Raw genomic sequence first — 62,687 nt, forward strand, 5'->3', positions numbered from 1 at the left:
CCCCAATGCTCATGGCCACAGTGTGACAGGAGTTATCCTAAAATTCCCCATCCTTTTCACTTCTTTATTTTTTTTAATAATTTCTTTAATTTCTACATTTAAAAGCAGCATTTCCTCCTTACTGCCCTTGGTACTTACACATTAAAGCTGTAGCCTTAGCTGTGAGGGCAGGCACCTTCTGGTAGCAACAACATGTAGGAAATCACTGGAACTCTTCACAGATTTGGGTGCAAACATGTAGGTCTCATCCAGAGCAGATCTCAATAATACATTCTCTACTCAAACATACTTCCATGTCATGCCCTGCATCTGCAGGCCATGCCTTTTAACAGAAGGTATCTAGAGCTATATTGAGGGAACATGCTGAGAGTCCAGTGCAAAGACTTTGATCTTCAGATTTTAAGGAGGGAGTGGTATTTTATCTGTATGATATACAACAGCTTCTGCACATGGTGTGAGACTTAACAGGAATTGAACAATGCAGAAAAGGAAAAATCTTTCTATATCATCATAATAACAGGCCATACAGAAAACCAACTCCTTTCTCAAATTCACACAGTGTGCACAAAATGTCCTATTTCATTTGCTAGTTGTTTTCTTGTTCTGATGTCTGCAAGTCATTATTCACTGATGTGCTACATTGGAAAAAAATTATTTCCATAGCACTTCTGTAAAAAAACCAGCACAAGAGAGGGAAGATGGCTCTCAAGCTCCCAAAGAATGTACAGTGATGTACAAGGGTGGCAGATGGACCCAAAACATAGCCTGTTTTTACAAACATTTGGAGGAGTGGAGGAGGCCCATGGAATTGGAGAAAAATGAGTATCTGTTAAGAGATCTAGGATAGTAGTTAATGAGAATGCATAAATCAGTACGTTTGGTGTAAAGATGGTTTAAGTATGCAGTATAATCTGTGTTGCTAAGAAGGGATTTCAGTAATGAGAATTAGATACAAAAGGATGCCTAGAAGATGTTTCATTGTATTAAATTATGTGGGACATAAGCAGGATGCAAATGGTATGGGATAAGGCATGGAGATTGCATTGAGTCTAACTGAGATGGAGTCAGCTTTCCCAGAGAAACCCTCACGGTGATGTTCTTTGTAGCCAGAAAGGTGTTGATGAGACACTGCATTTTGGCTACTGCTGAGCAGTGCTGTCCTAGCATCAGAGCTCCAACACCAACTTGTCCAACATTTTTCCCATCCCTAAAGGCCAGTAGGCTGGGGGTAGGCAAGAGGCTGGGAAGGGACAAAGCCAGGATAGTTGACCCAAGCTGAGCAAAGAGATTTTGCATACTAAATGATATTGCACTCAGCAATAAAACTAAGAGAAAGGAGGAAAGGGAAGAAGGGCATTCCTCATTAAGATGTTTGTTTTCTGGAGCATCCATTATGCATACCAAGGCCCTACTTCCCAATTATTGGCTGGACATCACCTGCTGATGGGATGATTAAACTGCCTTCATCTCAAGCTGTGAGTTCTTTTTCATCTTACATTCTTATATCAGGTCCTGCTAAGGAGGGAGTGATAGAGTGGCTGGTTGGGCACTTGGTGAACAGTCAAAGTCAACTCACTACATCTTTACACGGAACAAAACCACTAAGTCAGCTCTTCCCTATAGGAACATTACACCAAGGTGCTTCTGAAAGGACACAGTCCAATTACAGCCCATTTTTTTTTTCTCTGTGTGTCTTTCTAGGTGTCCCGGCCATTTCCAGCAATAAAGCAATAAATCATCTGTATTATTTGACACCAAAATGAGACTGCTGAAAAAGTATCCAAAAGCTTAGCAGGTACTTAGTGCTTAGAAGCACTCAATTACAGAATAAAAAGAAAATCTCAACTTGTACCGTGTTTTTCAAAGAAGTGTGGGACACTTGGACACCAGAAGAGGTTCATAATTCTCTTTTAATTGTCAGGCAGACACAGCACATGAAAAGCAGACACTTGTAAAAAAGCAATGTATGATGACATATATTCATAAACACAGAAGCCTTCAGAGAGTTTAACATCTTCCATAAGCCAACCTAAAGCTACTATCTCCTTCCTAAATCTAAATTGCATAATAAATGAATAATCAGAAATCTGAATTATTTTTTAAAATATTGATTATATAAAACCCATGTAATCTTACCTGTCTTTGTCCTCATTATTTTTTGCCTCTTTCCCATCCATTCCTTGTACTCTTTAATAAGTTTTGATCAATTTAGAGACTATTTAAGAAAACAGAATCTATCTTTTGTTTTGTTTGTCTTAAGTACAAATATTTCTAACCCAAGTTTAAACCTTTGATCCCTAAAGAAAGAATAAAAATTATTATTTTCCTTCAAGAACTTTAAACTCTTCCAGACGTAAAGAAGCAAGTTAGACTCAAATTTGCAATCTCAACTTGTCTCAGAAGTTCTCAATCAAGGAAAATTTAAATGGGATTAACTTCCCATTTTGTCTCTCAGGAAAGGTGCAAAGTAGTTTAGTTCTAAACTACTTTGTATTTGATGCTCTTAAAAGTTACTCTTCATAAAAATTTTGAAAATTTAGTTTTGATAAATTTGCTGATATATGCATCTGTACTAGTGATTTTCTCTTTTGGAAATATTTACACAGAGATGTATTTCCGGTTTACAGAACCAGATGAAATTTCTTTTTTTCCTTGAAGACCACAAGGTGGCATGTGAAACATACAATAAACATACTTGAAAGAATAGAGTATAAAAATTCTACCAGATGACCATTACCTGAGTACTCAAACAGTTTTAAAAAGCAGTCTAAATTTTTGGGGGAGGTTTGCCTTTTTCAGTCCAAGCTCTTTGCAATGGGAAGGGAATTAGGTGGGCAAGCCTTTTATTAACAAGGAGGGATTATTCTTTCTAACATAAAAGTATATAATGGCATTCTAACAGAGATACTGGGCCTTGATGCCCACTGAATAATCAGTGTAAACTTCAGAAAATTTCTTCTGTGATTTCCATTCAACAGCCATAAGAACCAGATGAACATCCTGCACGTGGCTGAGGTGCTAAATCTTCATTTTAATGAAAACTTAATTAAGAGCTTTTTTAAACATTAAACTATATTTTAAAATGCAAAAATATGGCATATGGTACTGTTTTGCTACACCATGGAAGGTCTGAGCCTGTTCACATTGATGTTTGAGTACAATGAAAATTTTTTCACTTATCTCACACACTTCCGAATTCAGCAGATTCAGCAGATGCCATTGGGATCCCTAAAGGACTCTGAAGCTGTGAGGATGTTAACTGCTACGAGCTGTTTGTTGGAGTGTCTTCTTTTCACGCACTCTATCCGAGGTGATAACATTACATTTTTGCTATGGCCGAGAAAGATTGCATCATGTTGATGTGGCCAATTTTCTAAACTGCACTCCAGGGAAACAACTTCGCTCCTCAGATCACTTCAAGCACATTCCAAAACCCATCTCTGCCCCATCTCCCAACTACCACCTCAGCCTGTCTGTGCTATTCTCTCCTGTACAATGGGGAGCTGTGGTAACTCAAGGCCTGTTAAATCTTTACAGGCACTTCATATATTGACCAAATGTCAATAAGTTGATTAAAGACACCCACAGAAGAGCTAATACTGATGGGCATTCAGACGAATTGAACCTGCAGGAGTGGTATTGGCACATGGACTAGTAAATTAAGCCCTCATTTGATATAGGATTTGCACATATATTGTTCAAGAAAATATTCCAACTTCATTTTTGTTTCTGGTTTTTTTTTAAATTATATTTTTCTGGAATTTGCCCTCTCCCAAACTGCTACATTTGTGCTGAAAATATGCCTTACGTTATTCCTAGATGACACATGCTTATTACTTTTACAAAGAGGAAGAGAGGGCCACGTGTTTATGGTCAAAATAATGATTAACACGGTTGATTCATTTTGTCTTACTATAAATTACTTTAAACGTAAGTACTATTGCTAAAAGTCATAGAGTTTCAGCAAAATACTCATCAGGAATTACCTGCTCCTAAATGAACAAGAATTAATTGCACTTACTAACAAAATGACTCAGTCTTGGATTCTCAGAATCACAGAATCTGGGCCAGATTTGACCTTGTTCAAACCAGAAGGTTTTCAAACCTGGAAACTGGAGCTATTGCTTCTATTGAGCATTCAGCCTTGTACTATACTAAGTATGCTGAGTTCCTACAAGTCTTAGCTCCTCATTTCACTTACAGATAGGCTGCATCTTAATTTGATTTCAAGGCACATAGGCATTGTCAAATAAACATGACAATTTTTTCCCTCAACAGAAGTGCCAATACAAACCACAAAACAAAAAGCAAATGCAAATGTTTATCATTTCTAGTTCCTTGATTTCACCACCTGATTCTATACATCCATTTGATTACCTACACCTTGCCTGGTAGTCTTGTAGCTAAGTAATGAATGTTGTTATCCTTTACGACTCTGTCATGATTGATAGCTTGACAGGTATTTGGAAAGAATTGTAGCTATTCAAACTCCAGGACAGAGATCCAACAGATTATGTACTTCTGGGAACTGTAATTATAGACCTAGGAAATTTGTGACATTCTAGGAGGTGCTTTGAATCATAGAATTATAGAATAGTTTGGGTTGGAAGGGGCTGTAAAAATCATCTAGTTCCAACCCTCCTGCAATGGGGGATGGATCTAGACCAGGTTTTTTAGAGCTCCATCCAACATGGCCTTGAACACTTGCAGGGATGGGGCATCCACAGCTTCTCTGGGTAACCTGTTCCAGCGCCTTACCACCTTCACAGTAAAGATTTTTTTTCCTAATATCTAATCTAATCCTACTTTCAGTTTTAATCCATTCCCCCTTGTCCTGTCACTACATTCTCTTGTACATCTCATGCATCTTTCCTGTAGGCTCCTTTTAGGTACTGTAAGGCTGCAATTAGGTCATCCCTAAGCTTTCTCTTTTCCAGGCTGAACACTTCCAATTCTTTCAACCTTTACCTGGAGCACAGGTGCTCCATCCTTCTAATAATCTTGGTGTCCCTCCTCTGGACTTGTTCCAACAGGTTGATGTCCTCCCTGTGCTGGGGACCCCAGAGCTGGACACAGTACTCCAGGCAGGGTCCCAGCAGAGCAGAGCAGAGGGGGAGAATCACCTCCCTCAATCTGCTGACTTTGCATCAATCTGTTGCATCTGTATAACAGTTTAAATTTAAGAAGAGAAAAAGAAGGAAGAACAATAAATTTTGCTCTAATGCACTGCTGAAAGAAAATTCTTCAGCTTTCTCTCAGCTGAAATAATTTTGTGGGAAATACCAAGAACATCAGTATTTTAGACATTTTAGAAAACCAAAATAAAAGTTAAAACCTAGAAGTAGGGTGAAGGGGAAAGCTAAAGAATTTGAGGAAATACCCACCCTAAAAAATGAACATAGCCTAATCCTGAATATAGTAGACCACTGAATACCTTATACTACCTGCCCTTGTGAAGTCAGAAGTGTCAGGGAATGCTCCTAGGCCTGCCTGGCACTCATGCCAGAAATTAGAATTCTATTAGAATAATCCCTTTTGGTTCACGAGAAATACCACTCTTCTAAACAATCTCCATGCTTCAGGAATTAAAGCTAGGAACTATTCATAGCATTTCTGATACAGATTCTCTGTTTCAGGTGGATGACTGTCATCCTGTGCTAGTTGGCCTTATTGCTAAGAAATGATCCAGTATATTTTTACTACATTCAGCACCTAGGATAAACCTGGACTCCACATGGTCCCAGAGAATCCAAGTAAGCACATGCTGAGAAAGGTACAGAAGAGTACCACAGTGTTATTTTGTCCAAGAAGAATCCTTCAAAATCTCATTTCCTTCCTCCTTCTCTGTTGAGCTTTTCCCTCTGCATTACTTCCACACAGAGAGGTTCACTGTGTTCATGAGAAGCTGGTGGCTAGGAAGAGGACTAGCTTCATTAAGTTGCTCAGGTCCCACAAGGAAGAGGAGAACAGAAGAAGCTCAGTGAAAATAGCAAATAAACATTGAAATTATGCAAGTGTGGGGTGGCTTTGATAAACTGCTAGTGCTGAAAGGAAATGCCATTTATCTTCAAAAGAACACCAGAGGCATTATCCTGACATTATGCTCATGACACGTCACCACCATATGTGCACCAGCAATAGCACAGCATGGAAATAAAAACCCAGGTGACTCAGAAGCATCGTACCCCAAACACTTCCTCGCTCCCTCCAAACTGCCATAAAAGCTCCCAGAAGCTCTGCCCCTTGATTCAGTCAGCTGAGTAGCATCAACATGTTGTAATAGCTGGATACAAGTACTTTCGTGTACATCTCTTAATAAAAAATTCTGTCAACAGATATCTAAAACAATAGGTAACAACTTCCAAAAGAATCCAGATGTTCAGGAATGGCTCACCTAGTGTGCGGCACACGCTGACAAGGAGGAGTTTGTTAAAGCTGATAGGAGACTACACTCATGATTGCAGAGGGTGTTGGTTTCTAATAGATATAGATCTGAGCAAGAGTATAATTACATTATCAGAGTGACAGCAGGTAAAACAGGATCTCAGTCAGAATCACCTGATGTTTTGTTTCAGACAAATATCAGGATGGAAACGATTTCACACTGGTAAGAACAAGCACAATGGAAGACGTTGCTACAAAACTCCTTCATTCCTGCAGTATGGATAATACAAAATATTCAGACAAAATATTCCTTCTAAAAAGGCTAGTATAAACCAAATACCCATTCTCTTTTTGTTTAAAAGCTAAGAAAATCCACAAAATAAAAAGCAAAGACAAAGGCATTGTGCTTACTAAATAAAAACTCATTTTCTGAAACAGGATCCTTTACACAACTCTAAAGATACAACTAAAATTTAGGAACTATCAAGAGTTGAGACAAAAATAATGCTTTTTCCCCAAATGTTTCAGAATATTTAATAGGTAACAGGGTCTGTCATGTTTAAGTCCAACAGTAAAAATACAGTAAAATTGTTTGAGATACATAACAACTAAATATGTAAGTCCATGTTCTGACTATTGACATGATTCTATATTGCTTCATATGATCACATATAGTTTATCTAAGTATTACAAATTAGTATATTTAAGACTAGCATTTCCCTGTCCTCAAGGTAGTCATATCCAGTAAATGTTGATAATGGATATTAAATGTTATATGATCACAGGAAATTAGTGACTTAAGCAAATGTTCAATTATCTTTATGAGACATAACCACTTTCGCTACTTGATTTTAATCACTTACCATTTTTTTTACTACTTTGCTAAAAATATGACACATTGTTATACAATCGTCCCAAATTTTATGGGCAAGATAATAATTCCATCTTGCTGGGTCTGTTATTTTAAATCATGTCATAAATAGGATCTACTTGCAAAATACCTGTAAATATCACCAAAAAGAAGAAGAAAAAAAAAAGTAGTCTGAAAAAACAAGGGATGGTGCTGACAGAGCCAAAGTAAGGCTGTACTTATGAGGCAGAACAGATGCTGATCATCACAGTCCAGGTGCCGCTGTTTCATGGGAGCTATTAGTATCTGTCCTCTCTGAATATTGTGTCACTTTGTATGGGAAGCACAGCGCCAGAAGACAAGACACCTGAGGTGGAAGAATATGAGGTGGAAGAACGTGATACACACGTAGGTCTCTTCCCAGGTCTTTTCCAAACTGGTCACAGCTAGGTGACACATCCAGACTGAGATCCATCCTGGATCCCAACACACAGTCATAGCTTCTAAACATCTGTGTGAATACCTGTTTACAGTAGAAACATAAAAGCCCTTTCCAGCTTATGCTGCCCACAGGGAAGAATCTCAGAAAGCAAATACCACCTTAGTCTGGAAATTGTGTTTAATTTCAGTTGTTATTTTATTTGATCTTTTAAAGAGATACAAGGAAAGAAAAGCATTTTACAAGTCTGTATCATCATACACTGATCACATAGTAGCCGCCCTCCTACATTTCGCAAGCTGAAGACTAAGCTCATTGACGTAGCTGTCACACTTTCAGAACCATTCGTTACAACCCTATCAAACCACTAGGAATACTACACACAGGAAAAGTATCCTCTTTGCTGTGGACCTTTGCTTATCTCATTATCAGTGGAGATCTTCAGAGAATTTCCCTGTGAAAGGAAGAGTCAGACCAAAGACTTCTTAACAAGAATGAAAAGGACTGTGTGGGAAATCTCACAAGTTAAGAATTCAAAGAAGAAACCAAGAGGCAGCTATTTATCTGTCACATGATCTCAATACTGTTTCCATCATTTAGAAACAGTATTTAACAAAAACTTCTGTTTTATCAAAAGTTTGGTCTACTTTAGGACCTCAGCCTTGCTGCCAAAATGGTGTTAGGGATAGGGCTTAGGGAGTCACAACACCCACAGTTCCAGGAACACTGTGCATGCCAAGGGAAGCATGGCACTGCACCAACATTGCTGCCTCTACATCCACATTTTAGAACCACAATAACTTCCTTGAGGTTTAAGTTAGTATACTTAAAAATATAAATATACATTAAATCAACACAGCACATTGCAATAAGGTGCAAATAATTTTTTAGTACAGTGACATAATATCTTAATGGGAAATATCATAAGCATGTATTTACACATTGGTTTTGTAGTGCTTGCTTACAGTAATTGTCCGTTGCATAATATTTTCTTTAGGAAACAAAATCCTTCTTATATATCAAAGCTGAAACAGTATGACAAATAGTACTACCAGCATGATAAATACAGAGAGGGATATGCATAAACAGATACCCAAAACATGCATATTGCAAATATTGCCTCAAAATTACAGTTCCGGGAAACCACCTAGTGGATCTAAAGGACACAGGCTAAGTGAAAACTGAAAGTAGAGTAAGTCACTGCTTGCTTTATATGGCTGCTCAGTATGTTCGTAATGCTGCAGCATTTGGAGGATATAAGTCATCCAAGATACAAGAAAATTGGAAAAACAGCAAAGCTACTAAAGTACTAGGACCTAAACAGAATGAAAAAATAGTTGCCATGCCTTAAAATGAATGCTGTGAAATATTGAACAACATCGTAGGCTGAAAACTTAGCTCCTTTCCCTCATTCTAACCAATCCATATGTCTCACCATTACTGGGAGAGGAGAGGTGAAAAGCCACAGGTGCTTAGGCCCTGATCCACACACATGGAAAGGTGATTTGCTGTTTACCTCTATTTCATCCTGTGGAACTGTCACTCCTTGTGGAAAGCTACAGACCTCTACCTCTAAATTAAAGTATTTTGTTAGTCTGTGAGAACTTGACTTGGTGAATAGGCCTTACAAAACCTTCCTGCGCAACCCTCACGTAAAGCTCTCATAAACACCTCAGTGTATCAGGCAGCTTGCCTTCAGCAGGGGCAAGGGTGAACTTGCACTTACTGGAAATTTCGAAATTACCTTTTTGAAATGTCACTATCCTTAAAAGTCTTCCTAGTACAGACAGGAGATAAGCAAGTGCATGAGATAACGCTCTTCTCACTTCACCTGAGCAGTGAACACATACGGGATGGGGCACTGAGCAACCTGGTCCAGTGGAAGGTTCCCTGCCCACGGCAGGGGAGTTGGAACTGGGTGATCTTTAAGGTGCCTTCCAACTCAAACCATTCTATGATTCTATGGAGTGAACAAATCACTGCGGCGATCTGCGTTCGGCTCTGGCATCCTGCATCATCTTTCGGAAACAGAACTAACACGTCCCTCGCCGCCCTCCCGGACGGAGGGGGATGCTTCCCTCTCTCCCCCTCTCCAGCCTGAGTAATGCCCCCCGGATGGGGTGGGGGGGGATGTTCCATCCATGGCCGAGGGACGACTCCCGGTACCGCGCTCCCCTGGCTCCCCGAAGGAGGAGAGTGACTCCCGCCTGGCGCCGCTCTCCCTGGGGTCAGCGGGGACCGGCTCTGCGCTCCCTCAGCTCGCTCCTCCCACCGACGCGGGAACCGCGGGAGGCCCTTTCCGTGCGGAAGGGAAGTGGCTCGTCCGTGGGGCAGGAGGAGAGGATCGCCGGCACACTGGGGAGGAGGCGGGCCGGGGAGGTGTGGGGTGAGGCGGGGAAGCGGAGTGAGGGGAGAGGAAGGAGCGGCGCTCCTTGCTCTCCGGCGCCCGGTGGAGTGGGAGGATGAGCGGCGGGGACGGCGGTGAGGGCCGGGCGGGCGCCATCAGCTACGCTCTTCCCTCCATCCCCTCCAACAAACTCCCGGACTTGCGTTTCATCAGCCGCGGCGCTTACGGGACCGTGTCCGCCGCCCGCCACGCCGACTGGAGGGTCCCAGTGGCCCTCAAATGCCTGCAGGGGCCGCTGCTAGACAGGTAACGGGGTGGGGAGGGGGACCGCCGGGATGGGGCATCGCTGGGGGGCGGCCCGGGGGCAAGGACCGAGCTGAGCCCACCTTTCCCTAAACTAAGCAGGGGGTCCCACGCAGCCAGAAAGGGGTCGAGGTGCCGCGGCGAAGATGCCGGCGTGGGATTCTCAGGTCGGTGAATCAGTCCTGGTGTTCTGGTAGGCAGCGTTGCATTAAATCCCTGTGAAGGGGATTCCCAGGAAGAGTGAATCGGCTTGAGCCACGAGAAAGCACGTACCAGCCCCGGAGCTTCCTCTCTTTCGATTGTCGGAAATGGGTGGTTTCGGTCTCGATCAGCGGGACTCTAATTAAATTGTTTCTTTTGGAGGCTTTTTATTATGCAGTGTGCACCTTGATTCCTCCTCAAGGTGGGATTGGCACAGTTTGGCTTCTTTCCGGGTCTGCTGGTTAGTGACCGTTTTGTTGAAGTATCAGCAGGATGTTAAAGCACAGTGATTGCTAATAGATTTGTAGTTTACGGAGAGAGAAAGAATATAGAGAATATAGGGAATATGCACTAAGGATTCCTTCTAGCTCCTAGAATAAGCTTCTCTGTCACAATGCACAATTATTATTTTTTCCCCAGATCTCACAGTACTGAGAGAAGCTGATTTAAAATAATAGGCTTGTAGGCCCCCATGTACAACTGATATTTTCAGTGCTGCAGTCATGTTCCCCAATTTCCAGGAACCCGAACAGCAACATGTTTATTGCAGGAGCTATCACTCCATGTAAAGGGGGCAGCAAGTTATAATTTTTCATCCATCTCTGTCTCATTCAATCCCTAGGGTGCCAGGATTTTACCATATCAATGTAAATTTGCCTCTTCTAGGCTGTCTGAAGCCTACCTGACTGCAAACCTGCCTCTTGAGTCTTATCTTGGTGTCTTCCAGCTTTATTACCTCAGGTTTCTCTGATCTAGTACTATGCCTTTAGGCAGGGTAGCTTCACTCAAAAAGGCTGCTAGTCTTGTGATCCAGTATACTAGATTATGACAAGTTGTTTCAAACTCTTTTACCTCTTATTACACAGATATGTATACATGGGCTTTATCTCTGAAATCTTGCCTGAAATCTCAGTTATGTTGTGTTCTCTGGGGGAGGAAGGGGTGTTGTGTTTTTTGTGGTTTTGTTTTTGGGGGTGTTTTAAATGTCTGCTTTAAATCCCTGCTAATCAGGAATACAGTGTTTATCCTCAGAACTCAGCTGGGGAAAAACATCAAATGTTATTTTTGGCCTTGCAAGAGTTTGGATTAGTGTGACATCTTACCTATGAAATTATGATGAAAAGGGAAAGCAAGGTAATCAAAATAATTCAGTCACTTACCAAAGCTCAGAAATGCTATTAGAAGACTGAAAGCTGTAAGAAATCTGTTTTACCTGAGTCTCTGCAGCAAGTGATTTGTTGGTTATATAGTATAAAATGCCAGCCTGTAAGTACTTTGAAGAAGAATTCATGGTGCAGTTAATTCCCTAAACGGGAAGTCTGTCCTATGCATGCCAGAATATGGTGTGTGACCAGCCAAAGAGCAAAGCCAGTTGGGAAGCTATTGTGGGCATGTACTCATTTAGGCATTGCTCAGTGCCCTTCTGGTATGGAGCAGACAAAGGTGAAGTGACTTACAGACCCAGGAATAGACTTTGGTATGTTGCAATTTGTTTCCCAGCTACAGCTGAATCCCATGCAAATGTGTCTGGGAAAACCCCTAGTTTCCTTCAAACCTGGTCTTTTCTGGAGAGAGGGAGGAAGGGATAGAGTTGTGTCTTTTGTGCCATGCTTTTCTCAATGGCTGCATTCCTAGAGTTTCCTATAATAAAAGTCTTTTTCTGTCACATAGATAAGGACCTCGATTTCACATCCATCTAAAGTCAAAGTTTTCCTATTGTAAAAGCAGCAGGCTTTAGTTCTCCAGGCTTCCTCTTTTCCCCGTATACCCTGACAGCCTTTTCTTTGTGAGGGCTGGATCCACATGTGTGGGTCCAGGCTGCCCTGAGCTCCATGGACACAAGCGGCTCTCACCCGGGAGCTGTGTAGCCACATTAACAGGGAGCTGTGCTGAACAAATCGTGACGGGCATAGCCCTGGCTTGTACACTGCTGTGCCCCAGCACAGCCCTATTGCTTCTGAATCAGGCTGGTTAATGTCCAAAGGATCAGTTTTAAATGTGCTGTAAATGTCCTGTATCAGGATATTCTAGGCATGTACTTCTACCTGTACCAGTCTCTGCTGGTATAAGATCTAAATCTTTTTTCTCAGAATTATCCTTCTTGGCCCAAATATCCTCATTGTCAACAAACCCATTTTTTGCAAGACTGTTTAAGATATAAGGCATACCAAAGAGCTAATATTTTTAAGGATAGAAGCATACACAAATAAAACTTTAACCTCTCGAATCCACACGCTGCAAGGTCTGAATTTGTAAAGACGCATTAAATCCAAGTTTTTGAGGAGTTTTGAGGTAAAATAGGACAAATGTGGCTGGTTATTACCATCATGGTTACAAAGAATGGTGGAAGTTGGGAGTTCTGACTGTATCCTTGTTTACTGGAAACACGATAAAATGTGTGATGGAAATAGAGAGATTTGTGTGGTGCAACAAAACCAGGGAAGCTGTCTTGTCTTTGCATTTGCAGATTCTAATTTATCTTATACTGTTTTGTTGTCAAAACAGCGTGATAGAAATCAAATGGTGAAAGGTGGTGGTGCTGCACACAGGGATATAATTGACAGAGAATATAGTGAATGCAAGGTTTGCTTTGAGTCTTCTAGTATTGGTGTGGTAATGTTTTTTGTTTGTTTGCTTGTTTTCTTCAAGTGATAGAAATCATCTTCTAAAAGAAGCAGAGATATTACACAAAGCCAGATTTAGTTACATTCTGCCAATTTTGGGAATTTGCAACGAGCCTGAATTTCTGGGGATAGTAACAGAATACATGACAAATGGATCATTAAACCAGCTATTACATGGGGTAAGTGTACATACAGTCTTTAAATAGATACCTGGCTACTGCAAATAGATTGCAGTTTCCGTACTTAATTAGTATAGTAAAGTGTATTATGAATAATATTTCACATTGAAAGACAGTAATTATCATTAGTAGTTTTTGGTGCTCTGATAGACTTTTCTGTATCTCAAAAAGACAACCCAACTCAGTAGATTTAAGTTTTATTGAACTTTTTCCTTTAATGTTGTGACCTATTACTAGCTTTATGTTGAATTATTATGTAGAGTCACTTTAAAAATCTCTGTTGTTCTCTAGTCCTGAAATAGTTATGTGTACTTCAGCCTGGGTTTCAGAATTACTGCCAATATAAATATTGAGGGTTTTTTCCCAAATTTGGGTATTTCTAAAAAATAAATTGAAGATTTTGACTTTATTTTATAGGAGCCAAATGTTGCTAATCTAAACAGTTATGAATATTTATACCAGATCTTATTCTCTAAGTTCTCCTATGCTGAACTCTCAGCTGCTCCCATTAGCTTGGCCTGAATATACAGTGTTGCTACTGTAAAGCTCCTGCAGTTGTCTCAACAGCACCTCTTTTGTACCTTTAATCAGTACTAATCTCATGCATTAGAGAGCTCATCTGTGGGTTTTTCATAGAGGCATTACTGTCAATACAAATTTTAAGATTTCATTTGAGTTTTACTACCTTTTTCTAGGTATATTAATATTTATAAAGGTAATATTTTGTGCTTAGTTTCAACACAGCTTTTTTTTTCCCCCAGTGTCAGTCGAAGATATGATTCTTGACTGCCTTTGTGTAGTACTCATAATCTGTGGTTTGCAAGTTTCATGCAGAAGTTCATCTGTAATTCATATTTCTGCGTGAATGAGTAATGTAGTAAAATGCTCTGTATCATGTATAGCAGTCATGAACTATTATGGGGATGCCAGGGGATGGAAACATAACACTTTTATGCAGTGTTATTTATGCATGATTTATGCATTTGTTTTAACAACTAATCAGTCTAAATCCTCCATTACAGTTTTTTAAGGAGTTTGTGTAACGTATGTTTTAAAAAGATTGCTGCTTGCCCAAGTCACTTTCTTTTTCTTCTAAAATAAGCCTCTGTGTTGTGCTGTTAGATCAAAACAGAGGATTATATTCCAGGTTTGTGGTTTTATCTTGGCAGAAAGACATATATCCTGACATTCCCTGGTGCCTGAGATTCCGCACTCTTTACGAAATTGCTTTGGGAGTAAACTATTTACACAACATGAATCCTCCACTGCTACACCATGACTTAAAAACCCAGAACATTTTGCTGGATGATGAGTTTCATGTCAAGGTAGAGTTATTTAATTCTTATGTTCTTCAGCGTCTAGAATGAGTGAAAGTGTTTTAATTAATTTAGAGGAGGAAGAGTGAGGTTGTGGCCATACAGAGAGGATGTAATTGTATGCTGGACTTTTTCTTCTGTCCTTGCAGACAGAACTTCTGAGTTTTTCTTTTTGAAAACTGCATTGCTGAAGTGTAGATTTTATCCATCTGAAAAGACTAGAAAGTCAGAATTTGGGCTGTTTCTGCTATAGGAGGGGATGATACTCAGTAGTAGTGATGCTCTTGTGTGTCAGCCTTCCAAAGGTAGCTACATCTGGCCCTTTCTGAGAAGAAAATAGAGAGTGTACCTGTCTGAGATACTCAGACAAGTTACTTTTGGAAGACAGTAGGTCAAATTCAAATGTTAATACCCCATTGGATATTTATCATGCAATATATACTTATCTATTCTCTTAGTTTAGTATAAGAACATGTAAAACATCACTGTGAAATCGGGACATGTTGGAAGATGGCTTTTGTGACACTTCTGAGAACAAGCAAAGATACACAGAGAAGTAACAGTAGTTTAAAGCTTCAATTCTGCCTTTTGAAATATCACTGCCATGATGTGAAAAAAAGACTAAAAGTACTTCTGACAAAATGGTTAGATGCTTCCATAACTGCAAGAGTTGAGTGTGTTGCTTCTTGTTTGGTTTTTTTTTAAAGATCCTTTATTTTTATGATTGCTAGAATATATTATTCAAGTAAATGGAAGTAAGAGATATTTTGCACTGAATTTATACTTGAATGGTGAATGTTTAAATTTTTACCATGAGACGAATCCTGTGAGTCCTTCGAGCAAAGATCCAGTGCTGCTTTCTTTTCTCTGTTGCACAGAAATTTTTCTTGGCCGCAGTGTGCCTCACGCGGCTTTGTCTCCGCTCACACCCTCAGCAGGTCATACCTCCTCCCACTCAGTTGTGCTGGTATTGCCATTTCTCGAGCTTCCTGATAAACCTGATCAGGGGACTAGTCCAAGTAATTTTTTTTATCCACTCCATTTTTAATCCCTAACAGCACTGGTGTGGTTTGGTGCTCTGACTGAGTGCATCTGAACAATTGTTTTGCTGGAGCAATTGAAAGGAATAGCTTAACTCTTGCACACTTGCCCTGCCTCCCGTAAGGAGTGTCTTAGGGTTCTAAGTGTCTTTTAGAGGTAAAGCAAGATTCTCTAGAATTAGGAGAGCTGACAGGAAACACAAGGAAGGTTATCACCTATGCTAAATAGAAGTATTGCATATGTATAAAAGTAACACCACTAAGCGCTACTGACTGTCCCTGATCTATTGAATGAGCAAGAATTAAGACAAATTACAGTGAGGAAAGCTTGATGAGAGTGAGTTGTAGAGAAAAATGTTACTTTTCATTGGGTATTTTGACTGTACACTCTTCAGAAAGCTTGTTTTTGATATTTTAGCTGCCACAGTGCTTGCACAGGCATCTTCATTGAAAATGATTTTGCTCTTACACAAATACTGGCCAAGTGCAGCGCTCGTAGCTGGCTGTTTATCTTTCTCCCTTGTATACCAGGCACTCTGCTGGCTGTTTGTGTCCCTGTCCATAACCTAGCCTGATGACATCCATGCTGGCTCATGGATGTCTGAGGATGTAAACTGAAGTCAGTTAATTCTTTATGTAGATGTACTGTAACCTGTAGAAAGGGACCAGGCTCCAAGTTGCACAGTAAAGAAAATATTCAGCAGCTTTTTGCAGAACAGAATTTCAGAATATCAAATTTATTAATTCAGGATTAATATATCACAGTTTTGTGAGTGAGATGAAGTGCTCTAAAATTTTTCTGAGAGAGGAACTGCCTTGGCATATTGGCAAGCTAAGTTACATAGAGCTATTATGATTTATACTAAACTTGTGATTTCTTCATAACCAGGGAGCTAGAAGTAATCAGTGATTTTTATTTGCTTTTTTTCAACACAAGAAAGTGATTTTTGTCATAAGGTACAGATTTCTCTAGCAGATTCCCCAGCCATAGAGTATATGTGTTCTTCCTTAAAAGAACAGCATAGGGCAGTGCTAGAGGGATAGTGTGAGTCATGATCTGGGAATACTTTATGAAGTGGAGTTGATGTTTCCTGTTGCTAGAGGAACCACATACTCTTTGTATGTCAGGTTAAGGACTTTGGGTGACCCCTTCTTCCGAGCATACTTCAAGAATTTTTAACAACTGTCAACAGATAAATCCAGTTTTTCTTCTAAGAACAACTGATTTGACCTTTCCAGATTGCAGATTTTGGCATGTCCAAGTGGCGTGTCATATCCATGTCACAATCACGAAGTGAATCCTCTTTGCCAGAAGGAGGGACAATTATCTACATGCCACCTGAAGACTACAACCCCAGTCAGAAAACCCGGGCAAGTGTGAAACATGATATCTACAGGTAACTCATGTTCTCAAGTGCGCTTTGAAATTTGAATTCAGATTTGATTTTCTGAACCTAGATTTTAACATATTCTCAGCAATTCTATTATTTTCAGTAGTGGTAGTATCATATGGGTATAGGCAAAATGAATGGGAAAATAAAAAATAAAAATTGAGTGACTCATTTCTTGTCACCGTGACAAGTGTAATGCTCCAGAAATGAAGCTGGGACTACAGAAGCAGGTAGAGGAGACTGGTTTCTTTAAAGGATACACATACAGACAATGTAGGGAAAGAAAAAAGCTATTCACACCATTAAGTCAATGCACATACTCTTGTAATCTGTGCAGATCAATTAACATAATTTGCAGAATCATCATCATCATCATGGCTAGGCTTCGCGAACGAAGATTTGGGAAGGCTCTATCCACATTTGTTACAAGCACACTGGTGGTTAACGAGGCCAATACGAGACAGACATATCGGACTGCAAAAGGCACAGCAGAAAGACTCCTTAGATGGTGTATTCTGCAAGACATGATTCTTTCTGCATTGTCTTTTCTCCTTGAGAGTGATCCTGCGTGTGTTCTCGAAGGAAACAGCAGCATTATAGATGGTGTGTCTCCAGACCTCCCAATTTGAGGCCAGAGTAGAGCAGTTATAATGATCAATATGGCCAAGGCTGAGATGTTGTTTCAGGGAGTCTTTGTATCTTTTCTTCAGGGCTCCTCCCTTGTGGCAGCCACTGGCAAGTAATTTGCAGAATGCACTCAGGGGAAAGAAGAAAACATGTTTTTGGAAAGGGAGTAGGTAAAAACAGGTTAGTGGGGTTGGAGGAAGTATTTAGAGGGATCTACTCAAGGAATAACTTACTTTATGGAAGTTCAGGTAGTTTTGCATTGGTCAGTTCTGAGTAGAAGTAATAGAATAGTAAGGAGGGTGGTGGTGGCCCTTATAACACAATTGCTCTGAGGATGTTAGAATTACGGTTAAATAGTCTGAAATGGTTTGGAGAGCTCAAAGATTACTTGAAGGATTTGGGGGGAGTTGTCATGTAAATGGAGATCGAGGAGGCATAAAGAGGCCCAGCACTGTGACAAAGTCCATCTCTCTGCTGCAATCTTTGATAGGATTGTATCTTGGTGAGAGATGACCGTTCTCAAAAGAGTCTTAGTGACTTCTAGGGAGAGTACTATTTATCTTAATTATCCCTTACCCTTAAGGGGCACATGAAGTTTCTTGATGTTCCTGTCCAAAAAATACAGATGGCAACATATCTGCTCTCCTCACCCTTTGATGAGAAAATACACACTAGGAAAACATTGAAAAAGGAAAAATGGTATATTATGGGAAAAAAAAAGTATGACTGGTTTCTTAATTAGTGAATGGAGATTAGGAAGACAGATGATGTTAGGAAAAATATATTTGCAGAGGAATAACAACCAAATGGGAGAAAATAAAGAGAGAACACATCAACAGAAGGGCACAGAAAACTGATAAATTAGGAAGGAAAGAAGCTGTGTGAGAAGAAAGAAAAGAAACTGAGACAACATCGGAAAGAAGGATGACAGGTCATGCAGGAAGACGTGAAGTGAAGGACCTCCAGAAAGGCCACACAGGAAGATCTGTGCTCATGTAGTGCTCATGGGTTGGTCCTGGCTAGACCAAAGGCACTCTCACTCCCCTGTGCAACTGGGCAGAGAAGAGAAAATGTAACTAGGAGTTCATGAGTAGAGATAAGGACCAGGAGAGATCACTCATCAAATACCATCACGGGCAAAACAGACTCATAGTGGGGATATTAATTAAATTTATTACTAACAAAATCAGAGCAGGATAATGAGAAGTAAAATAAATCTTTAAAGTACCTTCCTCCCTTTCCCCAGCCTCCTTTCCAAGTTCTACCTCCTCCCCCCCAGCAGCGCAGGAAGACGGGGAGTGGGGGTTATGGTCAGTTCATCACAGGTTGTTCCTGCTGCTGCTCAGGGAGAGTTGTCCTTCCCTTGCTCCCCGTGGGGTTCCTCCCATGGGAGACTGTTCTTCACAAACTGCTGCCATGTGGGTCACTTCTCCGTGGGGTGCAGTCCTTCAGACACAGGCTGCACCAGTGTGGGTCCCCCACAGGGCTACAAGCCCTACCAGGAAAACCTGCTCCAGCATTGGCTCCTCTCCCCACGGGTCAGCAGATTCCTACCAGGACCCTGCTTCAACATGGGCCTCCCGTGGGGTCACAGCCTCCTTTGGGCATCCACCTGCTCTGGACTGGGTCTCCACCACGGGCTGCAGCTGAATCACCACCACGGGCTGCAGCAGGGGCACAGCTGCCTCACCATGGTCTGCACCACGGGCTGCAGGGGAACCTCAGCTCCTGCACCTGGAGCACCTCCTGCCCCTCCTGCTGCACTGACCTTGGTGTCTGCATTGTTGTTCACATATTCTCACTCCACTCTTCTCTGGCTGCAATTTCATCTGTGCAGTAACTTTTTTTCCTTCTTAAATATGTTATCACGGAGGTGTTACTGTCATTCCTGATGGGGTCAGCCTTGTCCAGTGGCAGGTCTATCCTGGAGCAGTCTGGCGTTGGCTCTGCCAGACATGGAGGAAACTTCTGGCAGCTTCTCACAGAAGCCACCCCTGCATCCCCCCAACTACCAAAACCTGGCTATGCAAACTGAATACAGCTCACTATCAGAAGGAGATTCTATAAGCAGAGATAAGAAAGAAAAACAGGAACGGTGTAAAGGGGAATGCTTCAGTGTTGTAGAACTGAGAAAATAATCTTGAATTGTAGAGAGATTCCAAACTGAATGAAAGGCTGCATGTCTAGTTGACCACAGCTGAATGTTGTTGAGATACTTAAGCTAATTTGTGAGGAAGGATCTTCTTAAAGAAACAAATAATTTAAACAACAGTCAAGCAGCATTAACTGTTACGAAAGGGACAAAAAAATCAGCCTGCATAAATTTATCAGGAATGCATCAAAAAACAGACTTTCTGACAGGGAGGACTGTTTTTATTAAAAATTGCATGAATAAATTTTATCATTGATTAATGTTAAAATATGAACAGAATAAGTTAGGAAAACTCAGTTTATATGATTGATTTTAAGCACCAGTTATTTCTTTCTTAAATTTTTTGATTCTTCTTAATTACTAGCCATCAGATGCTTAAAGGCAGTTATATGTATGCAAAATGTGGCATTTCTTAGTGATGTAGGAAAGTAGCTTAGTATATTCACACCAAGAGTGTGGAGCAAGCCTTGAGAGCAATTTACTATGGTGATTATTATCTGGAACAATGCTGTGATAATGCTTGTAAAGACTTGGCCTGGAAGCATGGAACTACACACTTGTCAGCACCTCGCATTTATTCTGAAGTTACAGAAGCACTGAAGCTTTAGCCTGGATTATCTTTTCTAAATCTGGGTAATGGAACGAGATACTAGAGTAATATGGTAGGATTAGTATTAGGACCTTTCAGGATAAATCATGGAATAGAGCTTCATTCACATATGGCAGAATATGCCAAGAGAAAATTGGAGAGCATCATAAAATGTAGTGATAGCTTTGATGAAATTTTTGATTTGCATCTGAAAAAAGGACCAGGAATGGAATGCTTCATTGAAATGAAATCATCTAAACTGGTTCAAATTACAAAGTTGTTTAAAGTTATCTTTTTTAATATACCCTGATGGCTGAATAGAGTGACTAGTCTACTAAAGGTGGAGCAAGCTTGTACTCACTGAACCACTTCCCTTTCATGTTGATGTGAATGGAAAGAAAAGGCCACCAGTTTTAGTAAGCAGATGTGTGTTCAGTCTCCTAGCAGTAGTTCAGAGTGGTGTTCCCAAGAGTCGCTTTTGGAAAGTGAGCGCTGTGGGAAAGTGACATCTCTTCCTGTAGAGGAGATTGCACGTGTTGAAGGTGCGTATATGGGAGGGGAAGCTGGAGTGTGCATCCTGAGTGGAAGTTCATACCTTAGGTGTGCGTCAAAGCCATCCTCCCTGCTAACACCCAGCTTCCCTCAGGAATGTCAGGGAGTGTCAATCTGGACTGGGGAAATGCCACAGTATTGCTGTTAGGACAGAGCAGTTGGGTCTCTGGGACTCAGTTTGTGGGCTGAGATTTAAACTGCATGTGCATAATTCACAACATATTACTAGAACAAAGTTAATACAAGTTTGGAATAGGAGTTTATGTGATATGTACCTTTTCTGTATTTAATATTAACTAGTTCTAGTTGAAGTCACTGGTTAAAACTCCTGTTAGTTTTCATATATTCAGCCATCATTGTAGTTAGCTACAGTCAGTCCCATGTGTGTTTACAGGACCATTTACCAAAATGTTTTACACAAAATATAAAGCTGAGCACACTGTGTTATTAAGTGTTGGTAATCTAAAATAACGCCTTCTATACTTTTTATACTTTTAACAGTTATGCAGTTATCATGTGGGAAGTGATGTCAAGGAAACGGCCATTTGAAGGTAAGGCCATGTCTTCCTTTAATTTATTTTTCCCACCTTATGTAAAGGTTAAACCTGAGACCTGGGTACCAAGGCACTTCATTTTAGAGGTTACTTTTTAATGATTCAATTTGTAAGCTTGTTGAAGAACACTTTGAGATACTTTTCAAATTAGACTCTTTCTTGGTATTGTGGGGGGTTTTTTTATTACAGTGTTGTTTTATAAATTAAAAATACATTTTTTTTTAAAAAGAAACATGAACTTATTTTGATGAACTGTAAATACTATATCTGCAAACTGAATTATTCCTCCTGTAGTAAGCTGTTTATTTTGCATGTATTTCTAATGACTGCATGATATCTGTTTTGACAGAAGTTATAAACCCCTTGCAGATAATGTACAGCGTGTCACAAGGACAACGACTAGACTTAAGTGAAGAAAGTTTATCAATGGACATTCCTCATCGAGTGCTCATCATAAGACTGATGGAAAGTGGATGGGCACAAAACCCAGATGAAAGACCATCATTCTTAAGTGAGTTTGCCTTGCGTTATGAGAAAAGATTTTTAAATTACGAGATTTCTCTGGGACATGGTTATTACAGACCAAGGTTATAGTAGCAAAAGGGAAATGGTAAGGATGTGAAGAGATATATGTGCTTGGTCTTGTTGCTTATGATAAGGGTCTTGGCTGCTTCTATCATGTATGTAAACAAATGTTTATTAATGGAATTACATGTGTGCCATAAAACCACGTTGTTTGTTGAAGTCTTTTGCATTTACCATCTCTTAATTTAACTGTAAAAAAGCAGCATGTTTTGTTTGACTACTTGTGTTTGGGTTTTTTTGTTTGTTGTTGGAAGAGGATTTTGTTTTCTTAAGGTGGGGGAAGTGAGTACAGAATGAGTACTGTGGGATTTACAAGCAAGCTGGTGAACACACCAACAAACCATTGCACATCAGATAAACCATAGCAACTTCATCTTGTGTTTACATCTCAGTATAAATCTTTTTCACTGAGACTTTGTCTTTGATTGTTCCACCTCCTTTATCAAACAAGAACTTAACTTTTCGTCTTTTCTATGTTCAGCTTTTTGTCCATGAAACCAAATACAGCTACGTTCAGCCTTTTTTACAATGGTTTGCAGAATTTAGAGAATAAGACTGAAGTGTGAGCTTGTAGAGATTAGAGTGGCAGAGTGTGAACTGGAAAAGTTGTGGTTTTATTTCTGAAAGCCTGTGTTTGACCTTAACCAGCACACCTTACTTGCATAAAGGTAATTCCATCAAAATTGGCAGAGAGGGATTACCTGTTTTCAGTTGTGAAATTTGCTCTTGTGACTGTTGCTGTGGTCACATATGTCAGGGTGGTGAAGTGAACAGTGGTTCCTGCAGCTGCCTCACTGTGCTTGTTTAATTTGCATGGGCTTTACAAACTTTCATCCTTCCCCTTTAGAAAATGTGATTCTAATTCAGTATGGAAAGCTGTGTTGCCTTGGAGAACTAAAATGTAGAGTAAGAGAGTTACTGAAAATATTCAAACATAGAACAGTACAGAGATCTGTTGCTCAAAGATGCAGTTACTCAAATGCCAGGGTTTTTTAGTTGATACTTTTCGCTTTTAGGGTTTGATTTGATGGGGGTGGGGATGGGGGAGGGGGTATGTTTGGTTGGTTGGATTCATAACTTTGGGGTTTTGCATCCATTTAGCAGAGGACAAAATAGGAAACATCCAAACACATACAACATCTTCATGTTGAGTTTACAGTCCAAAATTAATTACATGATTTTTTGAGGCACTTTTATTTTTACCTTAAGAACATTTCGAAATGCCAGATTATGTTGGAGTCTGATTTGTGTGTAAATTGTGGGTATATATTTTATTTTTTTCAAGCAAGGAAATATATCTATTTAGAATATTTTCTAAAATCAAAAAGAATAAACTCATAATCGTATTTCTGTATGTGTTCTTGCTTTCCTCTGCCAATTAACAAAAAAAATCAATTAAAGTCTGTGGTCACACTGAAGGGATAATTACCTGGGATATGTACTACAGTCTGACCAAACTTGGGTTCAGTTATTAGTGCTGTGCCTGTAGTAAGATGATCTTTGAAAAAAAACATGCATTGCTTTCCCTCTACTATCGTAAAAAGAAAGAGGAAGTTACAAAACTCTTGCAAAGTTAAGGGAAGTAAAGCTCACTAATGGGGAAATTTTGCAATTACCATAGGACAAGGACACAGACACACAAACAAAAACACCCAAACCCCCTTTTTTTTAAAATAAGCTTTAAATAGAAAGGCTCATCTAACCTCTCTTCCTTAGAAATAGAGGATAAAGACTGCTTATCACCATCTCTCCATATACACTTAGAGTGTGTCCCTACAATTTAATTATAGTCAAAATTATAGTCAACAAAAATTAACAATACTAGTATTTGAGTGTGGAAAATTATATGCCTTTAAAACTGTGGTTTAGCTGATACAAGAAAATAAGAATCCCAGTATTGAATGTAGGTCTTGAAGATGCTAGTGGATAAAAGTTATTAGGAAAGAAGAGTGGTAAAATTGTAGTAAAAAGTAAAAATATGCTAACAAGGATGCAGTGTGACAGGTTATTAGTATGATAAATGAGTTCTGCTGAATCAGTGAGTTCATGGAAATGCAGTAGAATTCTGATACGTATCGTCCTTTCCTGAGGTTTTGTTATATTTGAGCACAGTTTCAAAGATATTTTTATAATATAGTCATCTCAAAATTTTTAATATTTAGTGTTATAAACTTTTGGAAGCAAGAGAGCATGTGATCATTTCCTTATTGTACTGTCCTGTGCCTCCCTCTGTGAGCAGATGATTTCAACTTCTTTGGCTTGCTGCATTTGGTGAGAATGAGAACAATATCATTTGGTTTCACTGGATATGATAGTCAGTGCCTTGACTATCCCATCCTCTCTGGCCCTGCCTCACAGCGTGTATTCTGGATAGTGCTGTGTTGGAGGTGCGTTTATTTTCCTTGTATAAATTTTTAACATCTCTTCTGGAGTGGGAAATCAGCAACACACTCTGAGGTCTCATGGTGTTTGGTCCCATTCAGCTAATCAGGCTTGATGGGTCTACCTTGAAACACAGCAAACTCACCAATCTGTCCATTCCAGGAATGCAAGAGTTGCAGCACAGTCCTGGATCTCTTTTGTTACAGAATGATGCAGTGGCCAGATCAGGACAGGGTTTCTTTTAGTGGTGTGAACTGTTTTAACATGTGGAAGCAGGAAACTTCTCTTTAGCAGCATGTGGTTTGATATATGTCAATAGACACATTCTTTTGTAAATGTAAGAAAGATGCTTTAGCAAAATGACAACTTGATTTCCACTTCAAACCATTCACAAAGTACTCTTTCTTTGTTTAGAATGTTTAATAGACATTGAGCCAGTTCTGCGGACATTTGATGAAATAGCTATGCTGGAAGCAGTAATTCTGTTAAAGAGATCAAAGGTAAGTAGCTTTTGTTACAGTTTTGAATTGGTCAAATAAGTTGGTAACTTTTGCTTGCTAAAAGAAATGTGATCTCGTTTGTCATGTATCTAATCTTGTATCTGGTTGAAGCCTGTGTCTGTACAGAACTGTCATCTTGTCTTATAGCAGAAATTTAATACAGGTAAATGTCTCTTCCAGTCACTATATGAATCACAGTGTATTTACAAGAGTGGAAAGAAAGCAAATGTGGAGCAGATTTCTCTAAATATACCTCTGAATCCCCAAAAGGTAAATATTTTACATATTGCATTTGGTATGTCAGCATCCTGTGAGCTTAAGGAAGGATTAACTTAGTAAGGGGAGTTGTTCTGCACCTTATTTTCCTGTGCAGTCAGGAAAGGCATAAAATTCATCACTTGAACCAGAGTGTAACAAATGCATAGCCATATAGGGCTATTTTGATCCTTAATGCTTCTGCTTTTGGTTCTTACTGGTATTTAAACTTGTATACAAAATTGCTGTCACCTTGGGAAAAATACACATATTAGGATTATATGATTTCCTCAGATTTACTTTTTTTTATTCGTGTTTTTATTCATGTTCTTTTATTGAGCATTTAGATAGCAGGGAAACACAGTGATGGGGAAATTCTCTGTAAAAAAATTGCAGCTTCATATTTATTTAACGTGCATGTTCAATATACACCTGGATTTATTTCAGGAAACATATTCTGGCTCTATACAATGTGATGCACTTCCCCTTCGGAGCATCTCTCCAGATATATCAAAACTCAAGTCTATCCCACAGTGTAATATCTTTTCATCAGGTGAGATACTCTTGACTTTGTGTAAATTTAAGTTGCCATTGCAGCTTTACACTCCCACTGTGACATTGCATTTACATAGTAGGAAATTGGGTCTCTGTTTATGTCGGAAAATAATGTGTTTTTTAAACTTAGTGCTTTGAGTAAACTAGAGGTTTTAAGCTCTGATTTTCTGTTCTTGTCACTGAGAAATCTCCACAGCTGACAGCTTTAGTTTTCCTGCTCTGGGTTGTTAGTTCAGAGATAACATTTACTTGTCCCTTAATTGTCCCTTAAAACTCTTGGTGGCTTAGTTAACTGCCTTTTTTTTTTTTTTTAATCTGTGAACTACTTCTAAATATAAAAAGGCTACACATTTTTAGGCATTTTTGAAGCTGAGTAAACTCAAAGTTTCCAGTGCAGCTCAACCTCTAGATCATTTTTAATTCAATAAATAAAAATGGCTTTAATAGATTGCCTTGCAAAAGTTGCAAGACTTGCACAGACCTTTTGTAGCTGTCCCGTTTTCTGAATAAAAGTTGGCAAAATTCCCTCAGAAAACTCAGTTTTGAAGTTTTGCTGACACGAGAAGCCAGAAAAATGCAGTGGGACCCAGGTGGAGTAGCAATATATTGTGAAACTAAAACTGCATTCAAGTTTATTCCATTGGTGGAATGCAAACATATTTCAAAAGAATGGAGTATCCTCTGGCTTTGCAGGGACCAGTAATGTGAAAGCAGGCAAAAAATTGACTTCAGTGCTATAAAGTATGGACATAAAAAAGGAGTTTTTTCCCTTCCGTAGCAAGCTTTTCTTGGGAATTTCTTTAAGTTTAAACAGCTTTTTTCCCTCTTCCCATTTCATTTCTGATTCAGAGAGTAATCCTTTCATATATTTTGTTTTGCTAGGTGAACTTTTGAAGTCCCTTTGTAAAATATGCTTCTTTATTCTCCTGGTATGCTACTAGTCCTCCTTGTGCATATTCTAACTTGAGTCATTAAACTAAGACTACCAGACCTCTACTTACTACTATGAAAGACATGACAAATGGTTCTTTGCCTTAAAAAAACCCTCTACTCAGTATACCTTAGAATTGTATTTTACCTTTATCACAAGACTCTTCATTACAGAATAATCTACCTAGATTTTTTTTCCTCATCTCGCTTCCAGTCTGTAGACCTGCTTGAAGCAGAAAATTTAGATCTCATATTTTCCTTCTGAATTTCCCCTTCTATCACTTCAGTCTTCTAGGTCAACTAGGTTCTTTCTGAGTAACTTGTGTCAACCTGTTTTTTTTTTCTGAATAACATCTGAATAAATCCCATTACCATGTTTCTCTTTGAGGGAGCTGGAGTTGTTTAGCCTAGAGAAAGGGAGGCTCAGGAGAGACCTTATTGCTTCCTACAACTACCTGAAAGGAGGTTGGAGCCAGGTGGGGGTCAGTCTCTTAACCAACAAACAATATTAACAAGCAATAGGATGAGAGGAAATGGCCTTGAGTTGCGCCATGGGAGGTTTAGATTGAATATTAGGAAAAATCTATTCACAGAAAGGGTTGTCAAGCATTGGAACAGGCTGCCCAGGCAAGTGGTTGAGTCAGCAACCCTGAAGATATTCAAAAGACATGTAGATGTGACACTAAGGGACGTGGTATAATGGTGGACTTGGCAGTGCTGGGTTAATCGTTGGACTCGATGATCTTAAATTCTTTCCAACCTAAGCGATTCTGTGATTTTATGATTATACTTTTTATGCTGTGATCACTAGTCAAGGTCATTCTCTCATATCAGTAAAATCCCAGTACTTTTATCTTTATGTTATTAAATTAAACTTGTGTGCCTAAGGATCTATAACAATCTATCCCAGCAGAGCTGCTTAAAACACTTTTCTTAAATCATCTTTCACTCATAGTGGTTGTTTCTTAATTCTTTCTCATTCATGCAGTAGATAATATCTGCTGCTTCACACTACATAGCTCTGCACAACTTTCTCTCTTGTTCATGAAATAAAATACTAGTTACTGTGAGTTCTAGTCCACTATTTTTAAAATACCTAGAATGTAATTTCTTCCACATTTTCCTATTCTTGCTTCATGTACTTATAGACATATTCTTCTACAGGTCAACAGTGAACTGGGAATACACCTTCAGATTCCCCCATTGGACAGGTAATCCCGAGTTGTCCATGGGGCTACCTCATTTTTTCTTTAGATATTGATCTGAATTCTTATATCTGCATCTCTGGTTCTTAGTTAACATCTCTTTATCAAGTGACACTGTGAAAGTCTGTAATGAAAACTGTTTACAGATTAGGCATATGTCCTGTAGTATGTTTCTCATCAGCTGTTTGTTATCTCTTCCATGAGTCATTCCTACTGCTGCTTTCATATCCATCATCCTTTTCTACAATAAAAAAATCCTAAAACTAGAAACTATTAAGCTTCCCAGGTGATAGAAATACTTTTTCTCTTTATTTGCAAAAGTTTACATGAAGCTTTCTTGAAGTCATATCATGTTTTAATGGACTACAAAAAGCTTCCATTGGCCTCCCACTGAATGTTAACATTGCTCCTCATGTCCTTTTCCTTCACCTGAATCTTTCTTTTAATGTTATCACCTTCATTGTGCTGCCAAACTTCATCAAAATAAATGAATCTGCTTTCACACTGACTTCTAGTTACGTCTCCATATACTCAAAGGATTTATTTTGTTCTTCTAGTCCCTACAAAAAATTTCTGTCACACAGAGCTTTTTCATTAAAGTTCACATCTACTAGATTTATACTCTCAATGTTTCTTTAAAATAAAACAGGACCCCCAAACTCATGGTCAAGCCCTGGTACAATATAAGGAACATAAATGTACTCAGAACTTGAATATAAGGACTAATATGTTGTATATCATGTGAAAGTAGTTTGTTTATGAGTTGTTTTATGGAATTGCTCTAAATAATCTCTGATGGCTTTATTTTATTTGAACATAGAAGTAATACATCTTGCTCTTTTTTTTTTCTCCTTTTTTTTTTCCAAGATGGAAATTCTGGGTGTCTGTACTCTCTCAGCAGCCAGAGTATGGATGACAATATCTCTGTAACTCAGAGTGCCAAACTTCTTGTGCACCCATGCACAAGTAATGTTCCCTCATCTGACAGGAGTATTTCAGATGCCTCGAAGTCTGCATCGTGTATACTGCAGTCGCCACTGACTCCTTCAGGTACAGCAAAACACTGTTTAATTCCAAGACCCACAATAAGTGTTCTAACATCAAATATATGTGTGTATGAAATAGAAACTGGAACTGTTATCCATCTGTAAAATGAAAACAAAGCATCTGCAAATTAAGAATACAAGTAATTCTCTCCTTGTAGACTTAGAATACAAAGTAAGCAAAACCAATGTAAAATGTGACCAAGTACACGTACCTGTAGGTCCTAGGTTTTTTCTTTCCTTTTAAGCAGACTTAATTTCTGCTGCCATGGGTCTTCTTTATCCCATTCCCTTTGCTCATATTATTTATCCTATCCCCTACTGCTGTAGCAATGCTGCAGTCCAGCAGAACAGGAAAAAAACTTAGCTTGAACTAGTCATCTTTGTTGCCTGTCACTTCTCACTTTTTAAGCTTGTCAGTCTTCTGTTCAGTAATGGTGGGGCAAAGAGAAAGCAGAAGCTTTGTCAGCATCTCACACAGAATCTCTACTAATATCTTCTGTGTTAGTCGAGAGCCCACTACATTATATTCCTATCCATCAAATAACTGTTAAAAGTGTGCTTCCAAAAAAATTAACAAAAAGAAACTTTAATGCATGATGAATTATTCAGAAATACATATTTTTGAGGGAACACACAATGACATGCAATTCTATAAAGATTTGTTGCATCACCCTCTTCTGGAAATAGGAGAATCTACACCTTTTCACTATGTGAATCCTCATCTTGAGGAAAATACCAGGAAGCTACAGGGATGTTTTCAGTAAACTTCAATAAAAATCCCCCTGGAAAGTGAATTTACCACCTCTCTCTTTTTAGTACCAGGTCGGGTTGAACACTGGAACAGGTTGCCCATGGAGGCTGCAGAAGTACCATCACTTGGAGATGCTCAAAATTCAGCTGGACAAGGCCCTGAGCAACCTGAGTTATGCTTGAAGTTGGCCCAGTTTTGAGCAGGCTATTAGACCAGATGACCTCCTTGAGGGTTCCTTCCAACCTAAATTATTCTGTGATTCAGATAGAAAAGATACTCTAACCGCCAAATTTGACAAATTGGAGCATTTTAGCAGCTCTTTCTCAGTTTATTCTTTGTTCTATGGCAACATTTATTGACAGACAGTTACAATCCCTTTTTTTTTTAATCCTCTCCAATCTCAGATTTTGTATTGGAAACCATACAGCAGAATGTAGCTCATCAGTGGATCCAAAGTAAAAGAGAAGAAATTATTGATCAGATGACTGAAGCATGTTTGAATCAATCACTGGATGCTCTTCTAGCAAGATTTTTACTCATGAAAGAAGATTATGAACTTATAAGCACCAAACCTACAAGGACATCAAAAGTACGACAATTGCTTGATACTTCAGACAGCCAAGGGGAGGAATTTGCCAGAATTATAGTACAAAAGTTGAAAGATAACAAACAGCTAGGACTTCAACCTTATCCAGACATTGTATCTAATTCTCAAAGACTGCATCCTTAAATTTATTCTCTCTATATGAAACCATGTGAATATTTCTTACAATATGATTCTTGTTTCTATATAGTAGTTCTATATATGTGCTGCTTTGTCCTCACAATGCCTTTGTAGTCTCAGAAATGACACTGAGTTCATCTAGCCTGCATTTGGTGAGTGACCAGTTAATCAGTCGGAGTGCAGTGATAAAGCTGAACATTTGACACTCTTTGACTCACTTTTTTAAAGTATTTTGTTTATACATGACAAAGAAAAACATTAAATGTTCCCTGTTTTACATATTTGCTGTTCATACATAGCCTTTCCTTTCATCTGACAGGATTGAGACAACTCATCTCAACGTGCAGTATTTTGTTTTTCTCCCTCCATCTGCTCTTTCCCATAGAGGAGGCAAATAATCTAGATGCTGTATTCTGGGGTTATTATGCTGTGTGTATAATAAATTTTCTTCCTTAAGCCATACAGGAGAAGAGTGATAGGTGGGAGGAAGTTTGTGTTGCATTTTTACAGGATTTTTTTAATTGTTTTGTTTTGTTTTCTCCATTTTGTTGCCATGGCAAGTGCTTCAGACCACTGCACAAGAAGAATGTCAGTCCAAAGAGAAGCCTTGAGGACAAGGAGGATATTATGCTTATCATCTTTGTTCTACTCAGAACTGATACATTAGAAAGGCAGCAGCTTCAGCCTTTTACATTATTTGCTTACAACTGCTTAAACTTAAACTATTCTTGAAATCATAGTAGGATGAGATCCAGGTAGAGGTTATATAAGGGCATCCTTAGTTAATACCTCTTACATTTCCTTGGTTGATACCTCCCTTACCTTTGTCATCTACCACAAAATCATGTTACTAGATCAAACTTTTAATTAAATTTTCTTTTTAGTATTTATGTGATGAGCAGTAGTTGGGTCTGTACAAGGAACAACCATGCACTACCCTGCCGTGCCAGGCTGGAAGTGATGTGCATGGGTCACTCCTGCCATGACCTGCCTTAACCTTCTCTGGACAACATATCTGCCATCATTTTTTGTCTGAAGGATGGTGCTAACAGGTTGAGGCACAGATGGGGCCACCTGAAAGGAAAAGGTATGTGGAATTTTTTTTCGGCTCATTTCAGAACACCTTAGTGACTTTACCTAGTGACTTCAAAACTACTAAAAAAACTACTGGTTTTAATTTGTCAGAACACAGCACAGGCAGATTTTTGCAAGCACTAATAAATAATTTCAATTTCTGCTGACACTGTATAAAATTTGGTAAGTGGTGGCTGTTTCAAAACCTATAGAGATGTGAGATCTGCCCCATTTCAGTGATTCAAGCCTCAGTGTGGTCATTACTAATTGCCAACAGCTTACTTGTTTCAATATCTTTATTATTTTGTGAACTGAATCACAAGAGTTCAATGTACAGTTTATTGCATAGAAAAGGAGTGGTTTAAAATTCTATTTAATAAAGTAAGTTTTTTGCATAAACTGGGAATTTGCCTTTTATCCTGCTTCTCTCTGGAGACTGGACAATTCAAAATAGAAAGCTGAGACCACGATCATGGAGCAATGAATGGCTGTGCTTTTTTCTAGAACAACCCTAATGAAGTCTAGGAGGGAGAGGTGCTGAGGAAGGCTGCCAGAAATGCCAGTGGGTGTTTGGTGGCAGAACTGTGTGTTTCACTGCATGTCACACTTTAAGCCACATTTGTTCATTACTAGTGGTACCTAAAGAAAGAGCTGTGGCAAGGCGCCAAAATATTGTTTCTTAGATTTGTGTCCAAAATTCACCATATATTAAGAGCTTTCCTGAACTGTGGTTTTAGTAACTATAAGAACAGAAGCTTCTCTAGAGGTATATGATCAAGATGATATCTACATCCGGTACCATACTGATGGAAGCCTATTCAACCTAAGGCAACTGAAGGCCCACACCAAGACCTTAAACCATCTTGTGCGGGAGCTGCTTTATGCTGATGACGACACCCTCGTCGCCCACGCAGAAGCAGCTCTGCAGCGTTTAACATCCTGCTTTGCAGATGCTGCTGAGCTCTTTGGGCTGGAAGTCTGCTTGAAGAAGACAGAAGTTCTCTATCAACCAGCACCCCAGGACGTCTCTCATCATCCCCATATCACCATTGGCCAATCAGAGCTCAAATCAGTCCAACAGTTTAATTACCTTGGTAGCCTCATCTCCTCAGATGGCAAGATTGACGTAGAGATAGACAACAGGTTACCAAAGGCATATAGTGCTTTTGGAAAACTCCATAAAAGAGCTTGGAGAAATAAACACTTGAAGAAAAGTACAAAGATCAGTGTTTGCAGAGCCATTGTGCTGTCTATTCTTTTATATGGATCTGAATCATGGGTCATCTACCGCCACCACCTGCGACTCTTAGAACGCTTCCATCAATGCTATTTCCGTACAATCCTAAACATCCACTGGTCAGATTATGTGACTAATACGTCTGTTCTAGAACAAGCAGCAGTCACAAGCATTGGGGCCATGTTACTGAGAACACAGCTGCGCTGGGCAGGGTACGTCTCAAGGATGAAGGACCACCACCTCCCTAAGATCTTGCTTTATGATGAACTTGCCACCGGCTGCCGCAAGAGAGGAGCCCCAAAGAGAAGATACAAGGACTCCCTGAAACAACATCTCAGCCTTGGCCATATTGATCAACATAACTGGTCTACTCTGGCCTCCAATCAGGAGGTCTGGAGACACACTATGTTTAACGCTGCTGCTTCTTTTGAGAAAGCATGCAGGATGACTCTTGAGGAGAAAAGACAAAGCAGAAAGAATCGTGTCTTGCAGAATATTCCACCTAAGGAGTCTTTCTGCTGTGCCTTTAGCAACCAGTGTCTATCTCACATTGGCCTTTTTAGCCACCATGGCGCTTGCAACAAATGTGGGTAGAACCCTTCCCAAATCTTCACTCACAAAGCCTAGCCATGAATGAATATTCTTATAATAGAGTCTGCATGAGTTGTAAACTTTATAATTCATTATTTTAAACAACATGTAAGAAGGTAAAAGCAGTCCTGCTATGCGTAAAATGCCTTGGCCTGCCAGGTGACATCTGATGTCTCATGTCTGGGGATCTGCACCTTCTTCCTGTTTCCCAACTCATTGAAAGCAACTTTTCCCTTAGAGCAAACAGAGCTTGGTCACAGCAAGATCCCATCCTTCCTAACTCTACATGCCATGCACAGGCTGGCAGATCTGAATTTGGGATTTGTGCTGTTGCATCTTCTCAGTGCTACTGCAGTCTCTTTGCAGTCGCTGGCCTCTGTCTCTTCTGCAACCTGCCAGTGAGCCTGCTGCAGCTTTTCTGCCAGAGCCCATGAGCTGCTTTGACCCAGAAACCATGTCAGGATGGGTGGGGGAGCCCTGGGGAACAATGGGGTAGATTCCAAAGCTATGCTAGGTGCTGCCAATTGTGGTAATTGCCCACCCTGCAGTCTCTTCATAGTGGTGTGGTGGGGAGAAAACGGACATAAAAGATGAGGACCTGCTCTAAGACACCTGAGTGAGGGCAAAGAGCATCCTGCTGCTGTCTAAAGTCTCCCCACTGACTCTTGCTTGGCAGTACAAACTAGCTTAGATTCACTGAATAGTTATAATGATAAATATGGCCTACACAGTCACATTCAGGAATGGTGCTGCCAGGCTGCTGCAATTGCTGTGGGCTGCTCCCCTTCATGTGCCATCATCCAGAGGTGGCACAGCTGCAGGAAAAGTAACTTTCTACCCCCAGTCCTGAATATGCCCACATCTGTAAGGCTATGAGAGTTCTAGCCAAAGCTCAGCCTTCCAAGGAAACCCTGAGGCCACACAGTTGAAAAACTCTACGCAATCTCCCGCTTCTTTTCTTGAACCCTGAGCCTCCCTCCATGAGGGAGTAGAATCATAGAATAGTTTGGACTGTTAAGTGACCTCTAAAGGTCACCTAGTCCAACACTTCTGTCATGGTCAGGGACGACATCAACTAGATCATGTTGCTCAGAGTCCCATCTAATCTGACCTTGAACAGATCAGGCATCAGATACCACCTCTTCAGGCAACATAAACCTACCCTCCCCAACACGTTAGGCACACGCACAGATTTCCTTGAGTGAAATGGGAGAGGAGGCAGCCACAGTTGGGACTTGAAGGATATAGATAAAAACATAAGTAGAATGCTCTGGGGTAAGCATGGGGAAAGGGAGGTGGAAGTTGTGTGCCTGATCCACACAGAACGGAAGAAGGGTGTGTGGAGATGGCAGACGTATGAGTCAACATGAGCCAAAGTCTGACAGTTCTCTTGTTTTACAGTTGTTTTAACAGTATTTTTTACACTCCTCACTTCTTCATAGCAATTCTTAACAGTTTTTCAGCTTTTTTACTCCAAGGGAAAATGCTGCTGATGTTTGAGACTAATAATACAAGCTTTTCTCTGAGTCACAACAGCTTTTTGAAAGCCTTTCAAAATGTGCATGTGGAAATGTCTTTTTACATGTACAAAGGGGAAAATAGAAACATAGGAACACACATATTAATTTTGCATTTGTTAGCACTAGACTTCCTCTGCCACTTTAGCACCTAGTCACTTAGTAGTGGCTGTTCCTCCAGTTCTGCTCCCATACCTGAAGTTAAAATGATTGGTAGAAGTTTCTTGACATGGTCTGTGAGCTATGTTCTGTCCTGCATCAACTTCATGGCAAAGTAAGTGAAGATATGATTTTACCAAGATGGCACAAGTGGTGGCCTTTGTTGGTCATACAGACTCTTGCACCTAATGGTAGAGGGTGTTTGACAATGTGTTTTCAATCGGGGTTAAGCATAAATGCATCCATTGTAGGTGAGGACTATAGGAGCTGGTGCTGCCTGAGCACTAAGGCAGAGGAAAGGAACTGAGGAAAGCTGAGGACTTGGTAGAGGTGCTGCTGAGCTGTTTGCTGCAGCTGGGCAGTGGTAAGAATGAAGAGAGATCTGGAAATAATTGAAGTAGTCTTGTTTCCAAGACTTGTGCAGAGTATGAAAAGCCTTCCTAAGCAGTAATGGAAGTGTGGGCAAGAAACCAGAAAGTGTCACAGGTTTATTTAGGCAAACATACCTCACTTTGTTGTTCCATAAGCAAATGCGTGTGTATATGTAACTATAACACACAGAAGAATTGCTATGAGCAGTAAGTTGGTACAAGAGAAGCCTCAGTGCAGAAGTTCTTGTTAAATCCTGCAAGATTGTAAAAATGAATAAGAAAAACTTCCTACAAAGGCAGTCACATTCACTTCTTTATGTTATCCATCCTGCTTACTTAAATGTAAGATTAAGTGTAATCTTCCTTGGCAAAGCTACTAGATTTTGTGTTCACAGAAGAAATGTTCAAGAAAAATGTTTTTCATGCACAGTGCATGCTTTATGATTGCTCAGTATTGATTTATGTACTGTTCCTCTAAATCTGTGGCTAATGTCCAGTAGGAAGTATCCATGAGGGTCACACCAATAGTAATATGGGATGCATTCATAAAGAAAACATTGTTTTTCACATTCCAGCATGCCGCTTCTACAGAATTAAAGGGCTGAGGCTGCTTCAGGAGGGAGATATGTGAACAATATAAAGGTGGTATGATAACAGAGTCCCTCAGCATAACACACAATGAGAAAACAAGTTTCGTGTCTGAAATCAGAAACAGGACAAACTCAAGTTCAAATTTCAGAGTGAAAGTAATTAAGCATTCTTGAAAATATGCATTCTGGGGTTTAGGCTATAGTTTGTTAATATTGCCCTGGCAAAAAAAATTTAAGATGAGAGGGGCCCAAATTAAGGAACATGGCACTCAGCCCCTCTGTTCTTCCAGCAAAGAACAACATCCCTGCAAAGCAATCCTGTTGCCAAAACATTTCTTGCTATATTATAATGTGCATGACTACAGACTTGCAGGCATCTGGAGTTGTGCAGTCTCTTCTGGCAGACTTAGAGAGCTCCCATCCTTCATAGATACAGCAGATTGAAAGCTGTTTATTCAAAATATTTGTCATACACTTGCTTTGAGTAGGGTTTTAAAAAAGCACAGCCATTTCTGTGTAAAGATTAACTGTATACCTGTCTTGGTCTATCACAAAAAGCATGTTTGTACAAGATGTTACTTTAAAAAGAAGGAATAGGAGGAGCACTGGCTTACGATAGGAATATTTGTGTTGTTTTTATTATTCCTTTGCGTCACCATGGGTTGCAGAATGGAATGTACAAAATAATGTAATGCTCCTGCTTGTTTTCTTGTTAGACTGCTGAGGCTCACTGGAGAGACCTCTGTGCTTGAATTCAATTATTTCACTTTCCTGTGTGGATTAGTGATCCACCCTGCTGAAGACCTGTTGTCTGGTGCCTCAACTCCAGTGACTTAAGACTCTTCACCTGCTAGATCAGCTCCTTCCAGATGCCCTTTGGCACATGAGTACAAATTTTTTACCTTACTACTGTGTTCTTCATGGAAAAGAAAAATCCCAGATTAGTGCTCTTGCATTCATTAACTTTTTACTCTGCTCAGAAGACTTTATTTTCTGGATGTTTGCTTGTTTCCGTAGATATTGTGCTGTGTACCATACTGGATTTGCAAAAGTATGTCATAGACGGTACAACATACTGTTTCAGAAGACAAAGCTGAATACATTGGGTAAGTAATTTTTTTCCTTGCTTATTTTTATCTTACATATTTTTAAAGCTTAATTAATTGAGATCTTAACACCAGACCAGCCTGTTTTGTGTCTTGTGCATCATGTCATAAATTATTACGAAAGCCACAGATCTATAATTCTGAAGTTAAGAAAAATAATTGAGTTGATAAATATTTAGCAATGCATAGATTAAACTTAAAGAAAATATGTTAAAAAAAGAACAAACCAAAACCCAGAAAAATGTTAGGTTGTTTGAAATGAAATAACACCTATGATTTTCATTTAACTACCACTCTTTGCTAGTCTCCCCTCTCTGAAAGTCTTTCTGATTTGGCAAGTTGTGCCACCAGAATAAACGTCTTTGCATAGTGTTAGTAAAAGTCTTATTGTAGCTTTCTGAGTCAACAAGAAAGAATTACACTGCATTTGTTTCACATTAACATCTGGCAAAGTGCTGTTCTTGGTTTCAGACATAGATGACGGACTTTTATTTTCCCAACCTTCCTTTTGTCTTATTCTATCATAACTTCCTAAGGAATAGAGAGCAGCAGCTGCCTGCTTCTGCCTGCTACTGACCTCAGCTGAGGCTGTTTGGAGAAAACACATTACAAGAGAGTCTTTCTTGAAAGCTCTCATTGATTTTAGTCTTCATGCTACTGTAATAAAAATAGCAGCTAGAGAGTGTTAACTTACCCGTCCTGGTGAAACAGACGTGTTTATTTAGAGCACTGGTCTCTTACAGCAGTCTTCTGCTAAAGGAAGCAGGCATATCACCTACCCTCTGGTAAGCTGCTACCTTCTCCTTTTAATACCTTTCTTAGATTTGGGCTACAGCAGCTTCTCTCTCAAATATCCTCTGTGATTTGCTTTGGGGTGGGAATGCTGTGCTGGCGGTAGAGGAAGTCCCTCCTACGGGAAAACCAGTGTATGACCGTAGTAATGCATATGGAGCATGTGAAGAAATATTTCATTAAATATTTTTATAAACATAAAATTTGAAAACCAAAAGGAAATATACTTGTTTCCTACTGAGTGGGATATGTTTGCTTCAGATGAGATCAAAGTGGATTTGGTGTTGTTGTTTGGGGTTTTTTTAATTATTATTTCTAAGAATATTTTATAATGTTTGCTCATAATGCATAATCTTGTTTTGTTTGCTTTCCTCTCTCATTGGAAAATGTTCAACAGTATCCTCTTCCATGAATACTCCCTTTAAGACCTGTTGATGCTCATGCTCAAGAATAGTGTTTTGAAGTTTGATCTACATATTTTTGGTCATGTTGAAAACTGCTAGGTCATCTGATTTCATGTTCCAGTAGTTATTAATATAAACTTATATGTTTGGGGTTTTTTTAATTTTTGGTCAATCGGCTACAGGCAGGAAAAAATTGCCCAAAATGTACTTTGAGAAAATAAGAAATTGTTCATGACTTTTAAAATCTTTTCTACACATATATTGATTTCTAATACAAACATAAATAAAATGTGGTAGATTTCAATTTTAAATGCTTTCTTAATCTCACTAATTTCCTAACTGAAACTAGAAAATATTGGAGGTGTATCAGTTTTTTTACCTGGTTTGACTTTGCCTGGTTCATTGATGACATCATTATTGAGAAATTAGGTGGAGGTAGACAAAAAATCACCAAAAGAAAAGGCCATGAAATTTAGGATAAATTTGATGTCTAGCATGTTCCAACATCTTTGATAGGAGATGACTTTCTAAAATGCCTCAGCTTTCAAGGGAATCTACTGAAGGCAACAATATTTGATCTCTGAGAGACACATTGATTATTAATATTTCTTGAATGAAAAGCTGAGAATTTCAAAATATTCTAGCAAATAGAGGTACCTCAGTCCCTCTGGAAGTCTATGGAGTAGTTCATAAGACTGCTTCATAAGTCTGTAAGTTCCTATGAAAGTTCATAAGCACCTCCATAACCCCTGACCAAGCCTTGCTGAATCATTTGGCAAAGGTAAATTGCCCCCTTGAGAAGGAGGCAATCATTCTTGAGGCTGAAGACCCCTGAAGAATGGGAAGTGTCTGAGAAAAATCTGCCCTGCCAAACTGGCCCTGCAGTAACTTATGGAAAAACTGTCTTTTATTTCAGCCCTGGTTTTCAGCTACTATCAAGCTGCCCCTTCTTCCTTCACTTTTCACTTTTTGGCAGTGGCTTGACTAAGAAATGACCTATTGAGGAGTAGCTGTATGTGGTGTTATTGTTTTCTTTAACTTCTCAGGTGTAATCTACAAGTTCCTTTCCGTTGCTTTTTGCACATACAGCTGGGAGGTAAACAAGAATGCAAAAGATTCAGGGCCCTTAGGCCTGTCTGTACTCTCAAGGCATTGTGCTTTTTCTCTGAGAGGAAAATTTCCTTCCATTTGTTGAGGGGCCCCCTAAGGAAAAGCACGACCTACATGCAAGCAGGGTTCTAAAGTTCTATAATAGAGATCACTTGCTGACACAAAGCAGAGGCAAGTGTTTGCAGCTGTTTCATTTAGCCTGCTCTGGCCTCTGAGCCACATTGGCAAGTTGATGCCTGTCTGTGTCTCATATTTCCAGAGAGCAGTAGGTCTTTCTGCTTGTCACAGTCCATGGGGACCAATAGAGTAGGGATCTTCCTTCATGTCAAAAAGCTTTTATGCCTTGCTCTTCAGCCTTCATACTCAAGAGCTACTAAAATACCTGTACTTATATTTTTGATGCCATTCAGTTTTATTATTGCCGTAGGGTTACACCTTAAACACTCAAACATGTTAGAGAAGAATGAAAAGGACCTCGTTTTTTTATTAGTGCATAAATTAAATCTTTCTGTTTTCAGGAAGCCCCTCTGAATGATAGAAGATTCACAGTAAGGATTTCTTACCTATTATAATCCAGGATTTAACAACTGAAAATGGCCATCCTCCTGTAAGAAATCAACTTGTTACAGCTCTCATTGTTGTCCCCAGCAAGTAAGCTCTCCCAGGCTGTAGTTTTTACTGGCTCTCACTTGGATTATGTGCACCCTCAAAAGGTGACCTGCAAACGCCGAAATGATAGAGAAGAGCTATTGAAGCATTCTTGAACAGCTAGGCTTCTCAGCTTAAACTTTTCGGCACCATTGAGAGACAGAAGCAGCAGCGGTTAAGGAAACACTGATTGTGGCACTTGGTGCCATGGTCTAGTTGACAATGTGGTGTTAGGTCATAGAGTGGATTCGATGATCCCAGAGGTCTTTTCCAAGCTAATGGATTCTATGAATTGAATTGATTCTGTGATAGTCCCAGAAAGGGAAGATGGTGGCATGAGGATGAAGTAACAATGATGAGAGTAGGGCAGGACTACAGACCAGGTTTAGTAGGACCAAAATAGCAGAAGCTATAAATGAGATAAAGGGTGAGACTGTGGCAACAGACATTGGGCACATCCTCAAATTGTTTTCATCACTGCCTGGATGTAACAGCACATTTGACAAAAAAATATTCTTTTTTTGCTATTATACAAAAAGATCTGTAGAGGAGACTATTTCCTATATTCTCCTAATTTTCTTCATAGCATAAAGACTTTGCTGAGCCTTAGCCTAGGACAAGTCATGACTTCATTCTAGACCTAGCCTAGCATGAAGACTTGTCCTAGCCTAGCATGAGTCTTGCCTCAGTCAAACAAACCTTGTTTAATTAAGGAAGACGTTATCCTAAATAAAGAAATCAGTAACAGTTTCAACATTGTGATGCCACTGAATGAAATTAGTGTACTGTCAAAGCTAATGGGAATATTGTTGTTGGCTTGGGTGGGGAAGGAACAGAGAAAGGCTGTTTAAAATATTTTATTCTAAAATTGCTACTTTCTTTCAGACTTTCAGCTGATATAAATTGGGATAACTTAATTAAAGTGAAGCTACACATTTGGTTATGATTCTCAAGGTATACCTATTTGTGGACTTAGTTCAGGGTATGGTTAAAAGTTTTGCTAATGTGACATCTCTCAAAAGTACAGAATTTTGAAATGGTTTCATCCACAGTCACTTATTTATAAAAGAAATATTTCCCTACACAGCTCTAGTTATGCATTTTTAGCAATCTGAAATAATCTTTTGTTAGCACAAGAGATATGAGAAAAATACACAAAACATTGTGTTACTTAAGAAAATAATTTAATCTTTACCTTTGTGCTGTCATGAAAGCTACAGATCATAATAGTGCTACTAGACTTTAGTAGCATTGCCAGTTTAAATGCTCAAATTCCCTTTAACTACCAGGACTAGACATCAAAGTTCAGGTTTGATACCACATACACAAGTTACCGGTACTAGTGACAACCTACCAGTTACTCGATGTATCCTTTTTTACATAAAAACGACTTTATCTCATTTATTAGTGAGACTTCATTTCAGGAAAACCGATATTCATTGGTTTTGATCACTACTTGCATAGCTCCACATTCACATCACCTGGGGAACAACTGTATTTTAAATTCTCACAGCGTTTGAACTGTACCCACTTAAATATTTGTACATTTTGGCTCACAGGCAAAGCTCACTTTTTTTTTTTTTTTTAATTCTACAAAAAAAATCCTAGATCAGGCATAAAAAGCACAAGATGATTTTTAACTAGCTCTGCTGACAAAGTGGTATTAATAGAGAGCTCTGCCCAGATTTCTAGCATGCTGCTGTCCTGATGAGCTCTCTGGACAGCTGCCATCACAAGAGGGTTTTCTGCCAACATTTCACATACCCATGGAGACTAAATACTGAGACAGAGGTTCTGGAAGTATTGGCTCGTATTTCAGGGCAGGAGTGTGACTTTTCCCTTCTTTGTGTCACACACAAGGAAACTGGGAATGCTTATCAGGAATTTTAAGGGAGATACATGACTGGTGTTTTTGATGCTTGAAATTTCTCCCTGCAAACCAGGATGATGTTTTTTATTCATAGGGGGACAAAGTGAGAAGTAAGAGGAATCACCTCTATGTGTGAGGAGGAGGTCAGGAAAAACGTGGGAGACTGCAGTCATGCTTGAGCACTTACATCAAGAGTTAATATTTAACTTTATTCCAGTGTTCCCACAGTGTTCCTGTGGTTAGAAGAAGTGCCAATGGGATGAGAAAAGCCTTTAAAGAGAGTTTGGCATTTTTTAATATTTAATACTTATCAGGCCTCATTTGTTATTTAATCAGTTAGGAAACTGAGTTGCATCAAAAAAGCTGGGAAAGAACACAGAATTGTGAAATATTCAGGGCTGCTAAAATAGGCATACTTTACAAAGGAAGCAAACCTTTCAGGAAGTTTGGGGAGGGCAGGTTGTTTTAAACTGGCTATTGACCCTCACTTTAAAAACATACATTTGTAAATCAAATGTAATGTATAAATATAATGCTTAAGCATTTGTAATCAAATGTTTTTTGCCAGTGTTGCATGGATGACCTTTGTTCTATTCAGAGAATTTGGCTTTAGGTCATAGGATTTTGAGGAAGTTTTCTTTGGAAGTGTTTTAGAGTGTGTGTGGAGGTAGGAAGAGAATGAGAAATAAATTTCTTTTGAGACAGGCACCAAAAATTAGCCATTGTTCTAAGCGTTATTATAAGTCAGCAGGACACAAGAACTGAGACAGTCACTGCAGTCCTGGCGTCCTCATCCCTAAGGGCCTCAAAGCCCAAGCACTCCAATGTGTGCACAAGGCCGATTATCGATGCAGTTATGCAGTAAGGTCATTTATCCCAGCTCCCAGCATATTTGGATCTTGTCCTGCGAGCACCAGAGTGGGATGCTTTTACAGTCATGTTTTGTTGGACTCTCTTATACAGAAGTGTTCCAGGGAGAGGGGGTTCAAAACTCAATCCATGTGCATGCTAGTGTCTTCTACTGAAAAGTCAAGTGAGGTTAATAACTAAACAAGCTACATTATTCACTGCAGCAGCAATCTCACCTCTAGGAGCAGCTAAAACTCTTCTCTTTATGCTCATATTAACATTTACCTTGTGACATCAGAGGTTTTGAATATCTTTTTCTGTCTTTTCTCTTGTGTTCCTCAGCAGATAGTGGTCAAGTGGATGTGATTTGATGAAACAAATAATAATGAAATAAAGTTCTTTCTGGGATGAGATTAAAATTTAGGGAGAGTATTCCTATGGAGGACACTCCAGCTGTATTAGGACATGTTTCCAGGGGTACAGTGTCTCCTTCCTCCCTGAAATATCTTCAGTAATGTAACATAAAATTACAATTCAAGACAAATAATAAAAGTGAACTGAGAGTTAACAAAAGCTTCAGGATCTATAACCAAGGAACAGTGGCCTCACATTTATCCATTAAAAAGGTATGGAACAGTGAAAGGTAGTGAACAGAAGTTCACTAATTTGTGTGTTTCCTGAACTGCAAGATAAAAGCAGGCAAAATAGTTGTTCTTTGTACTGTTTATACCTTGTATGCTAATTGTCTTATCCATGTCTGATATCATGTGCATTACAGAAGATGTTCTCTCCTCTTGTTTTCAGGTAATGTGATTTGAAGATGCCAGCCCCCTGGCAAATATGCTGTGATAAAAAATCCAGAACTAAGAATGGAAAAGCTGAAATGGACCATATGGCAGAGGCGACTGAAAAAATGCAGATGAAAAAAGAAATCACATTACTAAATGGAGTTTCTTTAATTGTAGGGAATATGATTGGCTCTGGGATATTTGTATCGCCCAGAGGTGTTTTAATGTACAGTGCTTCCTATGGACTCTCGCTGCTCATCTGGGCGCTTGGTGGGTTATTTTCGCTGTTTGGAGCTTTGTGTTACGTCGAACTGGGAACATCCATTGTGAAGTCTGGAGGCAGTTATGCCTACATCCTGGAAGCATTTGGTGCCATTATGGCCTTCATCAGACTCTGGTCTTCCTTGCTAATTATCGAACCAACAACTCAGGCAGTGATAGCAATCACATTTGCGAACTATATTGTTCAACCAATTTTTCCTCACTGTGAGCCGCCATATGATGCAGTCAGGTTGATTGCAGCTGCATGTGTATGTAAGTAAAGTTGTGATTGCTGGAAGTTAAGAGCTATAATTGTGGGTGCCCAGGTGAATTTATATTTCTTTGCCTTCTGTGAAAAATAATTATTACCTATCTAAAACATGGTGTTAGGAACTAATAATCTTGTATTCAGATGTATTGTATTTGGGACTGGGAATACTGGAGGGGAGAGGATAATTACAACAATGTGGCTGAGGGAAGTTATGGCTGCTGATTAAAGATATGTGTATTTCTATGGTTCATTGACCTAATTGGCAGCCCACATTTGGTCCATGCTTTCTCTCCCCTATTTCTTACAAATCACAAAAAATGAACATTCATATGGAATTACAAATACTCTGCCTAACAGCATTGTCTGTAGAGAAGTTGTGTAGTGTAGTCAGACACTCCACAAGCTCCAATCCACTTCATCTTGACTGTATGTCTTGGGTGAGCACAGGGATAAGTAAATCCATCCTCCAGTAAATAGACTGTACTCAGATTCTGTTCTTATAAACAGGGATTTTCAAGCTAGGTTGTGTGTTCCTTTGAACCTGTGCTGTAGTTTGTGCTTTTAAAAATGGTTTTAAATTGTACAGCTCAACAAAACTTCCAAAAAAGATAGGTAGTTTTAATTTAAGATAAAATAATGTATACTGACAATTCTGAAAAAGTGTTTTGTCTGTAGCCCTGACACACCAGTGTGGTGCAGAGGAAGTTCACCTCTAAAAAAGGCTCCATGGTATAAGTTGGGGCTATCATGACCACTCAGCAGTCTAAAAAGTAACTAACCCTGTTCCAAATTACTTTATCAGCTGAAATTCTGCACTTGCACAGGAAAACAGTTATTTATTAGATCAAAATTTCTTTCCTCAGTGTTCTATGTGTTCCTCATGAAACCCTGACACTTAGGAATAGTCTTCAAATGCTGATGTTTCTCTAATGTTTCACTGTTCTTAGTTATTCTTACTGTAGTCTTGATGCGAATCAACTGTGTGCTCTCTGGTACCCCTGATTTCTGAGCTGACTTATGTGTGTTCAGATTCCTCAAGTGATCATGAATCTGATCTTCTCTAACAGTGGGAGGGACTTCGCTCCTATTGACTAAATCCCTAAAGAGCTGCAAGTTTGCTTTCCTAAAAGTCAGGGTCCTGACTTAACTCTTCACCTGACACATATCCCTCAGGACTGCGAACTCCACCAATGCATGATCACTGCAGCCCAGGCTGCCCCCAGTCTTGATGTCCCCAATTCACTCACTTATCTTGGTGACTATCAGGTCAAGTATCACATCCCCTCTGGTAGGGCTGTCTGTTACCTGGCTTATGACATTATCCTCCATGCATTCCAGGAGTCTCCTGGATTCCCTACAGCTCATGTTGCTGCTTTCCCAGCAGATGTTGGGGTGGTTGAAGTCCCCCAGCAGGACAAGAATGCCTACAGGAGTGCAAAGCCTCCTGTAACTGGAGCAAGAAGGCTTTGTGATAGGCTCCCCTTGATGGCAGGTGGTCTGTAGCAGACACCAGCCACAAGGTTCCTTTTGTTTTCTCAGTCTCTGATTCTTACCCTTAAGCTTTCAACCTGTTTTTGGCTATTTTTCAGAGACAGCTCTTCACACACTATCCATTTCTTGATGTAGAGGACAACCTCTCTTCCTCTACAGACTTTACTAGAGCAAGGTTAATATCATTCTATACAGACATGTTTAAAATTATAATCAAGCATGACACTAGGCATTAACAACCACTGTATAATCTATTAAGTCTTTTTATTACCAAAATAAAGATAAAAAATTTTGTGATATAAAGGACATAAAGAAATTTTACCTTTTGTATGTGTCACATTAAAAGGGGCAGAAAAGAATAATTTTCTGTCCAACCTGTCTTAATTTATTTTTTGTCTATTAGTGTCTCCCCCAGGAGATCAAAGCCTTTTAATGTCCAAAACAGTCTGTTATGTCTCACTTAATGAGACCATTCGCTTAACAGGTTTGCTGAGATGGACAGAACATTTGATACCTTTTTATATAAGGACTACATTTAATAATGACAGAAAAACCCCTCAGCAGGTTTCTCCTGTGAGTTATTTGGCTGTTGAGAAAACCATCAGCACCTAAAAACAGACTCTCTCTAACAGTTCATGAAATAACATGTTTATTAATACAAATTTGTGACAATTTATTGTGTCTGGAATAGGGTCTAATTGCAAAAATTACACTTAAACTATATAGTAATAATAATAAAAAGCATAGGCACATGTGCTAAAGCAAAAGCAGCTTGCAAAGAAGTAAAACAACTTACACTGAATACTAATGCTGCAAAACCTAAGCAGAAACTCTAAAGCAAAAGCCACTTATAAACTTAAAGGAAAAACTAAAAATACTATGTAGCAAAAGTAAGCTCTAGTTATTTAGAAGCAAGTAATTAGCATGCATAAGATACATCTCACCTTCCAGGTGTCCTCAAAAGTGGAAGGAGACAGGGTAACTTGTCAGTTACCTCTGCAGAGTTGATGGAATTTCTCCCCCAGTTTTGCTTAGGTCCAATCTCTTTTTATACCTTTTTTCTTTAGGTAGTTTTAGTGGCCGTAGTCAATAAACTAATTTTGAGGTGATAGGCAGATGACATAGGCTCAAGGATCATTTTCCTGTGTTTCTGTCTGACAGGATACTTTGGAAAAAAGGCCTACTATCTCCATATCACTCCTTTCTTAGTTTAATCCTCTTACCACTTTCTGGGAATGTCTCCCCAGGTGCTGGGGTTTCCCAGGAAGCCACCAGGAGACTTTTTTCTCCTTTTGTGTGGCCTTTCTATCACCTTACAGCATGTGAGCAACTCAGTTGACTTCAATAAAGTTTAAATATTATCTAAAAGTAGCAAGAGTTAGTCCTAAAATTCAAAACCCAATGTGTTTTGTCTTACCTACTGTCATGAAAACAGAATCCTTCAGAAAACCATTCTGTAAATCTTAAACCAGGTATTTAATCTTAACAAATGTAGGTGGTCTTGAAGGGGTGAAATTTGAATCAATTTTACTCCTTGAAAGAGGGGTGGCATCTAGAAGGGTGGATTTAAAATATAACTTCAATGATGTAAAACATCCAGTGCTCCTTTCATGCATATTCTTTTTCTCTGCAGGTTCCTTAACATTTATTAATTGTGTTAATGTGAAGTGGGGAACCCGTGTGCAAGATTTTTTCACATATGCAAAAGTTATGGCTCTTATCTTGGTGATATCTGTTGGCCTTTACAAAATTGGTAAAGGTAAGAATAAATTGCGCTTACTTGAATTCTATGAAATGAACCATAAATGAGTTTCAGAATCCATGCAGGGAAATCAGAATTCTTAAGACTTATGTATGAAGCCTTGTTTATTATGGAAAAAAAAAGTCTGCCATAGGAAGATCAGAGGATTTTTATGGCTTGTTAAGCAATAGGGGGTTAGTTATTCTTCTATCCATTGACAGCCAAATCCTGTGTTGCTTGGAACAGCAAACAGCAACTGCTAACTAGTTTAAAGTCAGCCTCAGTGTCTCTGACTCATGCATTGCTACCTATCCTATGACAGGACAGCACAACAGAATTTGCATTGCTCCTCACACCTCCCCCCACCACTATACTCCCTCAGCCCCCACACACAGCCCTGCCCCAGAGCACCCTGCCAGGGGAGGGGACCAGGGAGGGGGTAAATCATTGGTGGGATTTGTGGGAGGGCATGGTTGTTCAACAAGGGAGAAGACTGTAATAGTGCAGTTCTGTGAATCACTGTGGCATTGTGTTAATATAAGGCATCACAGGACAGATGAGCCACCTCCTATCAGCAGTAACTGGACTGAACTGAACGCACTGAAAAGCTGGAGAGTAGTTTATTTCAGTAATACATCTGATCTTTGTATATGACAATAGATCTGATTTTATTAATTTGGGCCTCTGGTACAGTGAAGTCTCTTCGAATTCTAGCTCTGCTGCTTAGGTTACTAAGGCTTCTTCATTTTAATTTCCTTTGAAATTCTTAAATTGTATCTTTATTCAGTTGAAATAAAGATGGTTTCCCCTTCTCAGTTTAGGAATTATCTTTTTCTCCTGCTAAACTAGCTTATATACCTAATGAGCATGCTTGCTTTTCCATGTTTGCTGGCCTTTCCTTGGCTGCAGTTGTATCAGCTGTTCCACTGTAAAGCTACACCAGATTTTGAGAAAGCTTTTTTGTTTAGCCATTATCTGTGCGTGTCAGTTGTCACTGGTTGGTTCAAGTTTTAAGAAACCTAGAAACTGAACCCAGTCCTAAGGGCAGGAACATCAAGATGAGGAAAAACATTGCTTAAGGGCCACAGTTGTGTGAAGGAGTAGTTCCCTTCATAAAACTGCTGCAGTTTTACAATCGTGTGAGTCTGTGATGTCACCTCTGTATCAGCTTTGCCACTGCTCTCAAATCAGCTCCTTCAAAATTCCCAGCCTGCTGTGGTGTGCTTTTTGGCCCAGGGACTGTTCCCTCTGGTCCCACATCCACACAGCCCACTGCATTTCATCTGCATTGCTTTGAGGGGTCAGGGAGGGTAAAAGTGGAAAGGAAACATGATTGCGAGGAACACAAAATGCTGAGAGGTTTTAGTGGTAGTAAAGGTCTCATCTCTGCTTTGTTTAAGCAGAACCAAGCACTTAAATACAGGAAGAACAGGGAGGAGGAATGATGTAGACTTCTGGAGGAAACTGTGATCAGGTCAATGACTCTTTTAAACCCAGTAACTGTTTTAATGATGTTTTAGCCCTGCTGTATTCCTTCTTTATGAAGTGCTTGGATACACTTCTTAGGTTAAAAGACTCTTAATGTATCTGAATTTGAATATCAGCTATCTTTAAAAAAAAAACCCTTGCAACCATTTTCTTCCTCAAAGTGTGTGTACATCTCATAACTTCCTTTCTTTGGTTTGAACAGTCTCCTGGTAGTGACTGGTTCAAGGGTTGAATTGCCAGAGGGTGAAGTGCTTTAATTTTACAATAAAGGACTTACTTTCTTTCCTAATTGGGTTTTCAGCATGTTTCTGTCTTCCTTAATACTTAACCCACTTCCATTTGCATTAGGTAGTTGACTTTCCTTCTGCAAACTGAGTAAGGCCTTTCTTCCCCTTTTCGGAATGGCAGTGAAGGCTCACGCAGTTTCATTAACATTTCATCTATTTTGCAGCATTCTGCAGGTTGTCATCTCAACTGATTGTGCTAAATTAGAGGATAATTTTGACAGGAAAGATATTTTAAGTCTTGTCTCTTAATTTTGGGGAACACCTTTGTGGGGCAGAGCATCCCACTGAGAACCATGCCTCCAGGAGGTCCCACTCCAGTGGCCACTGATTCACTTGGTGAAAACTAAAGTACAACTATTAGGAAGAAATATGAGACAGATTCAGAAACTGAAATTGGGTTTCCCCAGTACCTCTGCCTGGCTGACAGTGTACTGCATGCCCTCAGTTTTGTTCCCTCCTTCAGTAGACTTGTCAGTAATGCCATGAGATGAAGACTCCATGAATTCTGGCTGAATTACACAAGTCATCCAAATAACAAACATGGGAAAATTTGTTCTACTCTCTCCCTGTACAAGTGTAGTTCTCTGAATGTCTGACAGAAATTCTCCTGTTTGTCAATTAAAAATGTAAGCTGTGCACTTTTAGATATAGTAATAAAACCTTGATGCAAGGGGATTTTATTTCCTTTTGGTTAACTGAGACTTTCAGCATAACACAGAATCAGAGAATATGCTGAGTTATAAAGGAACCCACAAGGATCATTGAGTCCAACTCCTGGCCTTGCGCAGGACAGCCCCAAGTGTCACACCATGTGCCTGAGAGTATCATCCAAATGCTTCTTGAACTTCAACAGGCTTGGTGCTGTGACCACTTCCCTGGGGAGCCTGTTCCAGTGCCCAAGCACCCTTTGGGTGAAGAACCTTTTTCTAATATCCAACCTAAACCTCCCCTGACACAACTTCAGGCCATTCCCTTGGATCCTGTCACTGGTCACCATAGAGAAGAGATGAGTGTCTGTCCCTCCTCCTCCCCTTATGAGGAAGTTGTAATTGCAATGAGGTCTCCCCTCAGACTCCTCTTCTCCAGGTTGAACAGACCAAGTGACCTCAGCCACTCCTCAAATGGCTTCCCCTCGAGGCCCTTCACCATCTTTGTTGCCCTCCTTTGGATGATCCCTAATAGCTCAATATCTTTCTTATATTGTGGTGCCCAAAACTGCACACAATATTCACGGTGAGGCCGCACCAGTGCAGAGCAGAGCAAGACAATCCCCTCTTTCGACCGGCTGGTGATGCTTTGCCTGATGCACCCTAAGTCGTAATCCTTGAAACATAACAGGCAATTGGCACCTGCCGTTTGTACAGGGGAAACAGAAAACCTGAGAGCTCCGTTCGAGGGCTCAGCAACCAACCCAGGGATGATCGCCCTGGCTCTCTACTCTGCCCTCTTCTCCTACTCAGGATGGGACACGCTCAACTACGTCACTGAGGAAATGCAGAACCCCGAGAGGTAAACACATGGTTTTGCTTTGAATCTCTGACGGGTGATGGCAGGGCAAGCCACTCTGTATTTGTTTCTGATTGGAAACTAGTCAAACTATTTTCTCTGCAAAATCCTTGTTCTTTTCAAACAAAGGAATGAGAACTCTTTCTGGTTATTGTGCTCAGTCATCAGTTGTATCACACTAATAAATCACTTGCCTTTACATATTTTACACCGTACACTTCAGACTAGAATTTTTCAAGGGGGAGAACAAACCCCTGATGAAAACAGGAAAAAGCATGGATTCGTATAGTCCTCTAAAATTCCCTACTTCTTTTCAGTTGGACAGAACAATTATTTTTCCAGGACTGGTTTTGCCACCGGTAGAGTAAGACTGTGTCAGGTTTATGACTTTTATAAGCTAATCTTCAGCATTACTGTTTATGGGCAAATACCATCTCCTCCCCTCCGTAGGGATGTCAGCCCTGTGGGAGTTGTATGTGTCACCTACTCAGGCCGATATAGTCCAGCTGGTCTTGGGACATGCATAGGTTATAAGTCAGGAAAAAATGCCACAGTCAAGAAAATACCTAAGTGTGAATTTAAATTTCTTTGTTTAGGTGCTCTCTTAAATTGCTTCATATAAAAGACAGTATATTAAATTTACATGTATGAATGTACTTTTTTTTTTTCTCTAAATCTTGTGACAGACCCCCCAAGCAACAAACTAAGCTGCTTATTGAATTGCTCCACACATGGCTGCATATTATTTTGTAACTCTGTGATTACAAAATGATGGATTACAAGCTGTGGTGGAGGTATCCACTGACAAATGTTTTAATCTGGAAATAATCTTCTATTTAAGTATTTCTTATTTAAAGAATATGAAATAATTTTTCCGTTTTCCTTTTGCAGGAATCTACCTCTTTCTATTGCAATTTCAATGCCTATTGTGGCTATTATTTACTTGTTGACTAATATAGCGTACTACGTAGTGTTGGACATGTCAGCTCTGCTCACAAGTGATGCAGTGGCTGTGGTAAGTTGGGAAAAATAGCTAAAACAAAAGACACTGCAGAAAAATCTCAGGTAACATACTTCTTGGCAAACAATTGAAATAATTTCATGCTGAAGGCTTCTGCTTTGGTTAAAACACTTTTTTCCATGTAAGAGTACCAGTATATTAGAAGGTGCATATCAAGAATGTATCCAATAAATCTGCTCTTGAAAAACCCTCTTGTATACTCTGTAAATCATGCTCTTAACAGTACATCATTAGAAGGATGCTTTTGCCAGGATCAGACAGAGAAAGAGCTGTAGAAAGTCTGAGTAGTTGGAGAACCAGGGGTTTTTGTTATCCTTCTAATGTGCAGTGTGTGATGCAGACCTACAGCAATATTTTCAACACAAAAACGTTCACTGAAATGCTTTCTTAAAACCTTATTAATATTATACAGAAGTAAAATGAAAATTCATGGATTATTACAGCTGGGATTTGTCAGAATAGATTAAAGCCAATACATCTTCTTTTCCCTTATTGACTTGATCTACACTTAGAATTTTTTTTAATCTTTTTTTAATATGTCAACCATTTTTATTTTGATACTGATCAGCTTTTCCAAATTCTAATTTCCCAAGTCATTATTGGATGTCATAAGAAAGCATGGGCTATGACACGACATTTGGGATGGTGTGTTTTCATGAGTTTCTCAGGATTGTCCATATGCTTAATGTAATACGCCTCACAGTTATTTTTGTCTTCTGTTACAGACATTTGGCAATGAAACCCTTAGTCATGCTAAGTGGATAATTCCTATAGCAGTGGCCATGTCTTGCTATAGCGGCTTAAACTCATCAATTATTGCAGCATCTCGGTATGAAATACAAGATTTATTTTAAATAATTGAATAGAAATAATTTGTTATTAATCTGCATTCTTTATTACTGCATGGTAGAAGTGATACAGTTAATTTTTGCCATGTCAAGTTGTTTATTTATGATGGAGGAGTTGTTACAATCCCATGGGTCTTCTCATGATCAGCACCATTTGATAAACTAAAGCCACTTGAGAGCAGCATGTACGGTAGAGTAATGAAAGAATTATTTCTTTGTTTTGTCAGAAAGCAACAAGCTATTCCTTGGCTCTCTGTCTGGTTGAGTTTTCTTATTTGTTTTTTTAGGCTTTTTTATGTTGGAGCCAGGGAAGGACACCTCCCTGTCAGCCTGAGCTTGATTCATATAAAGTGCTTCACACCAGTCCCTGCTCTCCTCTTCAATGTAAGTGACAGCCCAGCCTTGAGCAGGCAGGGTTCAGACCCAGGGGTAAAACACCTCACCGCTGCCCGGTGCTCTCACAAGCATCTCCTGTGCTGGAAACATCTTCTGAAAATGTCCAAAAGTCATTGAGGGGGTGGGGATGGTGTTATTTTGCCTGATAGGTTTTTTTTCAGTGGAAAGAGAATGGCTTGATTCACTTGCCAAACAATATTAGTGAGAAGTACAATACCAGTACTGAGAAAACAGAGAATGGCTAAATATGTAATGGTATAGACAGGAGCTGTTTAAGTCTGTTTAAGGCTTTATGTGAGCTTTCAGTGTCACTGGAGGAGAATATAGCAGGAACATCTCTCAGACCCTGCCATAGGCTCATATTCTGTGGCTCTAGTTATAACAGAAGTGACAAAGCACCTAAAATTAAATTTCTACCATTAGATGCCTATTGCCATTTCCTTCTGTCATTATATAAATGAGTCTTGTGACACAAAATTGAGGAACGAAAAGTTATAGTATTGGTGTAGATGATTTTCATAAATATTCCATGTATTTAAGTGTGTATTTTATTTGGTATCTGCCTTTGCCCTATGTTACATATCATTTATGATCTCATTTATGGTCCTGTTTAGCATCAAATAATTTACTAAAAGTTATAATCTCATTATGAACACTTTTCTTACAGGAATTCTGTTTGCACTGGCAAGATGAGCTATATTCTTTTAATATACTACCAGCCACATTTTTCATGTGGAAGGTGGAAGTTTTTTCTGCTCATTTGTTAAAACAGACATTAAATTCCTGGTGGCTTAGGTCTTTCCATGAAAGCAGAATAGCATACATGCAGGCCACAAAATTTATTCGAATGCTCTCAATTTATGGGTGGATTGTGGAAGCCTCTAACATTGAAACTAAATTAAAACTTTGCTTTCAAACTGAAGCCAACCATAACAGCAGAGTAAGCCTCTACATACTGAGAGTTTCTTGGCAACCTTCTCCATACTGCAGCAGAGTCTGGGACTCCTCACCTGACCTTCTTGGGAGAGTTGCCTACTAGTGCTGAAACATAACTTCACAGACTCAACACCTGTTCAGCCAAATGTGTTGTTTAACATAGCCAAAATGCTATGTTTAACAAAGAGATGCCAGCATGTTTCACACAGCACATCTGGAGATTTCTCAAAAGTTTCAGTACATCTTTCTTGCGAGGACCTGATCTCCTAAGTCCAGACAAATATGTTGGAAACAGACCAGTTTATAATTTTACTCTCTTTATTTTCACATTAAATGTTCTTTGCTTTTATTATCTCTAGGGCTTAATGACTTTGCTTTATCTCCTTGTGGAAGATGTTTTCCTCCTCATTAATTACTACTGCTTCAACTACTGGCTCTTTGTGGGTCTGTCTATTGCAGGACTAATATATTTGAGATATACTCAGCCGCATAGACCACGACCTATTAAAGTAAGTAAACAAGAGAGGAACCAAGCCCTAAAAGCCAGCTAATGCACGCGTTTATGTGATCTTTAATACCACAACCACAACATTACCAGTTACTCATAGGCTATTTATCAGCCATAGAAATTCTTACAAAATAGAAGATGAAGGAGCAAAACTGATTTGAGTTTCCACAAGAACATCTGTTCTAGTACTTTTGCTGTTATATTTACCATTTGTTTTTCTTTCATTCAAACTGATAAATATTTTCATTTCAAAATAAATAAGAAATAAATAAACGTCTGGGGTTCTTAGCCTGTGCTGCAAGAACAGCAGACCTCAGTAGAGCTAGTGATGGAGGCTCCAGAGAGGTTAACACTGATCAAACCTAGATGATTTAACAAACTCAGTAAAATCCCTCCAAAGCCCATAAATGTCCACAATTCTCACACAGAAGTTCAAAAACTCACATAGAAGTTCAAAAGCTTAAATAGTCAAATATATTTTGATTGTTCCCTCCCATTGCACAGTGGTCATAGACAGCAAAATGCAAGTTTAATGATTGACTTAGAAAAGCATTTAACTATCAGTTAGGAGAGGGAGACAGCACAGAAACAGTCTAAAACTTGTTTCTAGTTTTAATCCAATGGTTGTCCAAGAGGCAAGGATGGAAACACACAGCTTCCCGCAGGCACATAAAATCATGCACTGGCTCCTATTTGTTGGCTCCATGACCTGCATTTTGACTCTGCAGTAATACAGTAAAAATTAAGAGAATTATAAATTCACACCCAACCTAAACATATATTCCTTATCACTCTCTCTTGCTACTCCTGCATCATTTTTATGAACACTTTTTTTTACATTTAAGTGTAACATCCTTATTAATTAAAAAAAAATGGTTCAGACAGCTAAGGGCCTACTGCTGGAAAAGTTTCCAGTCTTCCAGAGCAGACCAAATTTTTCTGAAGCATGTTCACTATCCCCCAACCTACGTGGAAGATAAAGATTAAATCTTGCCTTAGTGGTAGTTTTGTTTCTGATTCTACTAAAACAAGGATTAGTCAGATTATAGATAATGACTGTTTAATTCCTGTCAGCATTTGCCATCTTAGTCAACACCACACCACCATATACACTTTTTCCTATTCTGAAATGTAGCAACTTACATTTTTAACCTTTATAAACAAAGAGAAGTAATTATACCAGTGAATTCTCAGAAGCTTCAGCTAGTGTTCAAATGCCAACTCCTGGACTCTTGAGAAGGTTCACTACCCCCGACAGTGAAAAAAAAAATTAGTGAAAAATAAATTCATGAAGAGGTTATTGCAACTTTCATAGAATCATAGGGAATGTTAAGGGTTGAAAAGGACCTTAAAGATCATCTAGTCCCAAAAACCCCTGCCATGGGAGGGGGCACCCCTCACTAGACCAGGTTGCTCAAGGGCTTATCCAACCTGGCTTTGAATGGTGGGGTTGGGTCATCCACAACCTTCCTGGGCAACCTGTTCCTGTGTCTCACCACCCTCACAGTAAAGAATTTCTTCCTAATATCTAGCCTAAATTTCCCCACTTTCAGTTTGTACCCATTTGTACCCATTACTCCTTTTTTCTATTGCTTCAGTTCCTGACAAAGTGTCCCTCTCCAGCTTCCCTGTAGGCCCCCTTCACATACTGGAAGGTTACTATCAGGTCTCCACTCAACCTTCTCTTCTCCAGGCTGAACAGCCCCAACTTTCTCAGCCTGCCTTCGTAGGGAAGGTGTTCCAGTCCTCTTACCAACTTCATGGCCCAACTTTCCTTATTTGTGGCATAATATTTGTTAAATGCCCACACAAAAGGGTTGTAGATCAGTCCATTAGTTCTATAGCACCAAGATGGTCACTGAAAGTCCAGCTGAGTTAGTTCCAAATCAAAATTACCCTTAAAAATTTGCAACTGAAATTAGAGGGAAAACTACCCATTACTGCTCAGTTTGAAAGCACTGCTTTCAAAGGTTGATCTTTTACTAATTGAAAGGAACTGAGCTTGTACAGGCCTGGAAAAAAAAAATGGTCAGATAGGTGTGGTATAAGAGGTTCTCAGCAGTGCTCTTTGCTAGCTTACAAAAGCTAACAAATTGTGCTGACTGTAAGCAGTCAAAAGATTCAGTACATACTTTTATTATTGACATGTCTAACTTCAATCTGCAAAGCTTGGCATTTTTGTAATAGAGTATTTATTTGCATCTTTTAATTATTTTTTTTTTTTTTGTCTCCACAGCTTAGCCTCTTCTTCCCTATAGTATACTGTTTATGTTCCCTTTTCCTGGTCTTAGTTCCTCTCTACAGTGACACAATCAATTCCCTTATTGGTGTTGGTATTGCCCTCTCAGGCATTCCTGCATATTATTTGGGAGTCTATCTGCCAGTTGAAAAACGACCTAAATGTCTACAGTGGCTCTCTGGTAAGCAAGATAATCCTGTCCTACTCACTGCGACAAAACCTTGGTCAGAAGAACAAAAGAATAATTTTTTTTAAAATCCTTTTTCTTTATTATTTCTTTTTGGATGTGGCATGTCATCTGCTTCATCCCATGGTCTTGAAAACAAAGCCATGCATACTTGTACAAACCAGTTCAATATGCGGATGTTATATGGTCATCTGATATCTGTGGTGTTGAGCCATTTCAATATGTTGGCTCAATAAAAACCATGTAGGATTGTGAATACTAAATGAGTGCTTTTTAATACCCTGGAAGGCAGACATACCAGGACACCATTGCTTCACTTTCTATCCAAGGAAGGGAATATCCAAGTCAGAGGAGTCCATGAATTTTCATAAACAGTGAAATAATTAATTGTTGACCTGAAGAGTAGTTTCCACTCCTCAAATTCAGGCAGTCTTGAAAAGCATAACTTTAATGTTTTTATTCATTTCGAACTCATCTCTCAATCTGACAATTCAATAAAAATGTTGATGAAAGTCTGATTAAACAAGACTTTCAGTTTAATTACTGAACTTTTTTAATTTATCTATCTGTAACATGATTAATTCAATTGATTAAGGTGTTTTAAGATTTTCCTAATATCAGTGTAATGCTTTCAAATCCTCAAAATCGATATATTTGTCTAAGATCTAACATAACTTTGTCTCATTCATTTTTACTATTGCAGCTACAACAACAAAGTATTTTCAGATGCTCTTCTACTGTGCTCTGTCAGACCTGGACACAGACGTGGAACCTACAGCAGCTAAGAGTAAATAGAGTTGCCTTGACATTGAGAGTTGGGCCATGACATCTCCTCCTTGGAGCAATTTTTATCATCTGAAGTTCTCCCCATGTGTTCAGTCATACTAAAGCACTAATCACTGTACTGTGCATCAGTTTGATGTCAATTAAGTTTTGCTTGTTAGCAAATTAGACTAATTCAGTCTTCTGAAATGGAAAAGACAATAACTGTTAAAAAAAAAAAAAGGCTGTCAGCCTTGCAACCTAGACCACAAAAACAGGTGCTCTAGCTCAAATATGGTTTGTTGATATGCAGTGCCATTTGTAATCCTTGTTGGCAAGTTATAGTTCCTTTCTGTATTTATATTTGCATGTAACCTACATTGTTTCTAATTTGAATTTCATCATTCCTCTTCAATTAAGGTAGTTTAATCTTATACAGATCCCTGTAGCTTGTAGAACTATCGTGTTTCATTGTTGTCTGCTCAGAGAAAGAGCAATGGAATAGGAAATTGTTGCTACTTACACCTCTCTTCATTCCCATCCCACACTGTAAGGTCAGCTGCAGGATTGTAATTTCATGCATCTCCAACATTGTGTTTGCTGATAGGGCTCCTATGAAATCTTCTATTTGCATTTCAAAGCCATCTGCAGTGGCAGCTTCCTTGCGGCAAGGTTTTCTTTTGATACAAAGTATTAACAATGAAAATGCAATTAATTAAGGTAAATGTGAAGATATTACAGATGCATGTTTTGCTTTTTGGAGGCCGCTGTTTTCAAGCACTAAAATCAGTTAGGTATCACACCCACAAAACAGAAAGAGAAAAGAAGACCTGGGATGTAGCTGCAGCTCAGAATATGCCCATGTACTCTTCACACACAACACGTCTCTGTCACAGTATAGCACCACTGTGCTCCTGCTCTATGACTGTACAGAAATATTGCATTTTCACTCCATCTCTTATGAAGTGCTGGTTAGTGACAGAGCTGCAGTCCCAGACTGTATCGGGGTACAGAGACAGTACAAACCCTACAAGCCAGTACCAAACTAAACGTGACAGTCTTTGCCTCCACGGAGTTCAAAGTCATGCTTGATGCTGAGCCATGTATCACACCAAGACACCAGAGGTGATGTCTCAGATGGTAACAGATAGCAGCGTTACAGGTAGTGTAATAAGGGTATGGACTAAGACCACGTCCATACAAAATTCTGAGCTGAGAAACTTCTTTTGTTGTCTGTTCTTTGCTAAAATCTGGTTTTGTTTGTATCTGTGTATCAGGTTTGGCTGAGATGGAGTTCATTTTCCACAGAGCAGCCCCCCCAGTGCTGTACTTTGCATTGGTAGCTAGAAACACGTTGATAACATATCTGTGTTTTGGCTACTGCTGAGCACAGCATCAGCACAGTCTCCCCAGCATTCCACTCCACATCAGTAGGCTGGGGGTGGGCAGGATCTTGAGAGTGGACACAGCTAGAATAGCTGACCCAAATTAACCAAAAGGATATTCCATACCATGTGACATAAGCTCAGATATAAAAGCTAAGAAAAGAAGCAGGAAAGGAGGGTATTAGTTATTTACAAAGTTTGCCTTCCAGAGCAACTGCTATGTGTGCTGAAGTCCTGCTTCCCAGGAAGTGGCCAGACATCACTTGCTGATGGGAAGTAGAGGATAAAATTATTTTTCTCACTCTTTGTTTGTGCACATTTGCTTTAGCAAACTGCTTTATCTCAACTTTCAAGTTGTTTTCCATCTTATTTTCTCTCCCATGTCCAGCTGAGAAGGGGGAGTGATAGAGCAATTTGCTAGGCACCTGGCATCCAGCCAAGGTCAACCCACCACAGCCTGTTAAATTTCTGGGTATGACCCACAAGCCTTCACTTTCTTTCTGGACAGAAGGAAAGCAGTAGTCAGATGCAAGGTTATAAATGTAAATAAAGTCACTGAAATTCTCCATGGACATTGGAATCTCAGATATGTTAATGTGTTTGTTGATTTTTCACTTCTTACAAATAATATATGTAAGTTATTGCCAAATATCTAAAGTAAGTCATAGATGTTGCAAGTGTTTAAACAAATAAATATTTGAGCCTTGGCAAATGCTGTAGTTGTGTGGTTTTAAAGCATAAAATTAGTACTGTGAAAGAAATTTGCCCTGCCTTACATCTCTCAAGTTGTTTTGCCAGGAGAGCAGTGAGACACTAAAACTCTTATTTGTGTTCTCTGTCACACAATAAAATAAGCATTTATGGAAGGAAAAATTTCGAGTTGCTCTCAGATGGGACATATGAGCAATTCAAACACTTTCTTACTCTAAGAGTTAACACTTTTTTTTACATTATTCACAGATGCTCAATTATGCAGTGAGACAATAAACAGTTTTACTTTTTCAAAGACAAGTCTTAGCACTCAGGCTAAGTATCTCATCCTTACCTTACATAGGACATCTAGTTTGCCTACTGACATGTCTGTGGTGGAAGGGACTTGCATATGGATAACACTGGAAGCCTCTGAAAGATGCAGCCCATCGAGGTGAAGGCCCCACTGCAAAGAATAACGGGAGCCTGGCAGGCTGCAGGGACAAGAGACCTTGGCAAATAGCCCATATGCAGAGCTGGGGAAGTGCAGAGAAGCAAGATTCAGGATGGGAACAGTTCCAGGCATGGAGAAAAGCATACAGCAATTGGCAGGACTTTCATATGGACTTTACTGTTATTATGTGGTTTCACTGTATCCATGCTACACAGTGCACAACTGCACATGCCCAGGCTTCCTCCTCCCCCTTTTGCCTGTGCTCTGTTCTGATTTGCTCCCCCATTTGTCTGTCTGATAGCCCACCCGATGTTCTGCCCCCTTCCCCTGGTGGGACAGTTAAGAATCGGGCGCACGCTTGAATAAACAAGTCTGCTTGCACCCTTTCTCGTGTCCTGTCCCCTCTTCCTTTCGGACCGCGACAGGGAAGGGTCTTTCAGGGGCAAAAGCTGGGGCAATACAGTACTTGAGGGTAATACTAGCTCTTCTTTAGGAATTAGGAAAATACCATTAGTGCTTTTTACAAAGCATCACAGTTCTTTGAATAAAAACAGGAGAATTGGTATCAGATTCAATTTCTGTGTCAGCAAAGGAAAACAGAAGCTGTTGACAGAGGAAAGACTATCAGCCATAGCAAGTCTGAAGATGTCTGGGCTTTGCATGAGCCTGAAGAGCTGTAAGAGCAGTTGTGTGTTCCCTGGATACAGAGGTAAGGAAATGCTTTCATACGTCCAGTAGGATGAGGATATTGAAATGTGAAGCAACCTGAGAGACACAAGACCTGACACTGGGACAGGTCACAGCTCTGTTACAGGATGAAGTGCCTTCAGTACACGTGAGACTTGAAACTGAAGACATTTCCTAAATACCTTTCCTTGAAATTTATGTTCACTGTGTAACAGGAGCTTTAGAAGTATTATTGCACAATCTTTCAATCTGTAGTACTACTTTTGTCAAGTCTCTGTTCTGATAAGATATCAAGCTTTGCAAATCTTCCCATTTTCTTCTGCAGGACTGATTTTTTTACTTATGAGAAGTGGTAGCCAAGAAACTATGTGAAGTGTATTTTGCAAGTGGCTCAACAGCTCGAAAAAAATAAAAAATAAGTGAATACGGGAAATAAAATGCAACCCTAAATATGATGCCACACAGTAAGGGGAGAATAAATTTCTTTGTCTTTTACATCAAGAGCCTAGATTATTACCACAAAAATCTATAAATACTTCTTTAGGAACACACATTTAATGTAATGGATGTTGCTAAAAAACATGAAAGATGAGCTACTGAAAGGTCTGGCTATTAGCTACTTTGAAAGGTCAGTGTTAGAGTCAAAGGACTGGAGTGGAATTTTGGTTACATGACCATGGATTTGAAACAGGAGAGGTCAACATTAAAGCAAATGATCTTCTTGTGAAGAATAAATGAGAATGAATTGGTTCATGCTACAATTCAATAAGAAAACCACAGTAGAAATTAGTAGGTGTTTAAACAGCTGTTCACCCAAAATGTGCTGCCTATCAAGTGACAGAACTGAATACAGTTCAGCATACAAAGAGATCAATGCAGCAACATATTTGCATAATGCTCAGAAATGTTCATTTCATAGAGCCAAAAAAACTGTGAGCCACACCTGCTGGAGGGAGGGAAGGCAAAAAGAGTTTACTCTGGAAGAAAACCCTCCTGGTGATGTTTAAGAACACTCTACCTATATGCAGATACTAGGAAAAAAAAAAAAAAAGAAAAAAAGAAAGGAGCAAGCACTGTTTTACAACTGTAATAAATCCTTCCATCCTTCCTCTATATAGAAGAGCAGAGAGTCATTTAGAAACAGAAGGAAGCCAAATGATCGTAAGTTCAAGGACAATCTGCTGAACAAGATGCCTCATATGCTTCTATAAGAGTTCAAAAGAATTTCTGAATGGTTGCAATGCACAGTGTGTGTTCAGGTCAAAATAAGCTCTTTATGGTGATATTACCATATTTCAAACCCATTGCTGTTGCCAATATCGTGCTATCACATAAGGAAATCTGCAAATTAAATTTACCTTTCTGTTAGGAGTTAGGTCCTGTATGTCTCAGAGAGTCTGTGGTCACGGAAACAGAATTTAAAATTTCCAATGGAGTTACATTTTACTCCACAAGAGGGAGAACTCAGCTTGATGCTCTCAGGAAAGAAGGAGCCTGATTTCGGACCTTCTGCTCAGAGCAGTAGAACCAGAACGATGTGTGTGTATATTCCTGCCCATAGCAAAAGTCCTGAGAAGTATAGGCTTAACTCCAGTGAAAAGTGTCAGCTACATGTTCTGAATAATGCTGTACAAGAGCCTACTGCAAATTCAAATGAGGACGAGGCTAAAGTTCAAACATTCCTCTTTCGTTACAGGAAGTAGTGTCTGCAGGAGCAGACAGGTTTTTCTCATCTTGGCTGATTCCAATATATAACAGTATGCATGAAAAGGATCAAGAACATCCTCTTCAGAAGTTCACATTAAGGATAAATAATAAACAAGCTAATCATAGCTAATAGATAATAAATTAGCTATTTTATGGAAAAGAAAAAAATTGTTCTGCTTGAATATTTGAGCAGTTCTTCATCCTCATACTCTCCTTTTTTCTTCTTTATCTTCTT

General features: G+C 39.3%; 2 protein-coding genes across 5 annotated transcripts; both read left to right on the plus strand.

The window, feature by feature from the left end:
* The first annotated feature begins 9,944 nt into the window (after nucleotides 1-9,944).
* Nucleotides 9,945-31,954, plus strand: RIPK2 (receptor interacting serine/threonine kinase 2). 2 transcript variants are annotated; one of them, XM_027659087.1, is made up of 11 exons: nucleotides 9,945-10,326; nucleotides 13,174-13,327; nucleotides 14,497-14,652; nucleotides 16,923-17,080; nucleotides 21,496-21,545; nucleotides 21,898-22,059; nucleotides 24,930-25,015; nucleotides 25,196-25,285; nucleotides 25,718-25,823; nucleotides 28,828-29,010; nucleotides 29,823-30,269. In XM_027659087.1, the coding sequence occupies exons 1-11, from the start codon at nucleotides 10,136-10,138 to the stop codon at nucleotides 29,954-29,956; spliced, it is 1,470 nt and encodes a 489-aa protein (XP_027514888.1). In that variant the 5' UTR covers nucleotides 9,945-10,135; the 3' UTR covers nucleotides 29,957-30,269. The 2 variants fall into 2 exon arrangements, with proteins under 2 accessions (XP_027514888.1, XP_027514886.1); XM_027659085.1 differs by having other exon boundaries at nucleotides 9,952-10,326; nucleotides 30,162-31,954.
* A 4,766-nt stretch (nucleotides 31,955-36,720) lies between these two features.
* Nucleotides 36,721-59,621, plus strand: LOC113954575 (Y+L amino acid transporter 2-like). 3 transcript variants are annotated; one of them, XM_027659089.1, is made up of 11 exons: nucleotides 36,721-37,126; nucleotides 37,870-37,911; nucleotides 43,604-44,121; nucleotides 47,244-47,369; nucleotides 50,491-50,635; nucleotides 51,524-51,647; nucleotides 52,379-52,482; nucleotides 52,789-52,885; nucleotides 54,193-54,342; nucleotides 56,578-56,761; nucleotides 57,471-59,621. In XM_027659089.1, exons 3-11 carry the CDS (start codon nucleotides 43,620-43,622, stop codon nucleotides 57,560-57,562), a joined length of 1,524 nt encoding a protein of 507 aa, XP_027514890.1. In that variant the 5' UTR covers nucleotides 36,721-37,126; nucleotides 37,870-37,911; nucleotides 43,604-43,619; the 3' UTR covers nucleotides 57,563-59,621. The 3 variants fall into 3 exon arrangements, with proteins under 3 accessions (XP_027514890.1, XP_027514889.1, XP_027514891.1); XM_027659088.1 differs by lacking the exon at nucleotides 37,870-37,911 and having other exon boundaries at nucleotides 36,722-37,126; XM_027659090.1 differs by lacking the exons at nucleotides 36,721-37,126; nucleotides 37,870-37,911 and adding an exon at nucleotides 43,215-43,425.
* Nucleotides 59,622-62,687: the final 3,066 nt, after the last annotated feature.

Source organism: Corapipo altera, unplaced genomic scaffold, assembly GCF_003945725.1.
Source record: "Corapipo altera isolate COAL_440 unplaced genomic scaffold, ASM394572v1 52, whole genome shotgun sequence".
Taxonomy (NCBI): domain Eukaryota; kingdom Metazoa; phylum Chordata; class Aves; order Passeriformes; family Pipridae; genus Corapipo; species Corapipo altera.

What these genes read in the sequence shown, in the direction of transcription:
- RIPK2 (XM_027659085.1), top strand. Translation starts at nt 10,136, where the DNA reads ATGAGCGGCGGGGACGGCGGTGAGGGCCGGGCGGGCGCCATCAGCTAC. An exon ending in CAGGGGCCGCTGCTAGACAG is followed by an intron (nt 10,327 to 13,173) that starts GTAACGGGGTGG and finishes GTTTTCTTCAAG; the next exon opens with TGATAGAAATCATCTTCTAA. An exon ending in GTCGCCACTGACTCCTTCAG is followed by an intron (nt 29,011 to 30,161) that starts GTACAGCAAAAC and finishes CTCCAATCTCAG; the next exon opens with ATTTTGTATTGGAAACCATA.
- LOC113954575 (XM_027659089.1), top strand. Translation starts at nt 43,620, where the DNA reads ATGCCAGCCCCCTGGCAAATATGCTGTGATAAAAAATCCAGAACTAAG. An exon ending in CAAGTGATGCAGTGGCTGTG is followed by an intron (nt 51,648 to 52,378) that starts GTAAGTTGGGAA and finishes CTTCTGTTACAG; the next exon opens with ACATTTGGCAATGAAACCCT. An exon ending in ATGTCTACAGTGGCTCTCTG is followed by an intron (nt 56,762 to 57,470) that starts GTAAGCAAGATA and finishes TTACTATTGCAG; the next exon opens with CTACAACAACAAAGTATTTT.